This window comes from Narcine bancroftii, chromosome 4 (genome assembly GCF_036971445.1).
Source record: "Narcine bancroftii isolate sNarBan1 chromosome 4, sNarBan1.hap1, whole genome shotgun sequence".
Taxonomy (NCBI): Eukaryota; Metazoa; Chordata; class Chondrichthyes; order Torpediniformes; family Narcinidae; genus Narcine; species Narcine bancroftii.
In genome coordinates this window covers 58,319,273-58,391,361 of record NC_091472.1, presented here as the reverse complement: position 1 = coordinate 58,391,361, position 72,089 = coordinate 58,319,273, and the positions used below count along the sequence as shown (strand labels likewise).

Here is a 72,089-nt window from a genome sequence, read left to right as displayed (position 1 = left end):
GAGCGTTCTGCCTCTGTGACTCCCTCATCTACTCAACCTTCCTATTAATTGCTAAAGCACCACACTTTCCTTCACACCGCCTCCTTCGCTACCTTTCAAGGCCCTACACAGTCCACTTAATTTGTGTATTCGCAGGAGTCATCTTCTGCATCTGGTGCTCCTGTTGTGGCCTTCCCTACATTGGAGAGACTGGATAGAGACTGGGAGATCATTTCACTGAGCACTTTTGCTCTGTCCACATCAGTGACAGAGATCTCCCAGTGGCCAACCATTTCAGTTCTGTGCATCACTCCTGTGCTGACATGTCTGTCCATAGCCTGATGCACTGTCAAACCAAGACCACCCGTAAATTGGAGGAACAACACTTAATTTTCCATCTTGGCGCTCTCCAGATGGATGGCATTAACGTCGGCTTCTCTGATTTCTGCTAGCTTACTCTCCATTCTTTCTCTCTCTTCTCCATCCCTCTGAATTCTTCCCTCCAATTCTCCACCCCTTTCCTTCTCCATTCACAGAGCCCCTCCCCTCCCCTTGTTTGCTGGTGTGCCCTCCTGAATTCCTCCTGACTGTAGGACTATGCTCATCCCCCTGCCCCTCCCCTTCACAGCCCCACCATTTTGTTCGGCAGCTGCTCACATTTGATGAAGAGCTCAAACCCAAAACTTATCTTTATCTTTGCTACACTGGTAGGTTTCTCCACTCCTGTTTTTTTTGCTTCAATGATGGTGCCTGCAGACTTTCGTGTTTTATGAATGACAAATTCTCTTGACTTTCATCTCTATATGTTGTACTCAACACCTGCAATAAAGTGAGATAAAAGCTCTGAGAGAACATATCCGAAATAAAAGAGAAAATATTCAATGTTAGACAATATCTATGTTGGGGGGGGCGGTGGTGGAGGGGAGAGAGAGAGAGAGAGAGAGAGAGGTTAAAGGCCTCAATATTTCAGATTTATTGTCAAGAGTACATATACAAAATCACATACAACTCTGAGATTCTTTTTTTTCTGTGGACAAGGCAGAATTACCACTTATTGATAGTGCAAAAAAAAACTGTACAGAGTGTACATGTAAACAAGTAACTATAAACAGACATGGAAATGTAAACAAACTGCAATACAGAGAGAATAGAATAAATAAACGTGCACAAGTAAGAGTCCTTAAACGAGTCCCTGATTGAGTTTGTTGTGGAGGAGTCTGATGGGGGAGGGGTAGCAGCTATTCCTGAATCTGGTGGTGCGAGTCATATACCTCTTTCCTGATGGCAGCAGTGAGAACAGAGAGTGTGCTGGGTGGTGTGGATCCTTAATGATTGCTGCTGCCCTCCTATGGCAGCGTTCCCTGTAGATGTTCTAGTTAGTGGGGAAGGTTAAGCCTTTGATGTCCTTGGCTATGTCACTACCATTTGCAGGGCTTTAGGCTCAGGGATATTGGGGTCCCCATACCAGACCATGATGCTGACTTTCCACCACACATCTGTAGAAATTTGCCAGGGTTTCTGGTGTTATATCAAACCTCCACAAACTCAAGTCAAGTCAACTTTATTTATCGTTCATACCATGCTCACATGGTAAAGACGAGGAAGTAGAGGTGCTGAAGTATTTTCTTCATGATGCCTTCAGTGTGTTTAATCCAGGAAAGATCCTCTGAGATAGTGACTACCAGGAACTTAAATTTGCTTTCTTCACCACCTCTGATTCCCCCAGTCATCACTGGATCGTTTACATCTGGCTTTCCCTTCCTGAAGTCAACAATCAGCTCCTTAGTTTTGGTGACATTGAGGGCTGGTCATCACCTTTTTTCCAGCTGTCACGATAAATTGGAGATGTAACATGTTTGAAACAAGTATAAGGCCAGGAAATAAGGGAAGGGATCAGAAAAAATCTGTATTAGGTGAAATCAAGAGTAATTGGAAAAAGTTACAATAGTGCAAGATGAAACAAAATGGAAATAGGGCAAGGGAAGAAATGAAAGAAGGGTCAAGAATACAGTAGATATAAAGAGAACATAATATCGTCATCCAAAACTGTTGAAACCTGGGTTTACCATAAGAACATAAGAAATAGAAGCATGAGTAGACCATCAGGCCCATTGGGCCTGCTACACCATTCAATGAGATCATGCTGGGGGGGGGGGGGTGCTCATCTCCATTTACCTGCCATTTACCCATATCCCTTAATTCCCCTATTTTGTAAAATTCTAAATTCTATCCATTTTAAAAGTCTCACCATTTACAATAGCAATGGCATTTTAAGTTTAATTCTAATCTTAATTAGACTTGTAACTGCCTGAAGATAGAGTGGTTGCGATAGAAGTGGAAGGAAGAATTCACAGGACAAATGGAGTGAAACACAAAAGTCTGCAGACGCTGTGATTGCAGTAAAAAAAAAATGCAGGAATGCTGGAGGAACCTAATGGGTCTCTCCAAGGCCATAGGAGGTAAAGATATATTACCAACGCTTCAAACCTGTGTTCTTCTTCAAGATATAAGTAAAAAGCAGGCAGGTGTCTGAATTACTAACTTTTTGGGCCTGAGCCTTCAGATACCTGCCTGCTTTTTATTCATAACTTGAAGAAGGGCTCGAGTCTGCCGAGATGTTGGTTGCATATCTGTACCTCCTATGGACGCTGCAAGACCTGTTAAGTTCCTATGTTTGAAGGACAGCTACACAGAAGCACATGGGTGTGAATGTTAAAATGAACTAAACCTATCGCACAATAATCAGTGTTGAAATAAATTCTTCTGGCCCAAAACATTTATTCTTAATCATTTCAAACTGTGTACCATTGGTTTGTAATTTTTCTTTTTCTCTTTCTTTGGCTTGGCTTCACAGACGAAGATTTATGGAGGGGTAAAGATCCACGTCAACTGCAGGCTCGTTTGTGGCTGACAAGTCCGATGCGAGACAGGCAGACACGGTTGCAGCGGTTGCAGGGGAAAATTGGTTGGTTGAGGTTGGGTGTTGGGTATTTCCTCCTTTGTTTTTTGTCAGTGAGGTGGGCTCTGCGGTCTTCTTCAAAGGAGGTTGCTGCCCGCCGAACTGTGAGGCGCCAAGATGCACGGTTTGAGGAGAGATCAGCCCACTGGCGGTGGTCAATGTGGCAGGCACCAAGAGATTTCTTTAGGCAGTTCTTGTACCTCTTCTTTGGTACACCTCTGTCACGGTGACCAGTGGAGAGCTCGCCATATAACACGATCTTGGGAAGGGGATGGTCCTCCATTCTGGAGACGTGACCTACCCAGCGCAGTTGGATCTTCAGCAGCGAGGATTCGATGCTGTCGGCCTCTGCCATCTCGAGTACTTCGATGTTAGGGATGAAGTCACTCCAATGAATGTTGAGGATGGAGCAGAGACAACGCTGGTCGAAGCGTTCTAGGAGCCATAGGTGATGCCAGTAGAGGACCCATGATTCGAAGCCGAACAGGAGTGTGGGTATGACAACGGCTCTGTACACGCTAATCTTTGTGAGGTTTTTCAGTTGGTTGTTTTCCCAGACTCTTTTGTGTAGTCTTCCAAAGGCGCTATTTGCCTTGGCAAGTCAGTTGTCTATCTCGTTGTCGATCCTTGCATCCGATGAAATGGTGCAGCCGAGATAGGTAAACTGGTTGACCTGACCGTTTTGAGTTTTGGGTGCCCGATGGAGATGTGGGGGGGGCTGGTAGTCATGGTGGGGAGCTGGCTGATGGAGGACCTCAGTTTTCTTCAGGCTGACTTTTCATTAATTGATTTTCACTTCTAGTTTTTAAATTTGGTTTCTTCTAACGTCGCCCAGTCAATAATGCCAGCATTTCTGAGTTTTTGGGACAACACACAAAGTGCTGGATGAACTCAGCAGCTCAGGAAGTAGCCGTGAAAAGAAATAGACAGTCGACTAGTTTCGGACTGGAACCCTTCATCAGAAATACCAAGAATCAGACACTCGTCCAAATAAGAGTTTGTGGAGGAGGAGGTTCACAGGGTGGCAGGTGAGAGGTGAATATATGTGGCTGGGGGAAGAAAAGAAAGGAGCTAATAGGTGATGGGGGAAAAGATTATTGGTATTCATGATGAAGGGTTCCAGCCCAAAAAGTTGACTATCTATTGTATTCTCTGGATGTTATTTATCTGCTGAGTTTCTCCACTACCTTGTTTTTTTTTAATGTTGCAGTTTTCCAACATCTGAAGACTTCCTGTTTACCTTGTTTACCTCCTTTCAATTCTGCATTCCTATATTTTCTGTATTTTTCCACTCCTTCTGCTCCCTGCTATATTCTCTACACAACATGGTGAAATGCTGCTCCAACGCCACCTATAAATTTGCAGATGACACCACTATTGTTGGCAGGATCACTATGAACGATGATTTGGAATAAAGAAGGGAGGTAGCGGGACTAATGACATGGTGTCAGGACAACAACCTTTTCCATCAGTATCAGCTGCATGTACTCTTCCAAAGGAGGGATGAAGCCAGTTCTACAGATGCCTCATTGAAAGTATCCTGTCAGAATCTCACATCTGCATGGTAGGGAACTGCTCAACCCAAAACTGCAAAACGCTGACGAGAGTTGTAAATGTTACTCATGCCATCTCACAAATGCCCTCTCTTTCATCAACTCCACCTATAACTCCTGTTGCAACCAGCATATTAATAATGTTTTTACAAGAGAGGATACAAATAACCTCCCAAGGATGTTGGGAAACATAGAGACTAATGCAAGGGAGGAACTGAAAGAAATCAGTATCTCTAAGGACATGGTCTTGGGGAAATTGATGGGATTGAAGGCAGATAAATCCCAAGGGCCTGATTATCTACATCCTAGGGTACTTAAGGAAGTGGCCATTCAGATAGCAGATGCTTTAAGAATTATTTTCCAGAACTCGATAGACTCAGGATCAATACCCATGGATTGGAGGGTAGCTAATGTTACCCCACTATTTAAAAAGGGGGGTAGAGAAAAAGCAGGGAATTATAGGCCGGTGAGCCTTACATCAGTAGTGGGCAAAATGATGGAATCCATTATTAAGGATGTAATAGCGGAGCATATGACTAGCAGAGAAGGGATCGGACAGAGTCAACATGGATTTACAAAAGGCAAATCGTGCTTGACAAATCTATTGGAATTCTTTGAGATGGTGACAGGTAAAATAGATGGGGGAGAGCCAGTGGATGTGGTGTACCTGGACTTCCAAAAGGCCTTCGATAAGGTCCCGCATAAACGACTGGCTTCCAAAATCAAGGCTCATGGAATTGGGGGCAAAGTATTGATGTGGATTGAGAACTGGCTGGCAGGTAGAAGACAGAGAGTTGGGATAAATGGCTCGTTTTTTGAGTGGCAGGCGGTGACCAGTGGGGCGCCACAGGGATCTGTACTGGGACCCCAGCTGTTCACAATTTACATTAATGATCTGGATGAAGGGATTGGATGTAATATCTCCAAATTTGCAGATGACACTAAGCTAGGAGGGGTTGTGTGCACGGAAGAGGGGGTCAGGAAGCTCCAGTGTGATTTGGATAAATTGAGGGACTGGGCAGATACATGGCAAATGCACTACAATGTGGATCAATGTGAGGTTATCCACTTTGGTAATACAAACCGGAGGGCAGATTACTATTTGAATGGCAATAGATTAAGAGATGGGGAAGTGCAGAGAGTCCTAGGGGTACTTGTACACCAGTCTCTGAAGGTGAGCATGCAGGTACAGCAGGCGGTTAAAAAGGCAAATGGTATGTTGGCCTTCATATCAAGAGGGTTTGAGTATAGGAACAAGGATACCTTACTGCAGCTGTACAGGGTCTTGGTGAGACCCCACCTGGAGTATTGTGTGCAGTTTTGGTCACCTTATCTAAGGAAGGATGTTCTTGCAATGGAGGGAGTGCAGAGGCGATTCACCAGGCTGATACCTGGAATGGCAGGAATGACTTATGAGGAAAGATTGCGCAGTTTGGGATTGTACTCCCTGGAGTTTAGAAGATTGAGAGGGGATCTCATAGAGACCTATAAAATTCTGGCAGGACTGGACAGAATGGATGCAGATGGGATGTTTCCAATGATGGGAAAATCCAGAACCCGGGGCCATGGTTTGAGGATAATAGGCAAACCATTTAGGACCGAGATGAGGAGGAATTTCTTTACCCAGAGGGTGGTGAATCTGTGGAATTCATTGCCACAGAGGGCAGTGGAGGCAGGTTCATTAAATATATTTAAGAGGGAATAAGATCTATTTCTTCAGTATAAGGGTATTAAAGGTTACGGAGAGAAGGCGGGGATGGGGTACTGAACTTTAAGATCAGCCATGATCTCGTTGAATGGCGGAGCAGGCTCCAAGGGTCAAATGACCTACTCCTGCTCCTATTTTCTATGTTTCTATGTTTTTTTTAGACCAACCCTACCCAGTGATACTTTCTTTGCCCTCCTTCTATCAGGAAGAAGATTTACGAGTATGAGATCATGCATCAGCTTATTTAAGAGCAACTCTTTCCTGCCATTATCAGAATCCTCTCACAATAGTAAAATTATGTTGCCTTTGGTCTGTACCAACTGGTCTTTCTCTTTACACTTCTCTACAGCGTGAGATGTCCAACTGGACTGCTTGGTAAACAATCTTTATCACTGCATCTTGGTACATGTAACAATAAACTTGAACTTCTACAGTCCTCCAAGGGATAAAGAGATCATCACCATAAGATGCCAAATTCACATCAGTCTTCAATCTGTCACCTATTGAAAACCCCTAAAGACAATAAGAACAAAAGATCCAAGATATAGAAGTAGTAGTGGGCCATTCTTCCTGTCAACTCTGCTCTGCCATTCCATCATGAACTGATCCATCTCCTGTCTTCTCCACTCAGCCTTTGTTACCTTGACCATTCAGATAGCTATAAATCTCTGCCTTAACTACACCCAGCGACCTAGACTCCACAGCCACTCGTGGTATGAAATTCTAGAGCTTCACCACTCTCCGGCTAAAGAAATTCCTCCGCATCTCTGTTTTAAAAGGGGTCCCTTCAATCCTGAAGTTGTGCCCTCTTGTCCTTGACTCCACTACCATGGGAAACAACTTTCCCTTATCTACATTGTCCAGGCCTTTTTAATATGGGTGACATGGTTAGCATAGCACAGTGGTTCTCAACCTTTTTTTTTCTACTCCCATACCATTTTAAGTATTCCCTATGCCATAGGTGCTCTGTGATTAGTAAGGGATTGCTTAAGGTGGTATGTAGGTGGAAAGAAAAAGTTTGAAAACCACTGTTTTAATCGTACCTAATTGACTCATTATGTTCAGAGTTGCATAACTCCAATCTCAAGCAAAATATTTCAATAGCAATTGGATCTAGAGCAGTGATTCCTTCCCACTCACATTCCCTTACTAATCACAGAGCTCCGATGCCATAGGGATTTCGTAAAGAGGGATGTGAGTGGAGAGAAAAAAGGATGAGAACCACAGTTAGGGCAATGCTGTTGCAGTGCCAGCGATTGGGACCAGGGTTCAAATCCCACGCTGTCTGTAAGGAGTTTGTACGTACTACCCATGTCTGCCTAGATTTTTCCTGGGGGTTCCAGTTTCCTCTCACTGTTCAAAATGTACTGGGGGTTCTAGGTCAATTGGGTGTAATAGGGAGCACAGGCTTATGGGTTGAAAGGGCCTGCAGACTTTCATGAGGTCCCCACTCATTCTTCTAAACTCCAGGGAGTACAATCCAAGGGACGTCAAGCATTCCTGATATGCTGATCACTTTATTCCAGGAATCATTCTTGTAAATCTTCTCTGAACCCTCTCCAATGCCAGCACATCCATTCTTAAATACGGAGCCCAAAACTGTACCCTACACTTCAAGTGAGGCCCCATCATTGCCTTATAAACCCAAGAAGAGCAGAGTGAGCTGCCTCAACGACTAACACCCAGTAGCACTAACATCTACTGTGATGAAATGCTTTGAGAGGCTGGTCATGGCCAGAATTAACACGTACCTAAGCAAAGAACTGGACCCACTGCAATTCACCTATCATTGCAATCGCTCCACCGCAGACGCAAGATCATGAGGTGTTTACAAAGTGGAATGTAACATGAGTTTAACTTGCCAATTTGGCCGGCTTTCTACCTGTGTACAGGCCAATTGTGGGTAGAATTTTTTTTTAAAACTGCACGAGTAGGCAAACCACCTCGAAGGTGGATTGTCTACGTGTGCATACACCATGTCGTTGCCGTTGCGATGGATGGCTGTGCAGATAGAAAATGATGTTAGCCCATGCATGCAATGGCCATATTCCTTATCCATAATCTCCCAAACTGCTGGAATGCCAGAGTAGTTCCAGCAGCATGGGGGATTATGGGTAAGAAAGACGGCTATTGCTCCTGCCCCAACTCCGTTCCCTGCCGGCCCACTCTGCTCTCGTCGGCCCACTCCAATTCTCACAGCGTTCGCCCACTGACCCGACTGTTCTACCCTGGCCCCACCTCCATGTTTCTCCCCCAGCCCCAACAGTGTCCCCCTCTGCCCTGAACCCCTGCCCCAATTCCGTACCCAGCCACTTATTTTTTGGAGGCCAACACAGGGAACGGGATTCTCTGTGGGGCCTCGGGCAACATGGTGAGTGCGTAACACATCACTTACAGCGTCAACGAAGGGGCGAGAGTGCCCTTAAATTTCCCGATCGCTGTTAGACAGGGAAATTTAGGGTCCAGTGTGTAAGGGACTGCAGGGGCCCATTGCACGGGTAGGATACATGGGTCCCGAACAGCCCCAGTTTGTAAATGCCTAGTGGCTCTCCACTCAACTCTGGATTACCTACAAAACAGCAACTTATACATATGGTTGATCTTCAGTGACTACAGCTCAGCCTTCAACACCATTATTCCCTCAGTGCAGGTCAGCAAGCTTGAAACCCTGGACCTCTGAACCCTCCTCTGCAACTGGATCTTTGACTTCTTCACCAGAAGACCACAGTCAGTATGAATTGGAAACGTCTCCTCCTCACTGACAATCAACATAATGCACCTCAAGGATTCCCTCTTAGCCCTCTGTTCATCTCATTCTACACCCTCTTAGCCCACTGCTCAACTCACTCTACACCTGTGACTATATGGCCAGGCACAATTCAAATGCTATCTACAATTTGTTGATGACACCATGGTTTTCAGAAGAATCACATATGGCAATGAGGAAGCGTAAAGGGCAGAAATTGTGTGGTGTCCCAACTGCAACCTTGCACAACATTTGCAAAACCAAGGAGATGATTGTGAACTTCAAGAGGAAATCAAGAGAACATCAAGGGGTCAGCAGTGTAGAGAATCTCAGCATCTCTGAGGATCTGACCTGGAGCTTCCATCTTGATGCAATCACAAAGATTTGGCAGCGGCTATACATTGTGAGGAGTTTGAGGAGATTCGGTATTCCACTGAAGACACTCGAAAACTTCTACAGGTGTACTGTGGACAGCATTCTGGCTAGTTGCATCACTCTCTGATACAGTGGTGCCAACACACAGAGGGCTGTTAACTCGACCTGCAACATCATGGGCATCGGTTTTCACTCCATCGAGAACATCGACAAAAGGCAGTGTCTGAAGAAAGCAACCTTTATCCTCAAGGATCCCTGCCACTCAGACCATACTGAGAAAAAGATACAGGAGCCTGAAGATGAGGACTCGGCTGCAGAAGGACAGCTTCTTCCCCTCTGCCTTCAGATTCCTGAATGAAGAATAAACCACAGACACTGCTCTTCCACTATTTTTATTTATTTTGAAAGGTGGTTCATATAAATGTTTGCACTGTGACGCTGCCACAAAACAATGCAATTTGTGACAAGTTCATGACAATAAATTCTGATTCTGTTTCTTTGGAATTCTCTACCCAGAGATGCTGTGGATCTTCAGCTGCTGTGTATATTCAAGAGAGAAGATAGATTTTTGGATGTAAAGAAATCCAGAAGGGATATGGGATTAATGCAAGAAAGCAATGCTGAGGTAAAAGGTCAGCCATATTCTTACTGAAGGTCGGAGCAGGCATGAGCAATCAAAGGGGCTTTGTTATATATTAAAGATACTCATGACTATTTTATGGCTGGGAGCATGAATACTCCTAACAGCTGTAAAGGCCATATCACACTGATAAGTGCCACATGCGCATAGACACAGTAATGTAGCACTCCACACAGCTGAAACATGGCATTATTAAACTAAGAGAATTAAAAATATATTGTGTCTCTCGAGTGCTTTATTGTGTCCTCCAAGATGCAAAGCGACATGACATGGTGGGAGAGGCAGCTGAGAACGAAAATAGTGCCGTAGAAGTGATTTTAAATCACTAAAAGCAATAGAAAACCGCTCAGAGGAATGAAAAGTCACCACTTGATTGCCAGAATGAGGGAAAAAAATGGATACCACTGCGGCAGCAGTGTTGCACACGGTAATGGACTGGGAGGCCAATGATGTCATAGAAACCTTCAATAAATTTCAGTATTGAGATTCATGAGAAGAAAATGTCCAAGAGAATCAACAGTAACACTCAGCTTGAGCACCGGCCCTCAGTCACGAACATGACCAAGCTCATGAACATATACCCTGAATGCTTCAATTATACTGCTGGGTGCTTTGGAGTCTTCGAGTACCACATCACTGTAGACCTAGACTGTAAACCAGTAGTCCATGCTCCAAGGAAAGTGCTGATAGAGCTTAAAAAATAGCTAGAACATGAATTAAAGGAAATGGAGGAAACACAAATGAGAGCAAAAGTAATAGAGCTGACTGACTGGCTAAATTCCACAGTGGTAAAACAAAATGGTTGCCTGAGGTTATGTCTGGACTCTAAAGACATAAATCAAGTCATCAAGAATGATCACTACCCAACACTGATGTTAGAAGATATTACAGCAGAACTAGCAGGGTCCAAAATCTTCAGCAATTTAGATGCTAAGAATAGAAGTTGGAACGTGAAGCTGGACAACGAATCAACACTGCTCACATCGTTCAATACTCTATTTTGTCATTACAAATTCCTTTTGACCTCAAGGTGAATCAGGACGTGTTTCAACAGAAGGTCAATGAGACCTACAGGAGATGCAAGGGCGCTGTTGGTATCACAGATGACATCCAGGGCCTTCACCTACATGAAGCAAGAGGGGTCGAAATCAAACTCAATGCAGACAAATGCATCATCAGGGAGGAGTGCTAATTCTTCTGAATGATGTACACACCCAATGAGGTCAAGCCAAGCGCAGAGAAGGTCACAGCCATCGCCAAGATGGAACACCCAAAGGAGAAAAAGGAGCTAAGAAGTTTCCTTGCTTTGGTCCAGTACATGAGCTCCTTCGTCCCACCCATGTTAGACCACACAACCAACCTCAGAGAGCTGCTGAAAGATGATGTGCAGTTTCAGTCATCACCATCACATCAGAGATGCTTTGACCAGCTCAAAGATGTAGACTGCAGAGAAGTGGAACTGAGCTATTATGGCAGAAAAAAAACCCATCACACTACAAGTAGACATTTCTATCAGGGGCCTTGGGGCAGCATTGGTGCACTTTTTTCAAAAGCCCTGACAACAGCAGAGACCCAATATTGAAAGGGAGCTGTTGGCAGTCATGTACAAATGCGAAAAGTTCCACAAATTCCTCTATGGGAGACAATTTGTGGTGAAGAGTGATCATCACCCACTGGAACAGATCCAGAAAAAGAACCTAAGCAAAGCACCGGCTAGACTGCAGTGGCTACTCCTCCGACTCCAATGCTATGACTTCACTTTGAAGTACAAACCAGGAAAGGAATTGTGCTTGCCGATGCCTTGTCACGCCTTTTCCCAAATGGAAAGTATGAGACAAAGGACATAGGGATCAAAGAATATCTCCTTGTCAGTGTGACCAGCAGCAAACTAAGCTAGATCAGGGAAGAAACCACTAAGGACGATGTGCTGCAGCTGCTCTCCCAACACGTGGTACAGGGATGGCCAGAGAAGAGAAAACAGGTGCAGTGTTCAATACGTCAGTATTGGTCTGTCAGAGATGACATATCACTGGAGAATGGTGGTCTGCTGGCAGGGTCACGACTGATCATACCCGAAACAATACAAAAAGAAATTCTTCAGAAAACATATCAAGGCCACATGGGAATGGAGAAATGCAACCTTAGACCAAAGTCAGCAGTATACTGGACAGGCATCTACAAACACATAGAAAAGATAGTGGCTGCATGTCAGAAGTATAGGAACACTCAACAGAAGGAGGCTATGATTCCCACTGAAATACCCGCCAGGCCATGGCACATAGTGGAAACAGACTTGCTCACTGGGATCCAAGAGTGGCATCTGATTGCAGCCTGTTACTACTCTAAGTTCCCATTCATCAGGAGAGTGAAGGACCTGAGAGCATCAACCATCACTTCAGTGGTACAAGCAATCTTTGCAGAATAGGGGATACCTGAGCAAGTGATATGTGATAATGGGACCCAATTCACATCGCATGAATTTAGAGACTGGCTGCACAATATGGTTCACTATCACAACATCATCCCCATACTAGGTGCAGACAGTTAAACATGCACTCACCAAGTGTCGATAGACAAAGGAGGACCCTTACCTTGCTTTTCTGTCACTATGGGCAACACCCTTGAGGGCTGACATGAAATCCCCAGCAGAATTTGAATGGTAGGAAATACAAAAGCACTCTGCAAGCAAAATCAATCCTCCAGATGATCAGGTGGAAACCAGAGGAAACTGGCTGACATACAGGAGGGAGGATGTTAGTACTACAATAGCCATGCACAGTCCTTACCAGGGATCTTCAGAGGGCAGCATGTGCATGCTCAAGCGCCAGTGATGAAAACCTGGAGCCTGGAAATAGTTGTCAGCAAAGCTAAGATGCCAAAGTCTTACTTCATCGAGACAGAATCTGGCAGATGGCTGAGATGGAACAGCGTCCACATCTGCCTGACACCAGATCTAGCAATGCAGAGAGCTGCAACATCAACAATTAATATGGCAAAGCATGGAAAACCCTTAACCACCTGTACCGCAATATTAGCACAGCAAGTAGCAGGTGAAGCGCAGCAAGCAACACCACCACCTACACGTGTACCAGTATCGCAGAGTTCAACAATCGCAACAAAATCTACAAAGTGGAGAAGCAACATCCTGCCACCAGTGTGATCGCGATGAAAATATGTGAAGATAGGAAATTATAGTTAAAATATTTTTATAGTTAAATTATTTTTATAATTAAAATATTTAATTCACATTTTAAGTAAAGAGGTAAAGAAGCACTAAATTCTATTTTGAGAAGGAGGGGTGTTGTATTTTGAGAAGGAGGGATGTTGTATATTAAAGATACCAGTGATTATTTTATAGCTGGGTGCTGTAATGGCCATATCACACTGATGAGTGGCGTATGTACATAGACGCAGTGGTGTAGTGCCCCGTATGGCTGAAACATGGTGTTATTAAACCAAGTGGTTAAATATATATATATCGCATCTCCAGAGTGCTTTATTGTGTCCTCCAAGAAACAAAGGGACACGACCAGCTTCTATTGATTCTATTTCAGACAAAAAGCATGAAACAGTACAACACAGGAACAGGCCCTTTGGCCTACGAGTGAGTCAGTGCCAGCCATGAAACCAATTTAAACTCATATCTGTCTGCATATAGTCTATATCCCTCTATTCCCTGCCTGTTAATGCATCTACCTAACACATTGCCTACAAATACTTCCTTTGGCAGTGCATCTCAGCCCTCTGATATATAGAAAGGACACTCTGATATATAAAATAATCTTCCTTAAATTCACAGATTCCTCATTTCTGTTATTTTTAATTTTTTTACATCCCAATAGTACATTAAAACATGAAGTGATTCTGTTTTCTGATTTCAGCATTGACATGTTTGAACAAAACATTAATGAAAGTGCAAGACGCAACTGCATCTTATGCATCATGTGGAAGAAAAAGTTTTACTGTAATTTGGCATCATGTTCAGCATAGAATATAATAGACTAACGGGTGTGTTCCTGTACTGTACTATGTTTTATAAATAGGAAGACCAGATAATGAGAACATTTATATTTTGGGTCTTTTTGTGCTCCTTCAGCATGCAAAAAATAATTGAACATCTAGCTTTACCAGGTCCCTTCAGCTTTCCTCCTAATTCACCAGGTTGTTTCTGAAGATGAGGTGTTTAGCTGATGAGTCTCCTGGGCCTATCTCACTGGAATTCAGAAGAATGAAAGGCAAACTTACAGAAACATATAAAATTTCCATATATTTTGGCATACAAGTCGGGTCGTGAAACCCATAAAAAGCTCTCAAAAATAGAGGTTGACTTATATGCCGCATATACTTTTGAGATCTTAAAATTCAGTTCAAAATCCAATCAGTGCTGATCTAGCGGACCGGTCTAAGTTGACCGTTGAAAAACCAAAAAAAAAACCAACTGTGACAGATATTCATTGAGATTTTTATTGAAAACAACACAATTAACACCCTTCAAAAATCACTATCATGGTCTGAAAACAACAGCCCATTTAGAACCTTTCAAAATCACTCTGGCTGTCATCGTCTGAAGCAAAAATGGTGGCAGCAAGCATATCCATACTCTCACTGTTTAAACAGTCATCAAATGAGTCCCAGTCTGTATCTGATGAGGCGGTTTCATCTTCTTTGTCAGTGTCCCACAATAAATCATCTTCTGTGTCATTAATTGCAGAAGAGATACAACACGTTTTAAACTATTTTATCACAGTCTTTACTTTAACTTTGTCCCATGCCTTGAGCACAAAATTACATAACATATCAAGTGATACAGCATGCATTTCCCTGCCTTTTGGAAATGACTTTTATACACTCGACATCCATGTATTCCATTCCTCATGCACATGGTCTTTGAAAAGCCTGTTCAAGCAGATATCAGAAGGTTACAACATGGCCATCAAACAACCCAGGATAACTGCCATGTAAGAATTATGTAATGATAAACTACTTTTAATCTTCTCAGTTAAGTGGCTAAGAAACATATGCCAGACCAGCAAGTTCTATTCTTTATGTAAAACCCCTGGCTGCCTCTTCCACACATTGTCAATCCATTCATCCTTTGTCATGAAAATGTACAAAAATACCTGCAGGGAATTTCATTTTTGGTTTAATTTTGCGTTTGAAGATTACCATGGGTTTTAACTTTGTCCTGTCGGCCATGCACGATAGCACCATGGTAAACTTTGTCCTTTCGTAGCCTGTACTTCTGGTTTGCACATTTTTAGCACCTTTCCATTCCACTGTTCTATTTCCTATCATGTCAAAATTTGTGGGGGACTTGCTCATGTTTCTGAAATTTGCCAATGCAAACTGGTGTTTCTGCCAGTTCTGTATAATAATCTGGTGAAAACTTACAACTTTATGATCAAGATCTTTTGGTAGTTTCTGTGCATTTTTTTCTTGATGAAATATCAGATTTTTCCTGTTCATGAAATGATTGCACCAGCCTACTGTAGCCTTAAAATCATCACTGAGTTTTGGGTGGGACTTGACCTACTGTAGTGCAAATGTTTTAATTTTATTTTGGGTGACTATGTACCAATCTTGCCTCTGTTCCTGTACCAATTCTGCAACTTGATTTTCGAACTCTGGCCAATGAGTGGTTCCTTTTCTCAAGGACATTGCCTTTTTGCTATTTTTCTTTAAGTCTCTTCTTTCTTCCTCCAGTCTCTTACCAACATCTCATGCACATCAAATTTCTTGAAGCAGCAGTTGTTGGTTCTCTTGACCATTTCTATCACTTTCAACTTAAAACTCACTTAATATTTTCATCATGTGCTGTGTTGTGTCGATGAACCCTAGATGATAGCAATCACCTCCAGCCAACACCTAGCAGATCAATCCGTGCGATCTATGAGTGTTGATGTATATGCCGGTCAATGGCCCATCTCAGGCATCGCGAGCTTTGGGAGTTGACTTATATGCTGGTCAACAGGGCACCTCAGGCAGTCATAAAATGGGGGTCGACATATGCTGGATATACAGGTACACAATCCTTTATCTGGACATCTAAAATCTGGAAAGCTCCAAAATCTGGCAAGTGGGGACTGGCGGCCGGGGGAGATGGCTGGGGGAGTCTGCTGGGCGGCCAGGGGAGGCTGTCGGGCGGCCGAGGGACCAGCGGCCGGGGGAGTCTGCCGAGGGACCGGTGGCCAGGGGAGACTGCCGGGTGGCCAAGGGACCTGCGGTCGGGGAAGATGGCCTGGCGACTGGAAGGGGGTGAGGGTGGATATGCTAGCACAATTCGGGTGGGCTTTCCGAAATCTGGAAAAATCCAAAATTTGGAACACTCTGTCCCCCAAGGGTTCCGGAAAAGGATCGTGTACCTGTACCATAAAACCCTTAAAATGAGGCTGAAAAAAGGGGTTCAACTTATACACTAAAATATACAGTATGAAAGGAATAGACATAATACAGACAGGACAGTTGTTTCCAAAGGTAGGCAAGAGTCAAATTAGGGGACATGGTCTCAAGTTTCAGGGAAGCAAATATTAGAACAGAGATGAGGAGCAACTGCATTTCTCAGAGAATAGTGAATCTGTGGAATTCTCTGGCCAAGGAAGCAGTAGGACTCTGCCTCACTAAATGCATTTCAGACTTAGTTAGAAGATGTTTTAATAGTCGGGTGATTAAGGGTCACAGGGAAAAAGGCAGGAAGGTGGAGCTGATTGCACAGCCAGATTAGCCATGATCTTATTGAATGACGGAGCAGGTTCAAATGGCCAGATGGCCTATTCCTGCTCCTAGTTAATATGGAACTGGTTGGAAAATGCACAGAACAACATTCCACCAGTTTTAACCTAACTTGACCATCAGGATGTTAGATATGGCAGAAGATGCATTCTAATTAAAAGGAGCCTACTTCCAGATACAGGCAGACATTTCAGGCACCAACCCTTTTAAAAAGGTATTTGAGGGTGGGAACAATTTATACCCTATGTTTAGCTCATTAATTCCATCAAGGCAATCAAAAGCATCCCCATAAAATTTTCCAGCCAAAGTAAATCTGTAGTAGCAGCTTCGGGCTAGCATTCTCCTCACTAATCTAGGAAAACTGAGACTTAAGTGCAGCATCAAATCAAAAGTTCATACTTAACTCTGGTTACATTAGCAATTCAGAAATTGAGCACCACATACATCTGCAAGACAGCAATGTTAACCTTATCTCATCTTGAGATCTTAAACTTCCACTGCAGATTATATATTAAAGTATTACATTGTTGTGAAGGCACTTCATGTGATTCTGCTGTCCAATGGTTCCATGCTAAAACATTTGTTCTGCACGCCAAGGCTTACAACTTCCTGTTGCTGCATTGAGGAAGCTTTTCACTCTGTGGTCCACAGAAAAATAAAATTTGGTTAGATTTCCAATGGTGGTGAGCCTGTTCTGGGCTCAATCCCAATCAAAGAAATCAACAAAGGAGATTCTAATCTCCACCTTTCATATCATCAGACCAGCCCCCCAGATCATCCTTAGACCTCTCCTTTTCTTGACTATGATCCTTGACCCAACACAACCTATACAAAAATGATGGGTTACACCTGAACCCAAAGGAGACCTAATATCCTGGCAGGCAGGTTTAATATAGCTGTCCTGGAGTGGTTTTCAAACTTTTTTTCTTTCCACTCACCACCTTAAGTAATTCCTTACTAATCACAGAGCATCTATGGCATAGGGATTACTTAAGGTGGCATGTAAGTGGAAAGAAAAAGTTTGGAAACACTGGTTTAAACTAATTTGGAAAGTGGAAGTGGAAAGAAAAAGTTTGTAAGTGGAAAGAAAAAGTTTGGAAACTCTGGTTTAAACTAATTTGGCAGGGAATGGCAACTATGATCTTCCTGTACAGCTACAAGTTGGAGGGTACGATGGTGTGGACATTACTGAGTCATGACTAAAGGATGGATGTCAATGGTGGCTGAAGGTCCAAGCAAACATGGTGTATCACAAGGATGGGCAGGGAGGGAGATGGGGTGGTTTGGCTCTACTGGTAAGCAACAATATTCAAAAGAAGGGACATAGGATCAGAAGAGGTAGAGTCTTTAAGGATTGAGTTAAGGAATGGTAAAGTGGCAGTTATATACTAGCTCCCAAACAGCAGCCAGGATATAGATACAACTGGAAATGGATAAGGCATGTCAGATGGACAGTGTTACGATCATTATGGGGGAGTTTAATATGAAAGTAGATTGGGAAAGTCAGGTCAGTCGGCGACGTCAGGAGACAGAGTTTGCAGAAAGCCTATGGGATGTCCTTTTTGGAGCAGCTTGTTGATTAGCCCTCCAAAGGATCAGCTGTTCTGGATTTGGTGCTGTGTAATAAACCAGAGGTGATTAGAGAGCTTAAGGTAAAGGAACTCTTAGAAGGCAGTGATCATAATAGGATTGAGTTCACTTTGACACAGACATAGAGGTGTAAAGGAAGTTATAGTCACATGACTGGCCAAAGTTGATTGGAAAAGCACACTAATGAAGAAGACAGGAAATCAGCTATGGCTGGAGTTTATGGGCAAAATGAGGAAAGTGCAAGACAGGCACATACTAAAAAGAAAGAAAAATAGTGAATGCAAAAATGAGACAATTGTGGCTGATGAGGGAAATTAAAGTCAAAAACCAAAGAAAGAGCAGACAAGGAAGCAAAAATAAGTGGAAAGATAGAGGACTGGGAAACAAAAATGAAGACAACTAAGAATGTGATTAGGAAGAAAAAGATGAATTATGAAAGGAGGTTAGCAAGTAATATCAAAGAGGATATGAAAATCTTTAAAAAATATATAAAGAGTAAGTCAGTGACCAAAGTAGACAGAGGACCAATAGCAAATAATGCTGGAGAAATTGTAATCGGTGACAAGAAAATGGCAGAGGAACTAAATGAACTAAATGGATCATTCTTCACTTTAGAAGACATTAGCAGCACACAGGACTCTCATGGCTCTCTTGGAAGAGAAGTGACTGTGGTCAAGATCATGAGAGAGAAAGTAATCGGAAAGCTAAATAGTCTAAGGGTAGATAAGTCTCCTGGACCAGATGGAATGCACCCTTGGGTTCTGAAGGAGGTAGCTGTCGAGATTGCATTGGTAATGATCTTCTGGGAATCAATGGAGCCTGGCATGGTTCCAGTGGACTGAAAGATTACAAATGTTTAAGAAGGAAGTGAGACAACAGAAAGGAATTTATAGACCTATTAACCTGACATTGGTCCTTGGGAAGCTGTTGGCATTGATTGTCAAGGATGAGATTATGGAATACCTGGAATGAAAAGATAGGCCTAATTCAGCATGTTTTCCCTAATGGAAAATCATGCCTGACAAACCTATTGCAATTTTTTTAAGAGATCACAAGTATGGTAGACAGAGGAGATCCAGTGGATGTTGTGTATGTGGACTTTCAAAGGCCTTTGACAAGGTGCCACACATAAGGCTGCTAAATAAGATGAGAGCCCATAGAATTACAGGAAGGATAAAGTATTGGCTGGTCGGCAGGAAACAGAGAATAGGACTAAAGAAATTCAATTCTGGTTGGCTACCGGTTAACTGCAGTGTTCTGCAGGGGTGGTGTTGGGGTCACTTCTTTTTACATTGTATATAAATGATTTGGATTATGGAATAGATAGTTTTGGGTCTCAATTTGCAGATGATACCAAAATAACTGGTAGGGGAGGTGGTCCTGAGAATACAGAAAAACTGTAGAGAAAATTGGCTAGACTAGGATAGGGGCAGGCAACTTTTTACTATGCATGGGCCAGATGGTGTGTCAATGGTTGACTGGAGGTCTGCATTGGTTTTTTCTTTAGACATACAGCACAGTAACAGGCAATTTCAGCCCATGGGTTTGTGCTGCCCAATTTACATCCCAATAACCTACACTCCTGGTACGTTTTGAACAGTGGAAGGAAACCAAAGCCCTCAGAGAAAACCCATGAAGAAAGGGGAGAACATACAATTTCCTTAGAGACAGTATAGGATTCGAACCCCAGTCCGGTCCCAATCGCTGTCGCTGTAAAGACGTTGCGCTAACTGCTACGCCAACCGTGCCACCCTATATGCTACCATAAATGAAATAAATACAAAGTGAATTCAATCCTATTGCGATCACTGACTTCTAAGGGTTCCTTTACCTTAAGCTCTCTAATCACTTCTGGTTTATTACACACCACTGAATCCAGAACAGCTGATCCCTTGGAGGGCTCATCAACATGCTGCTCCAAAAAGACATCGCACAGGCATTATGTAATTGAAGTTTTTGATGATCTCCTCTTGAAGAACATAATGTACAATAATTTATCAAAAAAGCAACCCACAGAAAAAGTTCAAGGATTGAGATCAACCGTATTCCTTCCAAAAAACTACGATAATGCATTTTAGGTCAGGGAAGCCATCTTCAAATCTACAAATGCACCAAAAATCACGAGTCAATCATTAAAATGCCACAATAAAAAAACATAAAAGTCAAAAGGGAGAAACATTTGTCAAAATAGAGAGCAGTTCAATCAGTGGGAAACTTGATTTTGTTGTTTAAAAGCATTTTGATATTGGGTGGCATAATTGTTGATGAATAGTTTTTGGTCAAATTTGAAAATAGCACAATAAATTTATCTTGGTTTGGGGGTGCAGTGTCAACAAAAGGAAAAATGTTTTCAACCTTTTGACCACTGATCGAAATTGGATCTAAATGCCCGCCTGGCACAGCTGTGCTCAATAGTCCCACACTGCACTACAGTATCCAAAATGACTGCTTTTGCGTAAGCTGCCAATGTTGGCGGGGTTTAATAAAGATGTGTAGCTCACTGCTGAGCGTTGGTTTCAGGCCAGATAAATTTGGATCTGGACATCAGCTTCACTTGTTCGCCTGCTTGCCCCACCGGCCCGATGATGTCAGTGCCCATTACCTGTGAACCAAACCCTCACATTCCAAACTCAGTGGTTGCCCATTCAAAATTGGATCCCACTGCCTACCTAGCATGGCAGTGCTCAATTGTCCCACAATGCACTGCACTATGGTAGCTGTAAAAAACGCTTTCTTGCAAGCTGCAAATGTCCCACAATCCTCTGCACTATTGTAGCCAAAAAATGCTTTCGTGCAAGCTGCCAATGACCCACAATACACTGGTAACTGAAGGTAACTGAAATCACTGCTTTTGTGCAAACTGCCAATGTTGGCGGGGTTTTTAAAAAAGTGTATCTAATTGCTGAGCAGTGGGTTGTGGGACAGATTACCTTATATTGCCCCCCTCCCCCAGAAGAGCAAAATGGGCAAAGAGGTTGCAGATGAAATACAATTTTGGAAAGTGTTAGGTCATGCATTTTGGAAGGAGAAATAGATGGGAAGACTATTATTTAGATGGGGAGAAAATGTAAAATTCTAGGTGCAAAGGCACTTGGGAGTTCTCAAACAGGATACCCAAAAGGTTGACTTCCAGATTGAGTCAGAGGTGAAGAAGATGAATGAGATGTTGGGATTCATATCTGGAGAGTTAGCATACGTGAGCAGGGATGTAATGTTGAGACTCAATAAAGCACTAGTGATGCCTCACTTGGAGTACTGTGCACAGTTTTGGGTGCGTATTTGAGAAAAGATGCACTAGTGTTAGAGATGGTTCAGAAACTTACAAGAATAATGGTAGGAATGAAAAGGGCTGAATATGAGGAACAATTGTTTGCTCCTGTACTGTACTTGTTGGAGTACAGAAGGATGAGAGTGGGCCTCATAGAGGAATTTTGAATGCTGAAAGGCCTGTCCAGAGTAGATGTCCCATGGTGGAGGATTCTAGGGCATGAGGGCATAACTGCAGGATAAAAGGATATAAATTTAAAGCAGATGTTGAAAACTTTTTTTTTAGTCAGAGGGTCGTAAGTCTGTGGCACTTGTTGCCACAGACAGCAGCAGTGGCAAAGCCATTGGGTGTATTTAAGGCAGATTGGTAGGTATTTGATTAGCCAGGGTATCAAGGGTTATGGGGAGAAAATCAGGTAGTTGAGGTGACTGGGGTTGATGGATCAGTTCATGATTAAAGTGGTGGAGCAGACTTGATGGGCTAGTGGGCCTACTTCTGCTCCTATATCTTGTGATTTTGTGACCAGTTAGTGTAGCAGGGCTACGTACAGAGGAGCAGCATTTTTGCATAGCGGTTAGCGTGATGCTATTAAAATGCCAAGGTTTCAGATTTGAACCTAGCACAGCCTATAAGGTGTTTGTACATTCTCCCTGTGTCTGCATTGGTTTTGACCAAGTACTCCAGTTTCCTCCCACCCTTCAAAACGTACGGGGGTGGGGTTTAGATTAATTGGGAATTTGAGCAGCACGGACTCAAGAGCCAGAAGGGCCTGTAACTATGCTGTATGTATATATTTTTTAAATTAAAATTAAATTTAAATTTAAAATAGCACCTCTATTTACCCTTACTCATCAACCTGACATTCACTCTTTGCCCAAACACTTTTTTAAATATTATGTTAAAAATTTTCCACACATCCATCTTTAAATGTCAGTTTACAATGACAATTATAACTACACAAACACTGCATCTGCAATCAATTTTCTTTTTTATCTGCTTCTATTTTGAATAAAATTTCAAAAATGAAACCAAATCAGAAATCAACTTGAAATGCGTCAAATTAGACGGGCAAGTTCAATCGTTACCCAGCTGAATAAAAAGAAAAGGTCAATTCTATCACAGCAACCTGAAAAACTTGAATCCGGAAGACGGCAGCTTCTGGGATATATCTGGGAAAAGCAGGGTGTATTATAAGTACTGCAAAATGTGCAAGTAGATAAATTAATGGGCTTGGGAGCATGGCTTTATTTAATGAGTCACATGATCAGAAGCAGGCTGACTACCTGCTATTTGATGTTTCTGGTGTCGGATAGCTGCTGTTGCCTGGAGCTCAGACTTCAGTGGATGAGACAGTCCTAGTAATGCAGACTTTTTTTTAAATTGACAATATAACAAAGTAAAAAATCCACACACAGACTTCAAAATGGAAAAAGTTAGTTCACAGATCCTGGTATTACTTTCATGAAGCGTTCTGTAAGCGTGCTTTATCTGTTTACCGGGAAATTAGATACCTCATATTATTTACGCTAAAAATACATTCTCAAAAATGGTGGCCTTGTAAAATGTTGCACATATTTTTAAGGGCTCCTATAGCAGAATTCAACACAATGCTGGAGAAACTCAGCAGGACAAAGAGCGTACTTTAGATAAAGATACATATAACCGTATATAACCATATAACCATTTACAGCATGGAAACAGGCCATGTCGGCCCTTCAAGTCCGTACCGGTTCACTTGAACAACTCCACTAGCTCCTCCGCAAACTCCTGAGGAAGTAGAGGCTTTCTTCGCGTCTTGTTCTCTGTTTATGTATGCAACCAGACATTGTGCCTATGGCTGTGCCTTCATTTTCACCTGTGCTTGGACTGTCACTGAACTTTTTCCACATGCTGAAGTAGCACATCTTCACAGCTCCAGTTAAGGTGTGCTCCATCTCTCGTGGCAACCTCTCTCTCACTTTCTTGTCAATAATTCTGAACACAATTTGATGACAAAATCTTTCAGCGATCCAAAATTGCATGTTCCTGCTTTCAATTTCAAGTCTGTTAAAAAAAAGTATCGAAGCTCTCTGCCTGCAGCTACGAGCATGAGCAAAATAATCAATATTTCGGGCTTGAGCCCTTCATCAAGGAAATTAATAAATTGTAGGCAGTCACCAATGTACATTTTGCTCACACCTTGAAGGGCTCAAGCCCAAAACATTAGTAATGTATCTTTTTCATTTTAAAATATTTTTATTGATTTTAATGAAAAACTTATACAAACAAAAAAGATACAATACAATAGGATGATATGGACAGCTACACAAACTAAATAAGACATTCTGTTAAATACAAACATACATAAATTGCAAATCATATCCATAATTCATATTCTAAATAGTATATACATTTTTTAGAAAAAAATAATAATGGAAAAAAAAAGAAAGGAAAGAAGATAATAGTAAAAGAGAAAAACTCAAAGCCCTTTCCTAACTATGTTGCCAGATGCTATATATGATTAACATTAAATGAAAAATGAAGGTTAAAAAAATAATAATGTAAAGATACAAGTCAGACAATTTAATTACATTGGAGTAAAATTAAATAGAAGATAAGATAGTGAGTCATAAATGGGGCCCATAACTTCTGGAATCTTATATCTGAATTATTAATTGAATAGTGAATCTTTTCCATATTCAAACAGGACATAATGTTATGCCATCATTGATCATGAGTAGGCGAAGCAGCATCCTTCCATTTAAGTAAGATCGCACGCCTCGCCAAAAGAGAGGCAAAAGAAATTAGTGTGACTCTGAACCAGAGATAAAGAAGAATCATTCCCTCCCATTGAACTGAAGAGGCCACTAAAGGATTCGATATCAAATCTATATTGAAAATTTTTGATAGAATATGGAAAACCTCTCTCCAGTATTTTTCTAGACTCGGATGTCCAGAATATATGAATTAAAGATGCTTCTCCACTCTTACACCTGTCACACCAGGAAGTCATATAGAAATAAAAGCAAGACAATTTAGCCTTAGACAAATCTGCTCCATGTACCACTTTGAATTGTAATAGACAATGTCGAGCACATTATGAAGAGCTATTAACCAACTAATGAATTGTGTCCCAATCCACATCCGATAGAGTCAAATTTAAACCCTGTTTAGTTATGTATCTTTATCTTTGCTATGCAATTTGAAGGATTCTGTTGGACCTGCAGAATTTCTCCAGCATTGTGTTTTTACTTTAATCATGGCATCTGCTGACCATTTTTTACTCTTTCTCTCTCTCTCTCTCTTTCTAATTATGTATAAAATATGGTCTAAAGGTACTAACAGATAGATTGGATTTAAGAATGGTCAACAGGACAAAAATGAATGGGCTGAAAAATATACAAAGGCTGAAGAAATTACAATAGAAGTAAAGGAAAAGGCCTAGAAGGATCTAGAACACAAAGGAGAATTTTAAAATTGAGACATTGCTTAATCAAGTCCATCAATAGAGGTCTGATGTCCTAACATTTTACCCTTGTTTAATGAGGGTGATAGCTCCAATGACCATCAGCAGTGTATTGGAATAACTGAGCCTGGAAGTAACAATGACATGAATAACATTTTACGTATAGTTGCTCTAGTACAAGATTGCAGAAATGAAAAAAGATTGTGGGTATGATTGTGGGCTGCATATGACACCACATCTGCCCGGGAGAGGAGAGTGTAAAGAAAAGGAGTTAGTAAAATACTTATAAATCATACTGTAAATAAAAACTGCAAAATAATCCAATAACCAGCTATTCACTGCATTATGTTGGTGTTGGAATACAAGTGTAAAACCTGAAATATTTTAAACAATATGCAGAGATATAGGAGCTTTTCAAACCAGCCTTAGTATTGTGAACAAAAATGAAAATGAAAGAAAGCACTAAAGGGGCTTAAGAAGATCTTATGATGCCATATCCATCCAATCCTGAGAGTTTTATTTTCCAAATTGTTTAGGTCAGACCTTTTAATCTTAACAAATATATTTAATTTTTACTGAATAAATTTTATTACAATATAACAAAACATTTATACACACTAAAAACAGCAAAATACCTAAAATCCCAACAAGGAAGTCAGACATTGTTTTTATTAACCAGTTCAACACTAACACATTGATTGAACTTCTTTAAATCTTTATCGCTAGGATTTGCATAATGAATGAACTGATTTTTGCCAATGTCTTACATAACCCCACCCCCGAACCACCCCCTAATATTCCTGTGTAAAGCAGACATGAATTCTGAGAAATGACAGTGAGATGGAGTAAATAAAGAATGCCAATAAAGAATTAGAGAATGGTCCTTAATGTAAACTGTGCAGCTGGTTGTTGCAAACACACTCTTTCAACAGTTTAAATTATTACTCAGTTGGAGATGGAAGACCAGTGAGGATGAAGGCAAGTTACATTTGACAAATTTAATTGTTTGAAAAGGAGATAAAGAAAATGAAGTATGGGTTTTCGTGAGGTGTTCTGTAAAGTTTTAGAGATATGTAGGCAGCTTGGATGTAAGATTATTCCATTCCTGAATGGAAATACTGGATCAAAACTGATTATAATTGTGCATCGTTATCCTGTGGTTTACATGTGAATGACTGGTACATAGGTGCAGTAAGCACAGTGTTAAAACAAATAAGGAAGTCTGGTTATAAGGTAAGTAGATGAGAAGAGTTTGATTAGTTTACCCATATGATGTGAGGTGTAATACACAGGAACGTTCAGCTTTGCTGTTCTCCTCCACTCTCCTCCCATAGGATGCATAGTTAATAGAATGAATGGAAAGATTTGGAAGGACTGAAAAGTGTATATACTTGTACAAATAAAATAGTGCAAGGACCCCTTTCACATCACACATAACATCTTTCAGCTGCTCCTATTTTTAATAAAATAATGCAAGCAAAAGAAAAAAGTCAGAGTAAAGCAGTGTCTGTGGTTTTAAAGTCCATTCGGAAATCTGATGGCAGAGGAGAAGAAGCTGTCCTTGTGCTGCTGAGAGCTCGTCTTCAGGCTTCTATACCTTTTTCCCTTCCCTTCCCACTTCTAGTTTTCCTCCTCCTCCCCCCCCTTCCCTCGCTATACACCCAGCCATCCCTCCTCCCTTTTTTTTGTCACTGTCCTCTTCCCTTCCCCCCTTGCTTGCTGTTGTTCCCTCCCTCCCTTCTCCACTTATTACCTCCAGCCTTTGCAACCATGCCTCCCCCCCACCCACCACTCTTTTGTTTGGATGCCTGCCAACATTTTCCCATACCTTGATGAAGGGCTCAAGCCCAAAACATCAGTTATGTATTTTTACCTTTGCTATATAAAAGTCACTGTTTGACCTGCTGAGTTTCTCTTGGATTATGTTTTTAACTTCAACCACAGTGTCTACAGGTTTTTGTGCTTTACTTCTTAATCCTTGAGGTGCACCTGGGTTGATTGTCAGTGAGGAGGAGACGTTGTTTCCAATTCATACCGACTGTGGTCTTCCAATGAGGAAGTCAAGGATCCACTTGTAGAGGGAGGTACACAGGCCCAGGGTTTGGAGCTTATTGACCATCACTGAGGAAGTAATGATGTTGAAGGCTGAGCTGTAGTCAACGAAGAGCAGCCTTACGGATGAGCTGCTGTTTTCTAGGTGATCCATAGTTGAGTGGAGAGTCAATGATATTGTATCTGTGAATTGCAGTTAGTCCAGTTAATTCTGGCCATGACTATCCTATCAAACCATTTCACCACAGTAGATGTGTGTGCTACTGGATGATAGTCATTGAAGCAGTTCATTCTGTTCTTCTTGGGCACCAGGATGATTGATGCCCTTTTGAAGCAGGTGGGAACTTCTAACTGCAACAGTGAGAGATTGAAAATCTCTGTGAACATTCCAGCTAGTTGGTTGGCATTGATTATCAGTCCCTTGCCAGGTACGCCATCAGGGCCTGACACCTTGCGTGGGTTCTCCTTGTTGAATGATTTTCTGATGTCAGCCTCAGAGACAGATATGACAGGGTCCTCAACCTTTGCAGGAATTCTCATAGGCACCGTTGAGTTCTCCTTCTCAAAGTAAGTGTAGAAGGTGTTCAGCACTGGGTTCAGCACAGCCTTCTATGGTGTTTGTCCTCGCTGGAGCATCCACGGGGAAGCCATGCGATCACAGGGAGAATGTGCAAAGTCCACAAAGACACCACCAGAGGTAATTATTGAAAGTGAGTTGCTGGACTTCTGAAGCAGCAACTACTCCACTGTGCCACTCTTTTTCAGCTGTGTTTGCATAACACTATCAACATCCATCATCATGTTTTTTTTAATCTTTGGTGAACATTTCTGCTTTCTCTCCCTGCTTTAGATCTTACATCATCAAAATTTCCCTAAATGTTTGAATTGCATATCTGGCAAGTTTTACCTTAACTTACTAAGTGTTTTCAAAATACTGGGATGAAACTTAACTCAACTGTTTCACAGAATATTCTGGAAGATTTTGGTACAACTAGAGAAATCAAGAAATAGACAGCAAGCAACAAATCTACTTTACATCGTCAGAAGGTAATAATATAGAGTGTTGTCAAGAGAGTAAAAGCCTTTCTTAAACCTTCAAGAGTAAGTGTTGTCATAGAAGGGACTAAAGTTTTGTGACATACCTATCCAGGCACCCTGGGCTTACCATAATCAATGTTCATTTAACACACATTATTTCCAATTACACTGGGCATGATGTGTCAACATGGCCTCTGTTGGTAGCTTTCCTATTTTTAAGTCTGAGAGCTGTAGTTTTAACTCCTACTTGACTTAGACAGTCACTGAATGCACTGCATTTTCAATGAATTGGTATTGAAGGCCCCATTTTCCTCTCAGAATGCAAAAATCCAACGTTAATCTTGCTGGTACCATCAGGAAAGAGGTAGAGGTGCCACAAGACTCACACCACTAGGTTCAGGAACAGCTGCTTCCCCTCCACCATCAGACTCCTCAACAACGAACTCAATCAGGGACTCATTTAAGGACTCTTACTTGTGCACTTTATTGATTTTCTTTTTTATTCTCTCTGTATTACACAATCAGTTTGTTTACATTCATTATCTGATTACAGTTCACATGTATACATTGTACACAGTTTTATTTTGCATACCAATTAGTGGTAATTCTGCCTCGCCCACAGGAAAAAGAAACTCAGTGTTGCATGCAATGTCACGTAGGTACTCTGACAATAAATCTGAAATCTAAAATTGAAAGATGTTTTTTTTCCTGGATTTCTGTTTAATATTTATCAACATCAAAAAAATTGTCAAAAGTAAATTTGGTCATTATTTCATTTGAAGGAGTTTGTTGTGTACAAATTGGCTGCCATATTCCCAACATCAGGGGTTCCCAACCTGGGGTACATGTACCCCCAGTGGTACATTTGCACTTTTCAGGGGATACATTGGGTCTGAGAGAATAACCACTACTGTACAATACATGGTATTGTAATCTGCAGTCAGATCACACAATGTCGTGTTTTTTTTAATCCTTCATTTTTAGGAGTACATGGGAACCTATAAAAATGCCCAAGGGGTATGTAGGAACAAAAAGGTTGGAAACCCCTGCCCTACATTATATTGGTCATTGCACCCAATTCTTTTATAAGTTGCTGCACCAAATTTTGAGTTTAAATACATTCCACGTTGCCTAATCCAAAGCTCGATGGGGTTTGGATTAATTTCTAACCTTTCAAATAATTAGCCACTTTCCCTTTGGAATCACATATTTTAAAATTTAACTTAATGTATACTAACGTGTTTTTTTTTTGCGAAAAGGGGTCTTTGATGATTTTGCACGTCCTCTTCAGACAACATTCCTTGTAGATCATTTCGATGGTGGTGTGGGGTGCGGGGGAGGGAGACTTCAATGATCCTCTCTGTTGCTCTTATGGTCCTGTGGATTGAGCTCCAATCTATTTTAATGCAACAACCATACCACACTGTGAGGCGGCCTGCCAGGACTCTCTTGATAGAGATCCTATGGAAGGGTGACATGATGGTAGCTGTTAGCTTTGCCTGCTTCAGCCTTCTCAGGAAGTGCAGCCACTGTTACGCCTTCCTGACAAGTGAGGAGATGTTGAGTGTCCATGAATGGTCACTAGTTAAGTGAACTCAAGGAACTTGGTGCTATCCACTCTCTCTACTACGTAATCCTGGCTATTGGGAATATCACTGTTGTAGTTGGATGGTATTCAGTGTATGAACCATAAAACTATCACAAAAAGCCAGAGCCAGGGAAGACTGGCTAACCATCACTATCTTTAATTTTATATGACTCAATTAGTTGCCCTGATCCAGTACCTAAGCAAACAATGAGCTGCTAGAAGAACTCAGTGGGCCAGGCAGCATCTACGGGTAGAAATGCTTAATTCACATTTTGGCTTGCAACACTTTATTACAATAAAGGGTTTAAAGATAAAGGGCAAACAAAGAACATTTTTCCCTGAATTGATGATCTTCCAGCAACACTGGACGTACCTGTGCAAATATCCTGGGGAAAGGCCTGTAAATCAGAATCCTCTGTTACGTTCCTGCTTGGAATGAACTGTGACAAAGGCCCTTGAATCCTTCTATAGAACCTCTCATAAATCCATAGGGATATCCATGGCCATGAGACCAAGCCCTTCCATTTTTCACAACACCTGGGACAAGTAGAACCTCAGCACACAGCAGCACTTGATGCCTTTATACATTGGTTCCATGAACAGCTGAATGTGATCAAACAGCAGGATGAGGGTCACGTTGAAAACGCCCTTGTCCAGTTGTTAAGTGATTCATTGTTTGTTCAGGAGTCTGGCATCTGTAGTATTTGTGTTTTTCTCATGCAGTGCATATTCTGGCTCAGATTTCTGCATGCACCTTCCATTACTTATAATGAATATGAAAGTAAACATACCAAACATACCACCTTACTTTTAAAAATTGGAATCAAGCTCGCTTCGTGGTTCTCAGCCTGTTTCTTTCCACTCACACACCATTTTAAGTATTCTTTATGCCATTGATGTTCTGTGATTAGTAAGGTGGTATGTGGGTAGTAAGAAAAAGATTGAACACCACTGTTTTGATCATACCTAATTGACTCGTTATGTGCACAGATTCATAACTCCGAAGGAAATGGACCAATGACAATTTTTCTCAAGCAAAATATTTCAGTAACAATTGGGTCTAGAGTAGTGATTCTCAACCTTTCCTTCCGATTAACATAACACCTTAAGGAATCCCTTACTAATCACAGAGCACCGGTGGCATATGGATTACTTAAAGTGGTATGCAAGTGGGGAAAAAAAAGCTTGAGAACCACTGAGCTAGATGGAATAAAATTATGAGGAAACTATTCCCCTGGCACATGTGCCAGATCTGAAAGATTAGCTCTCCTCTCCTTAGCGGCTGCCTGAAATGCTGAAAACTTTCTCGCATTATTATGCTTGGTTGACAAAAGAGATGAGACAGCTAATTAAGTGGGAGAAGGAAGCATACATAAGGTTCAAGAAGCAAAAGTCATGAAGGCTTCTTGAGTATTATATAGTAGCCAGGAAGAATCTTAAGAAAGGACTTTGGAGAGCTCGAAGGGCATATGAGCAGGTCTTGGCAGGTAGGATTAGGGAAACCGAACAGAAAGATGACTAGAATGAATGTAAGGCCACTTAAAGATAAAAGAGGAAATGTGCTTGAAGGCAGAGGAGTATAGGGAGGTCCTAAATGAATACTTTGCATCAGTGTTCAGCAGAGAGAGGGACCTTGATCAATAGAAGGTCAATATAGAATAGGCTTATGTGCTAGAGCATGGTTTTTTAAAAAAATTTTTATTTTTCACACTATGAACCATACTAACCAAAATACACACAAACATTCCCTCTTGAATATACACAGTGTCATTTTCTCCCCTTTTTCCCCCCCTCCCTTCCCTCCCTCCTTCACCCCCCCCCCCCCCCCCCACCCACTCAACGTTCAACCTATATGATACATTAAACCCATTAAACAATGTCATCACACAATGAAAATAAACAAGAAATTTGTGTCTTCTACATTTACATACTGGGTCAGTTCATTTTGTCTTCTTCTCCTTCTGTCATTTTAGGCGGTGGAGGTCCACAGTAGGACTTCTCTATTGTGTTCCATGTACGGTTCCCAAATTTGTTCAAATACTGTGATATTATTTCTTAAATTATATGTTATTTTTTCCAATGGAATACATTTATTCATTTCTATGTACCATTGTTGTATTCTCAGGCTATCTTCTAATTTCCAGGTTGACATAATACATTTTTTTGCTACAGCTAAGGCTATCATAATTTTTTTTTGTGCTCCATCCAAATCAAGTCCAAGTTATTTACTTCTTATATTACTTAGAAGAAATATTTTTTGGTATGTTGCTTTTTGTGATTTTATTTAATACCTGGTTTAGGACTTCCCAAAACTTTTCCACTTTCTCACATGCCCAAATTGCATGTACTGTTCAGTATCAGACAGATGTTTTCATTGTAAGAAGGAAATGTGCTAGAGCATGTTGAAGTTAAGAAAGAGGAAGTGCTAGATTTTCTTAAAAACATTTGAAGTGATGTATCCAGGACCAGATGAGATATACCCCAGGTTACAACAGGAAACAAAGCAAGAGATTGCTGGGACATCAGCAATGATCTTGGCATCCTCCCTGGCTACAGGGGAGGTACCAGAGAATTGGAGAATAGCAACTGTAATCCCCTTGTTTTAAACAAGAAATAAGGAGAATCCTGGGTATTATAGACCAGCGAGTGATGGGAAAAATATTGGAGAGGATTCTTTGGGACAGGATTTACAAGCATTTAGAGAAACATGATCTTCTCAGGAATAGTCAGCTTGCGGCAGATCATGCCTCATTAACCTAATTAAGTGTTTTTGAGGAAGTAACAAAAGAAATTGATGAAAGTAGGGTGGAAAATGTGGTGTATATGGTTTTTGGTAAGGCAATCGCCTATGGTAGGTTCATTCAGCAAGTTGTGAGGCATCCATGGAAAGCAATAGATCATCAACATTTCAGGCCAAAGCCCTTCATCAGGAATCAGAGTTGCAGTCCAAAATGTCAGTCTATTGCCTTCCATGGATGCTGTCAGACATGTTGAGTTCCTCCAGCATTTTGTGTGTTGCTCCAGTTTTCCAATATCCGCAATCTTTCTTGTTTAACTGTGATACTCTATGTTTCCATCTGAATCGATCTCCTCCGGCAGTGCATTTCAGATATTAATCTCTCAGATCCTCTTTAAAATACCTTTCTCTCATTTTAAACATTTTCCCCCTTGTTTTTGATTTCTCCCTAGCAAAGGTTCTGAATCTCAGCTCTATTTATGTCTCTCATAATCTTATCTACATCTATCAGATCACCCCTCAGCCTCCTTCACGCAAAGGAAAACCAGCTCAGCCTGCCCAATCTCTCCCCATAGCTAAAGTCCTTCAATCTAACCAACATCCTGGTAAATCATCTCTGCACTCTCCTCAATGCTATCACATCCTTCCTATAGTGTGTCGACCAGAGGTGCAGACAATACTCCATGTCTTCATTTTTGGGAGTTCTATTCCTACAATTTGAAGTAGACATCAGATAAATATTTTGCTTAAAAAAAAAATCAACTCATTGTACCAGGCTTTTGTGAAGTTACCTCGATCTTGTATAGGCAGAAGTGCAGGTAGTATCGTTCGCCTTGATGCTCCCAGACATGCGAGTGATGGAGACATGCAGGATACTGTAGATGCTGGATTCTGAATCTAAACAAGAACTACTGAAAGAACTCAGAGGGTCGAGCAAAATCGCGGGAGAAAAAGAATGGTCAATGTTGCAAGGTGGAACCCTTCATTAAGAATAACCAGGGTGCTTATTATTTATGACCTTCAGATCACAGCCAGTTCAGACCTCTTCAGCTGGAGCCAGAAGGCTGTGCTGATGACTCCATACACTGCTGATGGTCTTTTCAGTCAATATCTATTATCTTGCTTCTGTTCCACCACCCCACCACCACCACCTCCGGGATCCATCCTATATGAATCAGCATCATTATCACAGGAGCAGAATCAAAACTATCTTAGACAATGAACAAATAGGCTGATGAAATGAGAGGCAAGTGATGATAGTTTAACCACAGAAGGTTCAGTCCTAGGCCAAAAATATAAAATCCAAACATTCAGCAAGGGAAAATCCTCAAATAACAGGTAGAAAATTAATTGAGTCAAAGGTTGAAAAGCAATGATTTATTTGTTGCTGGATTGTTTCAGAAGTTGTTTAGTGATTGTTTTGTTCAGAATACTGTTTGCTGGATTTTTCATTTTATTTCCTTGCCACACAAAGAGCAAATGTGTTGAAATGTGAACCTAGCCTAAAGTTTGGATCTTCACCCTTTGCCAGGTTTCTCCGTCTCAGCCAAACATAAAAACCTTGCTTTAACAGTGTCCCTTGGGAGTAGAGTAGTGAGTGACAAGCACAGGCTGGCCAAAAGATATTTCAAAGTGGATTCCGTAGAGATCTAAGAGAAATGACCACCGCAGTCAACTAAGTCCTAGGAGAGTATTGGAAATTCACAATTTGTGTTTGAGTGGGAAGCCAATAGAGGCTGGTAGACCTCCTGGACTCTGAGGAAACAATTTCATACTACCCTGACTGACCTTCTCTTCTAGAGTGATCATCACTGTGTTCAGCCCACATGAGCCAGGGCTCCAAGCTTATGATCTTGGCCCTTAGCTGCTGCAAACATCTTCCAGAGCTGGATCATAGAATGATAGAAAATAGGTGCAAGAGAAGACCACTCAGCCCTTTGAGCCCACACTACCAGTCATTATGATCATGGCCAGTCATACGGTCTCAGGATCATATTCCTGGAGTTTCTTCATACACCTTGATCCTTTTAGCCATAAGGGACACATCCAATTCCTTTCCGAATACATCTAACAAACTTGCCTCAACAAATTTTAGTGGTAGGGAGTTCCACATGTTCACAACTCTCTGAGTGAAAATGTTTCTCCTCATCTCAGTCCTAAATGGCTTATCCCTGTGACCCCTTGTTCTACACCTCACCAACATCGGGAATTTTCTTCATTCATCTAACCTCTCTTATCCTGTCAGAATTTTATAGTTCAAGGACGTCCATTTTCATTCTTCCTAGCTCCAGTGACTATAACCCTAGTTTATCCAATCTTTCTTCATACATCAGTCCGGCCATTCCAGGAATCAGTCTGCCAAACCTTCACTGCACTCCCTCAATACCAAGTATGTTCTTCCTCAGACCAGGAACCAAAACTATACACAATATTTAAGGAGTGGCCTCACCAATTCACTAATCAACTGCAGAAAGACTCTCCTGCATTGATATTCAAAACCTCTCATCATAAAAGTCAACATGCCATTTGCTTTTTTCACCACCTGCGGTGCCTGAATTCCCACCTTCCTGACACCCAAGTCTCATTGCATATCCCCTTATACTATTTTGTCACTTATTCTGAGAGTAATTCACCTTCATGTTTTTACCATCAAAGTGGATAACCTCAAATTTATGAACGTTATATTGCATCTGCCATAGATGTGCCCACTTCCAAGTTTCCTGGCAGCCTCTTGGAGTCTTCTTCACAGCTCACACTGACACCCAGCTCAGTGTCATCTGCAAACTTGGATATATGACATACAATTCCTTCCCATCGATCATTCATATATAGAGCAAAATAGCTGAAGTCTCAGCACTGAACCTTACCACTCTCAGCTTCCTGCCTCTTATGCTGCTCGTGTGAATTATTTTCTTCCAACCAGATAGTTTCTTGCAGATTATTTAGTTATTGGTAATTATTCAGGTGTTTTTAATTTCACCTAAAGAGGCTTTTATTCCTGCCATGGAAAAAAGAAAGACGGGTGGAAGCTAATTACAGATAGACCCCTACTTACAATGGGGTTCAGCTCCATGACTCGCATGGTAAGGAAAAATTATCATAGGTCGAGATCTACCTGTGCAGGTAGTATTCTGAGCCACCTCTGCTGGGAGGCTGACATTCCGCTCCTACTAGGTAACTAGGGGCAGTGGCATCACTTCATAACTTACATTGTCATTTGGAACACAAGTGCAGATTGCCATCATGCTGTCTCCCTCTTCAATCTTCCCCTCCCCAGTGATGGCAATCTGCACATGCGTTCCAAATCACCCTTTTTATAAAAAATGGCATTGGGTCCAACAAAGCACAATTGGGAAGTGATCTGCATGCACTGATTGGATAGAAGCATTCCCTTCAGAGAAGGAAAAGCATTCACATTGATACAGGTAGATCCCAACTTATCTTTATTCAAAACAGATTCCGATCATTATAACTTTGAAATATCATATGTCAGAACATCATAAGTTGGGGTCTATCTGTACATCAAGTTTTTAGCAAACATTTTTAAAGCATTTTTTTTAAAAGGTCTGATTGGTACCTTCCCTTTCAACAAAGGAAGAACAATACAACAGAGGGGCGGTCAATCATCTCATTCCCTCAAGTGGGGCCCAATTAAATTACTTCAAGATACATGGCCAGCCAACTGAGCTGGCTTCCAGTTGTAAAAGAAAATGACTCCACTGGAATCTCATTGCAGTTGGAGAAATCTGGAACATGGAAATACATTTTTTTTTTCACTAGAAATCTTTTCCTTTCCTGTGAGCAATATTGAATAAATAAGGGCTACAAAGGATAGTTCAAAGGAATTTTGTTTGCGCTATTTGAGGATGGGCTAATGGAATAATATGTCTCATCCAGGGTGAGAACCTCATCCAGCTCTAGCCTTAGGGGCTGTTGAGGGAGCTGGAGCAGGGCGGAATCTTGGACTGAGCGGTTGGCACTGAAAAGAGATTGGATACCCACACTCCTGTTCGGCTCTGAATCATGGGTCCTCTACCGGCATCACCTACGGCTCCTAGAACGCTTCCACCAGCGTTGTCTCCGCTCCATCCTCAACATCCATTGGAGCGCTTTCATCCCTAATGTCGAAGTACTCGAGATGGCAGAGGTCGACAGCATCGAGTCCACGCTGCTGAAGATCCAGCTGCGCTGGATGGGTCACGTCTCCAGAATGGAGGACCATCGCCTTCCCGAGATCATGTTATATGGCGAGCTCTCCACTGGCCACCGTGACAGAGGTGCACCAAAGAAAAGGTACAAGGACTGCCTAAAGAAATCTCTTGGTGCCTGCCACATTGACCACCGCCAGTGGGCTGATATCACCTCAAACCGTGCATCTTGGCGCCTCACAGTTTGGCGGGCAGCAACCTCCTTTGAAGAAGACTGCAGAGCCCACCTCACTGACAAAAGGCAAAGGAGGAAAAACCCAACACCCAACCCCAACCAACCAATTTTCCCCTGCAGCCGCTGCAACCGTGTCTGCCTGTCCCGCATCGGACTTGTCAGCCACAAACGAGCCTGCAGCTGACGTGGACTTTTACCCCCTCCATAAATCTTCGTCCGCGAAGCCAAGCCAAAGAATGGAATAAGTAAGGGGTAACCACTGATAGATGTGGTTACATAGATTTTCAGATTTACAAATATGTTTCACACTGGAAATTGGCCAACAAGATTAGAGTTCAAGTAAGTAAGGGTAATATTCTGGAATGGATTCACAATTGATTCGCGGATAGAAAGCAAAGATAAAAAATAAGCAGGTTGTGACAAATGGGGTACCCTAATGATTGAAGATAAAACAGGCCTATCAATCTACTGTGTCTGCACCAAAGTTATGCTCTTTTAAACAAAAGCCACCAGCCTGTCCAAGATCCATATCCAATCTCTGCCTGTTCGTATGTCTGCGTCAATACCTCTTAAAACATTGCTATCTTATCTGCTTTTACCACCTTCTTGCTCCAGCCATATACTACTCTCTGTGTAAAAAGAAAATTGCCTTGCAAATATATTTTAAACATTTTTCCCATTTCTCCTATAACCTATACACACTTGTTTTTGACATCTCCATTCTGGGGAAAAAATATTTTATCTACATTATCTCTACCTCTCATAACATTATACAGGTGATTGTGCCCCACCTATTCACACTCACTCTATAACTCGGTTACTAGCACCAAATATCCTTTCTCCAGGTCTGTTGCTAATAAAAATTCTAAGTCAGCTCGCAAGTAGGAAGGGGAATGTAAAGAACTTTCAAGAGGACATGGACAAGGTAAGGAAGTATATGGAAGAATATGAAATCATCTGTTTTGGTGCACAAAAGTAAATGACGATAGATTGGGAATTGTTGCTGTTCAAAGGGACACAAATGTTCTTGTACACAAGCCATGGATAGCCAACACACAGGTAGATACCCAAGTATGTTGCGGCAGAATGATATGCCAGTTTGAATACAGGAATAAAGTCTCATAGTCATTGTATTAGTAAAACTGCAGGCAGAGTATTGCATACAACTTAAAAAAGGATATATTTGTCATACAGGAAGTGCAACAAAAATTTTCCAAACTAGCTCTAGAGATTATGAGTTTGAATGTACAGACATTGGCTATTTCACGGCTATATTCTCTAGTCTAGAAAAATGAGAAAAAAACCTCACTGAAGTTTGCAAAATTCTTCCACGAATTAATATTACATGAGAGAGGAAGAGATAACAGCATCTAAGAGTTAGCCATTTGGGGCTGGGATGAATTTGAATTTTTTCAGTCAGATGGTGGTGAACCTTTGGAATGTTCTACCATGAAGGGCTGTGGAGATGTAGTCATAGACTTCATTCAAAACGGAGATTGATACCTTTCAGGATATTAACAAAACCGCGGTTACTACTTACTAACCTTGAGCAGGTCCCTTCACAAAATTATTCCATCTCTCTCAATTTCTTTTACAGCTTTTTCCTCAGACTGTTTCTGACATTCACAAGGCTTAATTCCAAAATGTGTAAATTAAAAGGAAAATGCCTCTCTCCCTAACATTTGTTTCTCTCTGAAATGACTGACAAGCTACAAGGTTAAGCCACAGGTTCTGGTAACCTACTTTTCCAGTGCAATTGATGGGAACTACAGGGTTTTTGCACGGTGTCTGTTGAATTCTACAAGATGTTCAACATCAAAGTGCATTCCGGATTCTACAAGCTGTCAGCTGCTGTGAGGTAGGTTAAGATATCCACCAGCTTCTGTGTATTACTCGACGCATAAATTTGTGCACGGTTGTAAAGCTTACTGATTGTTTCATGGAGGACAACTGCCTTTATTTTGCTGAAATATTAAGCCAGTTTCTCTTCCATTATGTTTTTCCAAGACTGGTTTAAAGCTGACTCCTCGACCAAGTTGGTGACCAGAGATGACCTCACTGGTAGGAACAATTAAAATGATTCTGCTGGTGATTCACTCTTTATGTGAGTACTTTGATACCAAAGTTCACAGAAGGTCCACTTGAAAAGAATAAATCAAATAAAGGAGCTTTAGCTAATACAGTGGAGGACATTTTCATTATAATTATCTTGTCTGATTGTTTATCCTTTCTCATTATCTTCTACCACAACCATTGTCAGTTATGCTGCAGACAACTCACTGTTCTGCACATGACATCATCCATTGAAACAATTCAATTCAAGACACACACTGGGAAAAGAAAGATATCTGACATAAACAATGATGCTGTATAATATATACCAGATACTTAATTCCCTTCTAATTCTGCTTAGCCCAGCAAAATAATTATTTTATTTTACCCTTCTAACAATCATTATTCTGCAGGAATAACACCACAAAACATCTAAACTTGATGGTTTTAAATCAATGATGATTCAGCATTGGTTTCATTATTACTGAACTGTGATTCATCTGTAAGTTCATCTCACAGTTCACAGAATGTCAATGCATCAATCTTATAGGTAGCGCTTTTCTGCACTACTTACAAGGCAACTTGAACCTTCCAGATTGATTTAGTTTCATATCTTTCTATCCACAAAAAAAAACAGTTGTTACTGAACCCACCTAGTAAAAACATAGAAATGCTGAAGGAACTCAGCAAGCCTCGCATCACCCATAGGAGTTAAAGACGTTTTAGGCCTGAACCCTTCTTCAAGCCAGGGCTACTTGGAAGAAGGGCTCAAGCCCAAATTATCCGTTATATATCTTAACCTCCCATGGTCACTGTGAGACCTGCTGAGATCCTCCAGAATTTCTGTGTTTTTATACAATCACAGCACCTGCAGACTTTCATGTTTCACTCCACCCAGGGGCAGACCTGACCACATTGACAGTTCCTTTCCCGCTGTTATCAGACTATTGAATAGATCTCTCATTTGGAAAATACTGCTGTCTTTGCACAGTTTTAACTGAATTTTTTCTCTTTAACAGTACACTCTGTATTTTTGTTTGACTTGGTTAAAACCAAACTTTTCTTTGCATCTCGGTGCATGTGAGAATAAACAACTCAATTTTCTCCAAGGTAGTTTGGGTGAGTGGGTGGGAGGGGAGCAGTGATGTAGAAGTATATCAATTTATGAAATATTTGTCTAATATTTATATTCTAGACCAGGGATCGGCAAAGGGGTCTATATTGATGCCTGGGGGTTGATGGGACTATAGCCCAGGCTGTAGAGAAATGTATTATTGGTAATATTTATTTATTTACTTCACATGCTTGGGGGCTGATGAGAGATCAAGGATCCCATGAAGAGGTTGATGGTTTAAAAAGTTTTCCGACCCCTGGTCTACACTTTAACCTGTCTTTAAATTATTTTTCTTTTAGTTTGGTGACATTGGTATTGCTCAGTAATAAATAAAATGTCATATTTAAACCAAAAATGATCTTCCAAACAAAAATAACAAGAACAATATTACTCACAAGCATTGACAGATTTAATACTGGGTCAAACATTTTCAAAATGTCCGTCCACGAGGTGTAGGGTTAAAGTTCCAGCATTCTGAATTTGAATGTCGAGATCTAATAGATCAAATCATGTACAGGCGACTCATTTTTGTTCACGTTTCTGTATTTTGCTGACTAATAATCTGAATTTATTTCTAACAGTGTATTGTTACCATTAGCTGCTTTAGATAATTAAGGGACAGTTGCTAAAATGCAGCATCATGTATGCAACTGCAAAAGAAATTAACTAAGACCATAATGAATTAGTAGTAGCTTGCTGTTTTTTCTCTTTCTTTGGCTTGGCTTCGCGGACGAAAATTTATGGAGGGGGTAAAAAGTCCACGTCAGCTGCAGGCTCGTTTGTGGCTGACAAGTCCGATGTGGGACAGGCAGACACGATTGCAGCGGTTGCAGGGGAAAATTGGTGGGTTGGGGTTGGGTGTTGGGTTTTTCCTCCTTTGCCTTTTGTCAGTGAGGTAGGCTCTGCGGTCTTCTTCAAAGGAGGTTGCTGCCCGCCAAACTGTGAGGCGCCAAGATGCACGGTTTGAGGCGATATCAGCCCACTGGCGGTGGTCAATGTGGCAGGCACCAAGAGATTTCTTTAGGCAGTCCTTGTACCTTTTCTTTGGTGCACCTCTGTCATGGTGGCCAGTGGAGAGCTCGCCATATAACACGATCTTGGGAAGGCGATGGTCCTCCATTCTGGAGACGTGACCCATCCAGCGCAGCTGGATCTTCAGCAGCGTGGACTCGATGCTGTCGACCTCTGCCATCTCGAGTACTTCGACGTTAGGGATGTAAGCGCTCCAATGGATGTTGAGGATGGAGCGGAGACAACGCTGGTGGAAGCGTTCTAGGAGCCGTAGGTGGTGCCGGTAGAGGACCCATGATTCGGAGCCGAACAGGAGTGTGGGTATGACAACGGCTCTGTATACGCTTATCTTTGTGAGGTTTTTCAGTTGGTTGTTTTTCCAGACTCTTTTGTGTAGTCTTCCAAAGGCGCTATTTGCCTTGGCGAGTCTGTTGTCTATCTCATTCTCGATCTTTGCATCTGATGAAATGGTGCAGCCGAGATAGGTAAACTGGTTGACCGTTTTGAGTTTTGTGTGCCCGATGGAGATGTGGGGGGGCTGGTAATCATGGTGGGGAGCTGGCTGATGGAGGACCTCAGTTTTCTTCAGGCTGACTTCCAGGCCAAACATTTTGGCAGTTTCCGCAAAGCAGGACGTCAAGCGCTGTAGAGCTGGCTCTGAATGGGCAACTAAAGCGGCATCGTCTGCAAAGAGTAGTTCACGCACAAGTTTCTCTTGTGTCTTGGTGTGAGCTTGCAGGCGCCTCAGATTGAAGAGACTGCCATCCGTGCGGTACCGGATGTAAACAGCGTCTTCATTGTTGGGGTCTTTCATGGCTTGGTTCAGCATCATGCTGAAGAAGATTGAAAAGAGGGTTGGTGCCAGAACACAGCCTTGCTTCACGCCATTGTTAATGGAGAAGGGTTCAGAGAGCTCATTGCTGTATCTGACCCGACCTTGTTGGTTTTCGTGCAGTTGGATAATCATGTTGAGGAACTTTGGGGGACATCCGATGCGCTCTAGTATTTGCCAAAGCCCTTTCCTGCTCACGGTGTCGAAGGCTTTGGTGAGGTCACCAAAGGTGATGTAGAGTCCTTTGTTTTGTTCTCTGCATTTTTCTTGGAGCTGTCTGAGGGCAAAGACCATGTCAGTAGTTCCTCTGTTTGCGCGAAAGCCGCACTGTGATTCTGGGAGAATATTCTCGGCGACACTAGGTATTATTCTATTTAGTAGAATCCTAGCGAAGATTTTGCCTGCAATGGAGAGCAACGTGATTCCCCTGTAGTTTGAGCAGTCTGATTTCTCGCCTTTGTTTTTGTACAGGGTGATGATGGTGGCATCACGAAGATCCTGAGGCAGTTTACCTTGGTCCCAACAAAGCTTGAAAAACTCATGCAGTTTGGCATGCAGAGTTTTGCCGCCAGCCTTCCAGACTTCTGGGGGGATTCCATCCATACCTGCTGCTTTGCCACTTTTTTCAGTTGTTCGATTGCTTGCTGTTAATGAAAAGGGAAATCTACCCCAGGAAGGTGAGATCTTTTAGTTTTTGACCTTGGGTAAAATGACGTGGCTATGAAGAGATCCTCTCACCCCATAACATTTCATGAATCAGTCATAATGTTTATCGCTAATTGCCACATCATGGTGCTTGCTTTGAGCACAGCGTACTGGCATGGTTCACTATGTGCATCACTGGGAATTACAATTCCTAATGCATGCAACTTGAATAAAAAGAATTCAACTTATTGTGGAACGGCCACGAGATGAATTGAATCAATGAGAGTTGAGTAAGCATGCCTTGTATTCAAAACTGCTCTCCCCTCATTATGTATTCAAGGAACTGTTGTGATGGGTCAACTGTGACTAAGCATTCTTCTGCACAAAACCCATTTTAAGATATTTGATTTAGTGATTAAGACTGAGAAGAGCACTGTTTGTATATTTACTGATCAAACCTTCACTCTTTGCTTTTATTATTGCCACTCAGTCAAGCCACAACAGAAACATAGCAATGGTTTGCACGGTCACTTCAGTACCCAGCATTTATCGCTTCCATTGGTGCTTGTTGTTTTTAACCCCAATGATGGTAAGAAAAGTATACCGATATTTGGATTAACCATTTCATTCGATCATATTTACTTGACAGATTTCTGATGGGCACAAGCAATCTCTGGGTGAGGACTGCAGAATTCGGATATAATTTCTGTGTTTACTATGAACTTTATGAGGGAGAAAGGGAAATTGCTGTCTTATTTCTGGTAAACAGACTCTATTAAAGGGGCCATAGCCCGGGCTTGAATCTGTCATTGGCTGAAAGGAGTTTGTACTTTCTCCCCATGTCTGCAAGGATTTCCTCTTGGTGCTCTTGCTTCCCATGTTCCTAAGATATACAGATTAATAGTATAATTGGTTACAAGGGTAGCATAGATTTGTGTACCGGAATTCCCTGCTACCATGCTCTAGTTTAAATTACACTGATCAAGACTAGTCTGCATGACATTTTTTTCCACAAGAATAGTTGACCAAGTCCTCAAGACATCCACAAATATGAAATAGCAGCAAACAATAAATCATCATTGTTATAACCATATAACCATATAACCACTTACAGCACAGAACAGGCCAGTTCGGCCCTACTAGTCCATGCCGTAACAAATCCCCACCCTCCTAGTCCCACTGACCAGCACCTGGTCCATACCCCTCTAGTCCCCTCCTATCCATGTAACGATCCAATCTTTCCTTAAATGTAACCAATGATCCCGCCTCGACCACGTCTGCCGGAAGCTCATTCCACATCCCCACCACCCTCTGCGTAAAGAAATTTCCCCTCATGTTCCCCTTATAATTTTCCCCCTTCAATCTTAAACCATGTCCTCTAATTTGAATCTCCCCCTTTCTTAATTGAAAAAGCCTATCCACATTTACTCTGTCTGTCCCTTTTAAAATCTTAAATACCTCTATCAAGTCCCCTCTCAATCTTCTACGCTGCAGAGAAAAAAGCCCCAGTCTGCACAACCTTTCCCTGTAACTCAGACCCTGAAATCCTGTCAACATTCTCGTGTTGATTGCAGATATCATCTTCTTTGTTCTTCATTTGCTTCTGCTGTGAGAACAATTCTGGAATCGTGTTCTCCTAATGTCCCAAAGAAGACAAAACCTTCTTCCTGCCCTGCTGCATGCCTTGTCAACTTTTTGATGCCAGGAACATTGTGCTTCTACCAAACTAGAAACCACTTTGCTAATATTGTTATCAATACTGCAATAAAAAAGATTCACACCTAAACCAAATGTACATAATTCTGAATCCTTGGGATTAGTCTGAAATACTAATTCCTAATTCATACATCAAACATCTTGCAGTTTGTATTTTTAGAAAAACCAGACTTTCAGATATATTGTCAGAGTTTTTACATCGCATCACATACCACACTGAGATTCTTTTTCCCATTGGCGAGTCAGAATTACCCCCATTGGTAGTGTGAAAAAAACTGAACACAGCGTATACATGTAAACAAATAAAGAAACTCAAACAGAAAATTAATATAAACAAACCAACTGTGCAATACAGAGAAAAAAACTGAATAAAGTGCACAAGTAAGAGCCCTTAAATGTGTTCCTGATTGAGTTTGTTGTTGAGGAGTCTAATGGTGGAGGGGTAGCAGCTGTTCCTGAACCTGGTGGTGCGAGTCTTGTGGCACCTAGACCTTTTTCCTGATGGCAACAACATGAATAGAGCATGTGCTGGGTGGTGTGGATCCTTGATGATTGCTGCTGCTCTCTAACAGCAGTGTTCCCTGCAGATGTTCTCGATAGTGGGAGATTTTCCCTGTGATGTCCTGGGCTGTGACCATTAAATCTAATAGCAGAATCATTTTGGCAACCCTGACTTTGCCTTATCAGAGATGTTCCCCTTGTCGTATCCATCCATCTCTCATCTTCTCAACAACTTAAAGTTAACTTGTTTTCTCGTTTTTCCATTTCTGATAAAGTTTCATTGAGACAAAATACTGTTTCTCTTTCCACCCATTCTGCCTGACATGCACTTTCTATTTTATTTCAGACTTTGAAATGTTATCTCATAGCTTCTAAACCTGTTTTTAAGAGCTATTAATCACTCAAAAATTGCATGTTTACTGCAAGAGATTAAGAAGGGGTGATTTTAGTGGGCCTTTTGGCAATTGGTCCACAAAAATGTGCCATTCCTTCAAGCTGGTATTCTGTGTTATATAAACTATATTTTGGAGACTAGTATCCACAATATCACTAAACTTGATCATTCTATCCTAATGCCAGAACTGTAGAATACAAAAGAATAAGCCACAACTCTTTTAGTTGAATGAGTCAGATTCAATAAAGGTAAATATTAGAAACATGTTCAAATGAACCAAATCGCACAGCCATTAATTTAAAATCAACATGCATACACTGTGATAAGGAATTTGATCAAATACCCCTCCAATAGCTGCCAATCCCAGAATCAAAATTAAGCAACCGTTACCAGAAATAGTTGCTGGTTAATTGAATAACGTGAATTTCGACTGTTGTCACATCAGCCCCACAAATTATGCTGAGAACTCCTTCACCGTATCCCTCGAGTCTGCCGAAAATAAGGGTTATTTTCCTGCAAACCCCTTTTGGAACCCTAGAGAAAAACTTTTTTTTTTTACTGGGGTTTAACTTTGGCCAAATTCACAATAAAAATCAGAGCTACAACAAACCCAGGGTACAACTCAAATTTGGAGTGCTACATCAAAGGTACTTTTGGATGGACATTGTTACTGAACAGACACACCTCAATGGTAAAACTGTGAGACTTGAACTCTATAGTTAATGAAGATATGGTTAGCTTTTTTTTCTCTCCTTTCTTTTTCTTTTCAATATTATCTTTTAGCTATAGTATGGAGAATGTGTTCATTGTTAATTCAATCCAATCTTAGATTTAATGTTTTGGATAAGATTAAGTTAAAAAAAGAATTACGGATATGTTTTCAATTTACAATTTATGTACATTATGTATATGATACAGTTTATATCATTTACTAGATTATTGTGTACACAGGGTTTTTATTAAATTCAATAAAATATTTAAAAAATACAAAAAGGATGATAATTATTAAACAATTGATGTAAAGATTGACACATCAGGTGATTAATGGGCACAAGATAAAGAACTAAGGAATCATGGAAAGAAACCATCTGAAACAATCCAAACTGAGTCAGCAAAAATGCCACGGCATATAGAATGTTGGCATAGGCTTGAAGGGCCATGTAACCTACTTTTACTCTGAATCGAAATGATCTTTTACAGGACTCTTTCAAATAGGCATCAAATATTACTTTAATACTAACATCCAAGTGTTTTCTTTGTATGATAAACCAACATCTTCTTAGCAAATCGAAGTCACTAACCAGAAGTTCCTGTCAAGATAAATTAAAATACTTTGAGTACTAATATTTTTGGAAGGCACGACAGCAACCTCGTCTAGTTTATGCATTTCTTCATTATTATAATCACCGAACAACTTCATTATGGATCTGTTTTCTCTGATATTACTTCAGACTCTTGTCTTTCATTGTACAGTACAAGTTATGACAATATTTTGTCTTTGCTGTGCTTTTTTTTTAATTTCCCTCATTCCCTTTTTATGATACTTTTCAAAATTATCACCTGCTTATAGTTTATTTTGCTACTCATGAAGGTTTTCGAACAGGATTAATTTGCCACTGTTTTCCAGAGATCTTGTCTGCTCTTCCAGAACGTTCTGCTCTTCCTTCGATTATCATCAAATATCAAGAATTGCTTTTTCCTCTCTATAGTAGAGCTGATGAAGGCAATAATACAAAAATAGATTTTAAATTTCCAAGGTCCACTGCATCTTAACTTTTGTCTATAATCTTATGCCATTATGATGTTCTTGGTCCTCACCCGGGAAGAGACATATAAGGCAATTGAACAACTGAAAAGTGGAAAGCAGCAGGTATGGATGGAATCCCCCCAAAGATCTGGAAGGCTGGCGGCAAAACTCTGCATACCAAACTGCATGAGTTTTTCAAGCTCTGCTGGGACCAAGGAAAGCTGCCTCAGGACCTTCGTGATGCCATCATTATCACCCTGTACAAAAATGAGGGCGAGAAATCAGACTGCTCAAACTACCGGGGAATCACGCTGCTCTCCATTGCAAGCAAAATCTTCACTAGGATTCTCCTAAATAGAATAATACCTAGTGTCGCCGAAAATGTTCTCGTAGAATCACAGTGCGGCTTTCACGCAAACAGAGGAACTACTGACATGGTCTTTACCCTCAGACAGCTCCAAGAAAAGTGAAGAGAACAAAACAAAGGACTCTACATCACCTTTGTTGACCTCACCAAAGCCTTCGACACCGTGAGCAGGAAAGGGCTTTGGCAAATAATAGAGCGCCTCGGATGCCCCCCCAAGTTCCTCAACATGGTTATCCAACTGCACGAAAACCAACAAGGTCGGGTCAGATTCTGAACCCTTCTCCATTAACAATGGCGTGAAGCAAGGCTGCGTTCTTGCACCAACCCTCTTTTCAATCTTCTTCAGCATGATGCTGAACCAAGCCATGAAAGACCTCAACAATGAAGACACTGTTTACATCCGGTACCGCACGGATGGCAGTCTCTTCAATCTGAGGTGCCTGCAAGCTCACACCAAGACACAAGAGCAAATTGTCCGTGAACTACTCTTTGCAGACGATGCCGCTTTAGTTGCCCATTCAGAGCCAGCTCTTCAGCGCTTGACGTCCTGTTTTGCGGAAACTGCCAAAATGTTTGGCCTGGAAGTCAGCCTGAAGAAAACTGAGGTCCTCCATCAGCCAGCTCCCCACCATGACTACCAGCCCCCCCACATCTCCATCAGGCACACAAAACTCAAAACGGTCAACCAGTTTACCTATCTTGGCTGCACCATTTCATCGGAAGCAAGGATCGACAACGAGATAGACAACAGACTCGCCAAGGCAAATAGCGCCTTTGGAAGACTACACAAAAGAGTCTGGAAAAACAACCAACTGAAAAACCTCACAAAGATTAGCGTACAGAGTCATACCCACACTCCTGTTCGGCTTCGAATCATGGGTACTTTACCAGCATCACCTACAGCTCCTAGAACTCTTCCACCAGCGTTGTCTCCGCTCCATCCTCAACATTCATTGAAGCGACTTCATCTCCAACATCGAAGTACTCGAGATGGCAGAGGCTATCAGCATCGAATCCACACTGCTGAAGATCAAACTGCGCTGGGTAGGTCACGTCTCCAGAATGGAGGACCATCGCCTTCCCAAGATCGTGTTATATGACGAGCTCTCCACTGGCCTCCGTGACAGAGGTGCACCAAAGAAGAGGTACAAGGACTGCCTAAAGAAAGCTCTTGGTGCCTGGCACATTGACCACCTCCAGTGGGCTGATATCGCCTCAAACTGTGCATCTTGGCGCCTCACAGTTCGGCGGGCAGCAACCTCCTTTGAAGAAAACCGCAGAGCCCACCTCACTGACAAAAAACAAAGGAGGAAAATCCCAACACCCAACCTCATCCAACCAATTTTCCCCTGCAACCGCTGCAACCGTGTCTGCCTGTCCCACATCAGACTTGTCAGCCACAAATGAGCCTGCAGCTGATGTGGACTTTACCCCTCCATAAATCTTCGTCCGCGAAGCCAAGCCAAAGAAAGAAATAAGAAAGAAATGAATATAAGTATATTGCTCACTAATTATACCCACACATGAAGTCCAATTGAAATTAACAAAGATTAAAAAAATGATTAACAATAAGAAACTGATATTCTGACAAATATTCGCTCTGAGCAAACAATAGCAAATCTGTTTCAAATATCTCTGGCTTCAAGTAAGTAAATACCGTAGATTATTCCAATGTTGTTAAGTGTTAAAAACAGGATGATAGTTATTCAGTTCATTCATAAAAACAACATCCATTCAATTTCCTCTGGTCCTGCATGTGAAATATCAATATTTAAATTACTGTACTAACCTTTTTCACAAATTTGCCAAAAATATCATCAACCTAAACCATTAATTCTGCTGCAGTCTCCAGATTTCCCTAAATCATTTTAGATGTTTCTCATTCTTTTTCAGATTTATAGCATTCACAGCAATTTAATTCAATTATAATGTTTTGACTGCTTAAGTATTAATTGCAATTAATATATGTGAATATCCCTCAGTGTATTTAATTGTTATTATTGAAATTTCTTCAAATGCTTTATCATTAAAACCTAAAGGATTATATTCTACTTGTATACAACAATTACCAATAACTGCAGGCAGCTGCAATGTAAATTCAAGTGTTTTTAATCTCAAATACATATCTTTAATGAGATTATTAGATTTATTTCAAGTACCTTTTGACATTGGTTTATATTTAATATGTACAGAGGCTGGTGAATTCCCTGCCTTCTCTGCAGACCCCAGCAGCAATGACATTATATAAACCTGGTATTTGCACATTATCATCTTAGTCATCTTAGAGTTCAGATAATATTGGTAGACTGCATGTGGCTTTGTGACATCACCATGGGCCCCTCTGATAAAATGCATAATGTTTCGAATTTTAGTTTATGACACAATTTTCAACATCAGAAGTAGTACAAGATTGTGAACACACCTTGAGTATCTGATGCTATTTGTTTTAAAACTAAAAACACAATGCTGGAGAAACTCAGCAGGTCAAACATTGTACTGTGTATAGCAAAGCTGGTTCTGTATCTTTATCTTTGCTATAGAGAGTACAATGTTTGACCTGCTGAGTTTCTCCAGCATTGTGTTTTAACTCATAGTGTCTGCAGACATGTGTGTTTTACTGATATTTATGTCTTTATAATTTCTGTACAGAAGTGAAATTGTCTTTAAAGTCTATTGCATCCAAAGGATTAGCCTGCATAATTGAACAAGCAAAAAGTTGACTTGATTACAAGTGGGATGCAAGCAGACTACTCTCCAGCTCGTTGGCAAAAACCATACATGGAGCCCTGCGAAGAGTTTTAAGGAGGCCTTTTTTGAAGTATATTAGCAACTGAAGTTGCTTCAGGAAGTTCTTCAAAGAATACATTAGATACTGAAATCCTGAGATACTGAAAGGTGAGCTCTACATTTAATGTAATTACTACTGGCAACCGGCCACCATTACGTCAACCTTCTTAGGAGCTCTATTGGCTGTGATCTGGTATGGTTGCTGCAGAGAAATGAATCAGAGGTCAAATTCATAGGACCATAAAGGATCACTGAAGTCTTCCTGCCCACACCCCCCCCCCCACCCCATTGACGTGATCTAGCGGGATCATTATATGAAGAGGGCATTCAAAATAACTGAGGACCTCTTCCATCCTGCACACAGCATCTTTCAGCTGCTCCCATCAGGGAAGAGATACAGGAATATTAGAGCCAGCACCACCAGGCTAAGGAACAGCTTCTTCCCACAGGCAGTGACAATGCTGAAAGACCAAAGGAACTACTCACACTAACCATCTGAGACTCTCATTTGTACAAAACAATATTTATTATAGATAAAATACTAACTGCATATGTATTGTTTGTCTGTATGCCTAGTTATGTGTCTGCATGTTTTGCACAAAAGTCCTGAGAACACTGTTTCATTGGGTTCTACTTGTACAATCAGATGACAATAAACTTGACTTGATTATTTCAAAAAGCCTATTTATGGTCTTCCTTTCACATTTTGATATCCTTCCACACCAATACTTTACTTAGAAAGGCTGTTAAACAACTATCTCCTGGGCCTTTGCTAACTCAATAAAATCAAGTGAAATACAAAAGTCGGCAAGTGCTGTGATTGTAGTAAATACACACCAAAATGCTGGAGGAACTAAACCGGTCTTTTCAATGTTGATAAGAGTCAAAGATATATTGCTGACGTTTTGGGCCTGAGGCCTTCTTCAAGGAATAAACCAAAAGCAGAAAATCTCAGAGTGTCTCAGAATTCAGACAATGCCGACTGGGGGAGGAATAATTCAGATCTTTCCAAAGCCCATCCATTTCAATTCTCCATCTCTTCCCGACATGTCTGTCCATGGGCTCATGCACTGCCAAACTGAGACCATCCACAAATTGGACCTCATCTTCTGACTGAGCACCCTCCAACCGGATTTCATTATATCAACTTCTCTAGCTTTCATAAAACGCCACACACCCACCCCCCCTGCCCCCCACCCCCTTTCTTCCCCAGACACCTTTCCTTATCTCTAGCCTCTGTCTCCTTTCACACAAACATGATAAATTCTTACCTCTCCCCTTATCATATCCAATTAACACCTTTTGTTGTTCTGGATTTCGCCCACAGCTGCATTGTCTGAATTCTGAGATGTTCTGAGATTTCCTGCTTCTGACTTATTCCTTGAAGAAGGGCCCAGTCCCAAAATATCGGCAATATATTTTTGTCTCCTATCGACGCTGAAAAAACTAGCTGAGTTCCTCCAACATTTCAGTGTGTTTTTCCATAAAATCAAGAACCTATAAAAAGTACTAGAAATTACTTATTGTCAAGGTACTTTGATTTTTTTTTGCTGAAGATTTACTTTATTTCCACTCAGATTGTCTAATTTGTCCTGGACTTCATGTAGTCTGTCCATTGCCCAACCATGTCACACATTACTGCATACTGCTCTATAGTCAATTGTAGTTCTAAATTCTCATCCTTATGAACAACAATTATTATGGTAAGCAATTTTCAACCATTTCTGCAGATATATGCTCTTTATCTTTTACCTTTTTAAGGAAACAAAAGAGAAAAATGGTTAAGATTTTACAAAGGTTTGGGCATCTCCCATAAAGATTTCAGTGTGGGAAGTTTCTGCACAAACTGCAACTTGTCCCTTAGTCTCATCCAATCACCTGCTAGGTGCATCAAGGTATCACTTACATAGTCACTCTCAATCTTATTATTTATTTTTTTAGACATACACCACTGTAACAGGCCCTTTCAGCCCATAAGCCCTTGCTACTCAATTACACCTGTTTGACCTTCAAATCCCCGGTATGCTTTTGAATGGTGGGAGGAAACCGGAGTCCCTGGTGAAAACCCACACAGACGTCGTGGGATTCAAACCCCAGTTGCTGGTGCTGTTAGAGTGTTGCGCTGCTACGCTAATCTTGCCATCCATCTAGGCGATTTTTCTCTGTCAGACTGCTTGAAAACCTGTCCTATACCAAAAAATTAATTATACAGTAAAACCCTATTATCCGGAATTCAAAAAAGTGGCAAAAAAATTAAGAAAAATAAAGTATTTGTTTAAGAAATAAAAAGAAATAAGAATAAATAAAAAGTACATGAAAGTTTAATATTGTAAAAGTAGATGATCTCTGAATTAACACATAAACCTTTGGTGAAGATGGGGGAGCAAATATTTAGCCAGTGGAGTGTCTTGGTCATATTTTGCTCATAGCAGCTGTTTAAATAAAATTGTCCTTGAATAAAATGACGTTGTCCAGGATGAAGAGCTGGTTGATGACACTTGCCATTGGGGTGACTCTCTTAACATGTCTCCTTAAACCTGCTTAGTAAAAATCTTTACCTTTATTAGTACAGGTACTCCCTGACCTACGACCTACAGGACTTAGGTCCATCCGCACATATGTTCAAAAATCACATGCATGCATGTGCAATATAGTGCAATATAGTGCTCGGTGTTCAGTCACCATTCTGTAGGCATGCTTGAAAGATAGCAAGCAAGAGGAATAACCTATCCCTTGCTGATAGATTTGCAAAGAAGCCAAGGAAGACACTAACTTTGGAGTCTAGCTGAAGGGGTGGAGTAAGGGGCAGGGTTTCAAGTTTCTGGATCACTGGGACCTTTTTTGGGGAAGATGTGACCTGTACAGTAAGGACGGGTTACACTTAAATCCCAGGGGGACCAGAATCCTGGCAGGGATATTTGCTAGGGCTACTCAGGATCCTTTAAACTAGAATGGTTGGGGGGAGGGAGCAAAATTGTACAGAGCAGTAAGGAGAAGGTTAGAATGCAAACAAAGAAAGTTTGTAGTAAGTATTTGAATATGGATGGGCAGGTGATAGAGAAAGGAAATGCTCTGGAAGAAGATGAAGGGCAATTGGAAAAGGAAATAATGTTATTAAAGATGAGGGAAAACAGGGATTAAGAATTGGGAAATCTCTGAAATTCATATATTTTAATGGCAGGAGTATTGTAAAAAAGGTGGATGAGCTGAAGGTGTGGATTGATACTTGGAAGTATGATGTGGTAGCGATTAGTGAGACATGATTGCAGGAGGGATGTGATTGGCAGCTGAATATCCCTGGGTTTCGTTGCTTTAGGTGTGATAGAGTCGGAGGGGAAAGAGGAGGTGGTGTTGCATTGCTTGTCAGGGAGAATATTACAGCGGTGCTTAGGCAGGATAGATTAGAGGGCTCGTCCACGGAGGCTATTTGGGTGGAACTGAGGAGTGGGAAAGGAGAGGTTACACTTGTAGGGGTGTATTATAGACCACCCGGAGGGGACCGAGACCTAGAGGAGCAAATCTGTAAGGAGATAGTGGATATTTGTGATAAGCACAGGGTTGTAATTTGTAAGGCTCACCTTACAAAGCCGTCCTGTCCAGAGAAGAAACAAGCCTTCCGTCGCGCATGCAGCCATCTTCAGCGCAAACTCCGGGAGATCCAAAATGAGTGGTGGACTAGCCTCGCCAAACGAACACAGCTCAGCGCGGACATTGGCGACTTCAGGGGTTTCTACGAGGCTCTAAAGGCTGTGTACGGCCCCTCACCCCAAGTCCAAAGCCCGCTGCGCAGCTCAGACGGCAAAGTCCTCCTCAGCGACAAGATCTCCATCCTCAACCGATGGTCAGAACACTTCCAATCTCTTTTCAGTGCCAACCGCTCAGTCCAAGATTCCGCCCTGCTCCAGCTCCCTCAACAGCCCCTAAGGCTAGAGCTGGATGAGGTTCCCACCCTGGATGAGACATATAAGGCAATCGAACAAATGAAAAGTGGCAAAGCAGCAGGTATGGATGGAATCCCCCCAGAGGTCTGGAAGGCTGGCGGCAAAACTCTGCATGCCAAACTGCATGAGTTTTTCAAGCTTTGTTGGGACCAAGGTAAACTGCCTCAGGATCTTCGTGATGCTACCATCATCACCCTGTACAAAAACAAAGGCGAGAAATCAGACTGCTCAAACTACAGGGGAATCACGTTGCTCTCCATTGCAGGCAAAATCTTCGCTAGGATTCTACTAAATAGAATAATACCTAGTGTCGCCGAGAATATTCTCCCAGAATCACAGTGCGGCTTTCGCGCAAACAGAGGAACCACTGACATGGTCTTTGCCCTCAGACAGCTCCAAGAAAAGTGCAGAGAACAAAACAAAGGACTCTACATCACCTTTGGTGACCTCACCAAAGCCTTCGACACCGTGAGCAGGAAAGGGCTTTGGCAAATACTAGAGCGCATCGGATGTCCCCCAAAGTTCCTCAACATGATTATCCAACTGCACGAAAACCAACAAGGTCGGGTCAGATACAGCAATGAGCTCTCTGAACCCTTCTCCATTGACAATGGCGTGAAGCAAGGCTGTGTTCTCGCACCAACCCTCTTTTCAATCTTCTTCAGCATGATGCTGAACCAAGCCATGAAAGACCCCAACAATGAAGGCGCTGTTTACATCCGGTACCGCACGGATGGCAGTCTCTTCAATCTGAGGCGCCTGCAAGCTCACACCAAGACACAAGAGAAACTTGTCCGTGAACTACTCTTTGCAGATGATGCCGCTTTCGTTGCCCATTCAGAGCCAGCTCTTCAGCGCTTGACGTCCTGCTTTGCGGAAACTGCCAAAATGTTTGGCCTGGAAGTCAGCCTGAAGAAAACTGAGGTCCTCCATCAGTCAGCTCCCCACCATGACTACCAGCCCCCCCACATCTCCATCGGGCACACAAAACTCAAAACGGTCAACCAGTTTACCTATCTCGGCTGCACCATTTCATCAGATGCAAGGATCGAGAATGAGATAGACAACAGACTCGCCAAGGCAAATAGCGCCTTTGGAAGACTACACAAAAGAGTCTGGAAAAACAACCAACTGAAAAACCTCACAAAGATAAGCGTATACAGAGCCGTTGTCATACCCACACTCCTGTTTGGCTCCGAATCATGGGTCCTCTACCGGCACCACCTTCGGCTCCTAGAACGCTTCCACCAGTGTTGTCTCCGCTCCATCCTCAACATCCATTGGAGCGCTAACACCCCTAACGTCGAAGTACTCGAGATGGCAGAGGTCGACAGCATCGAGTCCACGCTGCTGAAGATCCAGCTGCGCTGGATGGGTCACGTCTCCAGAATGGAGGACCATCGCCTTCCCAAGATCGTGTTATATGGCGAGCTCTCCACTGGCCACCGTGACAGAGGTGCACCAAAGAAAAGGTACAAGGACTGCCTAAAGAAATCTCTTGGTGCCTGCCACATTGACCACCGCCAGTGGGCTGATAACGCCTCAAACCGTGCATCTTGGCGCCTCACAGTTTGGCGGGCAGCAACCTCCTTTGAAGAAGACTGCAGAGCCCACCTCACTGACAAAAGGCAAAGGAGGAAAAACCCAACACCCAACCCCAACCAACCAATTTTCCCTTGCAACCGCTGCAATCGTGTCTGCCTGTCCCGCATCGGACTTGTCAGCCACAAACGAGCCTGCAGCTGACGTGGGCTTTTTACCCCCTCCATAAATCTTCGTCCGCGAAGCCAAGCCAAAGAAGAAGAGAAGAAGAGTAATTATGGGAGATTTTAATTTTCCACATATAGATTGGGAAACACATTCTGTGAAAGGGCTGGATGGGTTAGAGTTTGTGAAATGTGTGCAAGATAGTTTTTTACAACAATATGTAGAGGTGCCGACCAGAGAAGGAGCAGTGTTAGATCAACTGTTGGCAAATGGGATGGGTCAAGTGATGGAGGTTAGTGTTGGCGAGCACTTTGGGTCCAGTGATCATAATGCCATCAGCTTCAATGTCATTATGGAAAGAGATAAGTCAGGGCTAAGGGTTGAGGTTTTTGATTGGGGAAAAGCTAGATTTGAGGAGATGCGAAAGGACTTGCAGGGTGTGCATTGGGACAATTTATTTTATAGGCAGGATGTGGTAGAGAGATGGAAGTCTTTTAAAGATCAGATTCTGAGAGTGCAAAAGCTTTATGTTCCTGTTAGGTTAAAAGGAGGGGCAAAAAGTTTGAGAGAGCCGTGGTTTTCAAGGAATATTGGAAACTTGGTTCGAAGAAAAAGGGAGGCGTACATTAGGTATAAGAAGCATGGAATTAAGGAGATTTTGAAAAATACATTGAATGTAAGAGGAATCTTAAGAGAGGAATTAGGAAAGCTAAAAGAAGGTACGAGGAGACTATAGCAAGCAGGGTGAAAATTAATCCAAAAGGGTTCTACAAATATGTTAATGGTAAAAGGAAAGCGAGAGACAAAATTGGTCCCTTAAAGAATCAGAGCGGAAAACAGTGTGTGGAGCCTAGAGAAATGGGGGAGATATTGAACAGTTTCTTTTCTTCAGTATTCACCAAGGAGAAGGATATTGGGATATGTGAGATAAAAAAAAGCAAATTGGGTAAATATGGAGAATATAGTGATTACAAAAGATGTAGTGTTAGGGCTTTTGAGCAATATAAAGGTGGATAAGTCTCTTGGACCAGACGGGATTTTCCCCAGGACATTGAGAGAAGTAAAGGAGGAAATAGCAGAGGCTCTGACGGTAATTTTCCAAATGTCATTAGAGATGGGGATAGTGCCGGAGGATTGGCGTATTGCGCATGTGGTTCCGTTATTTAAAAAGGGTTCAAGGAGGAAGCCTGGCAATTATTGGCCGGTAAGTTTGACGTCTGTGGCAGGTAAATTAATGGAGAAAGTTCTTAGAGATAGTACTTATAAATATCTGGATAGACAGGGTCTGATCAGGAGCACTCAACACGGATTTGTGAGCGGAAGGTCCTGTTTGACCAATCTGATTGAATTTTTTGAAGAGGTGACTAGGAATGTGGATGAGGGTAGCGCGGTGGATGTTGTCTATATGGACTTCAGTAAGGCCTTCGATAAGGTACCACATGGAAGGTTAGTTAGGAAGGTGCAGTCTTTAGGTATAAATTTTGAGATAGTCAAATGGATTGAACATTGGCTGAAAGGGAGAGGCCAGAGAGTGGTAGTGGAAAATTGTCTGTCAGGTTGGAGGCCGGTGACCAGTAGTGAGCCTCAGGGATCTGTATTGGGCCCATTGTTGTTCGTTATATACATTAATGATCTAGATGATGGGGTGATGAATTGGATTAGTAAATATGCAGACGATACTAAGATAGGTGGAATAGTGGATAATGAAGAAGGTTTTCAAGGATTGCAGAGGGATTTGGGCTGCTTAGAAAAGTGGGCTGAAAAATGGCAGATGGAATTTAATGCTGATAAGTGTGAGGTGCTTCATTTTGGTAAGAAGAATCAGAACAGGACATACGTAGTAAACGGGAGAGCATTGATGAATACAGAAGAGCAGAAGGATTTAGGAGTAACGGTACACGTTCCCTGAAGGTAGAAACTCATGTGAATAGGGTGGTGAAGAAGGCTTTTAGTATGCTGGCCTTTATCAATCAATGCATGGAATATAGGAGTTGAGAGTGATGTTGAGATTGTATAAGGCATTGGTGCAGCCTAATTTAGAGTTCTGTGTGCAGTTCTGGTCGCCTAATTATAGGAAGGATATAAACAGAGCGAGAGAGTGCAGAGATGATTTACCAGAATGTTACCTGGGTTTAAGCATCTAGAGTACAGTGTGAGATTGGGCAGATTAGGTCTTTATTCTTTGGAGCGTAGAAGGTTGAGAGGGGATTTGATAGAGGTATTTAAGATTATGAAAGGGATAGACAAAGTGGATGTGGATAGTCTATTTCCGTTAAGAGTAGGAGAGATTGAAACAAGAGGACATGAGTTAAGAATTAAGGGGCAGAGGTTTAGAGGTAACATGAGGGGAACTTCTTTACTCAGAGAGTGGTAGCGGTGTGGAATGAGCTTCCGGGAGAAATAGTGGCGGCAGAGTCAATTTTATTATTTAAGAAAAAGCTGGACAGGTATATGGATGAGAAGAAGGTCGAGGGTTATGGTCATTGTGCAGGTAGGTGGGACTAGAGAGGAGTGTTTGGTTCGGTGCGGACTAGAAGGGCCTAATGGCCTGTTTCCGTGCTGTAATTGTTATGTTATGTAGTTAAAAATGAAAGTTATCAACCAGTATGAAGAAGGAAGAAAAGTCAATGGCATTGCACATGGTCTACTATTGTCTTATTCCACCATTTCAACAATTTTAAAGGACAAAGAGAAAATACGTAAGGGTGTAAAAGATTCTGCAAGTATGTAGAGCACAATGCTAACAAAGCAATGGTGAGGATCCAATCATGAAATGGAAAAGTTATTGATGGTGTGGCTGGAGAATCTAAATCAAAAAGACATGCCATTGAACTTAAGGGCAATTCAGACGAAGGCTAGAAGTCTTTTTGAGGCATTGAAGGAGCTAACAGGAGAGGATTATATTGGGGACCACAGCAAGTAATGGTTGATTCAATCATTTTGCACACGGGCAAAATTCTGACTCACGGTCCTAAGTCGGGGAGTACCTGTATGTTATTTAGTATATTAATAAGCTTTTAACTGCAAATTGGGGGTTGGGGGTTAATTTTCTATAATGTTATTGTTAGCCTTTCAGGTGGCTCCGTGGAGGGCAGATGCAGTGACAGTTAAATATTTTCAAAGAATATGACTGAAAATAAACTAAAATTCTATAAGGTTTATATATTCATGCAACAGAAGTTTGTTCAGTGTTTTATGAGCCCAGAGGACCCAACACCTAGCATCAATAGAAATTCACCAAGACAAATGGTTACTTAAATAAAAGTTGCTTTTAATTATCTTTAAACATGAAAACAGGATCAAACTTTATCTTATCACTATTAACTTAACCGCCTTCTAATTCTAAGTGGACATGTATGTGTATAATTTCAGAAAAGTTATTTAATTCACAGTCCAATCTCACCTCACTCCTCCAAGTTCACTGGTATCTGGCAATTCTTACAATGTGCACAGAATTTAAAATGTATGAATATTCACCAGGCTTTGATGCTTGAAAGATAAATGGTTACTGCTCAGGAAGGTTGTTGTCAGTTTTTAGAGAGAAATTTGTTGCTTGTTGGACAAAAACTGATTACTTCTAATCAGCCACTTCAGTGTCTTGCTGAAGAAACTTGCCCCATCAGGGTTTTCCAGATGATAACCTCTTTCTTTCAGGTCACCATAGAGTTCCTTTTTTGTTCATTTCCTCTTGTATGGGCCACAAGGGCTTTGAATAGACTGAACAAAGAACTCAAAACCCATCTTCAAAATGGGGTTTTTCCACAAGCTTGCCAGCTTGTCATGTTCCATTTGCAGCAGCTGCTGCTGAACTGTAGAACTGTAGAACGGTATTCTCTCTCTCTCTCTCTCTCTCTCTCTCTCTCTCTCTCTCTCTCTCACTCAGAGAAAACCATATGACCCTCTTAGAACAGCAAACTGCACTCAGACAGACTGCGGCATTGGACCTAATTTTTGAGTCCGTTCATCTGTTGCTTTCCAAAACAATAATCCATTACTCCATAGCATGTCCAATTAACACCTACTTGTTAAGTCTTTACAGGCATTCTTCAAACCTTTTGCAAAGGCATCCAGAACCTGGACTGTCTGGCTTGAGCAGAGCTCTGGCATTTTAAAAGAGATCTGTTTTGAAGTGTTTGTATGTGTGTGTGACTTAACTAATAAAAAACCTGCCACAATTTATCACCTTTAAAACATATCTATATACAAATATAAAATATAACATTATCGGTTACAAGTGTAAATACAGTATGGTATTTTTGTCTTTTAATCTGTTTATTTGTAATGTACTGTAGGTGTATTAGTTAGGTATTGTCGGACTCAGGGTTTACCCTACCCTCAATTTAGTCTATGTGTCGTCTGAGTCCAGCGTGCTCGTTGAATGAAGTGATAGGAGAAGGTATTCGGTTTAACAATCAGTTTATTACACAGCACAAGAATAAAGCTTAACAGAGCTCAGGTTCAGTCGTTAGTTCATAGATCACCTGCTCAGTGAGCTATTCCCCAAGACTGACTCTACTGTCCAGTCTCTTCTGTTTATATAGATCAACATTATTACACTGAACAAAAGTTGGCCTTCTTTGCTAGATTCCTTGCATACGATTTGTCTCAAGCAATTTCCTGCTCTGCAGTTATCTAGGGTGTAGACCTCCCATCTTAATCCTCAAGGCCGGAACATCCAGTTGTCTTGATCAGAAATCAATTCATATCCCCTATATTTCTAATTATTTCTTTGTACTCATCTGGCCTTAGCCTTCTGTTCTACTCAACACCTCCTTATGCCTTAACCTTCCTTCTGAATTGGTTTATACATTTTCTTTGTCTCCGACATTCTCAGTCATGGTACTCTTTGTTCTCGTCTGGCCATAGTCTTCTGTTCTACTCAACACCTCCTCATGTCTTAGCATTCCTCCTAGATTGGTTCATACATTTTCTCTCTTTTGTGTTTGGAGACAGCAAATTCTGCACGTACTATACTCAGCCAACTGCGCTACATACTGTGGCTGTTACTTAATTGCATTCCTATTTCCCTTAAACAGTATACTTGAAGTAAATAGTAAATTGTTACATAGTACTGGATTAATGAATACATAATGAATAATATATAGGCATATTTTCTATGATTACTTAACCCCTTGGTTAGGTATCCTAAGAGTGATTCTCAAGCAACAAGAAAACTTGTTTATCTGGCATCTACCAATCCCCGTAGGTGCTGGATACCAGAGGTTTTATTATATTATTGTGTGGAGTATTGAGGAAGTATGGAGGCATACCAGTCAGTAAAAACACAGAAATGCTGGAGGAACTCAGCAGGTCCCGCAGCATCCTTAGGAGTTAGATATACTACTGATGTTCTGAACCTAAACCTTTCTTCAAGGTGCAATCAATTATTTATGCATACTGATTAGAAGACAGTGGATGGTGCCACAGAGTTGTGAGGAAAGCAACTATAGGATCAGTAAGGGTAAACTGAATGGAAATCACAGCTGAAGGAAATGCAGTTCATTGTGCTGCACTATTTGGGGGTTGGCGAGAAGCAGAAAATGAAATGTCAGCGAACCCTGGGATAACATGCAGTGCACAACACAGCTAACAATGAGTATTAACTTAGTAGCTCTGCTCAGATCATTGATTATTTTCTTCTCCCAGCCAAGTCATCAACTTGTATTCTCCAATTCAACCACCTCATTCTTGTAAAGCTACCTACCTTGAAACATAGAATTTTCTAATTTCAGGTAATGAGTCCCCTTACCCTTCTTCTGCATTTGCACTATTCACCTTTGCCCCTTTCCTTTCTCCCTTATTGTCCCTTTTCACACTCACCACCATTCAGGCCTCCACACATTCTCATTCCACCCCACCCCCTCGATTTGGTTCCATACCCTTCCATTGCCATATCCCCAATGGAATCCTATCTGTCTCCCCTCCTCCACCCCCCCCCCACTCACCTCCCCTTCAGTCCAATCTGGTCTCCATCCTACCAATCTTATCTTTTCTACTTGTCAAATTCCAGTATCTTCTAATCACCTTCTCCATTCTGTATGCCGATCTTCCTCCACCTGACCCCTGTTTTTCACCCCCCCCTCTCACTTGGTCTGGCATCTGTCTATCTACTGCCTCTGTCTGTCTTGTTTTACCTCCCCTTGGTTCACAAATTCCATATGACACCCTGTCCCAACCCTTCCTCAATGTCCTCTTTTCACTCACTTTTCTTCCACCTTTCTACACTCTTAATGAAGGGCTTCAACTAGAAATGTCGTCCATTCTTTTTTCAACCACTGATGCTACCTGACCCATTGGGTTTCTTCAAGTAGACCGTATTTGGCTTCAGATTTCAGCATGTGCAGTCTCCTACGTACCTTGAATTCTTTGCCTACCAGTTGGAAAAAAGGCCTTGTCCCTCCTGCTGATGTCCACAATGCTTTGAAGTCATTATACAGACAGTATTCTCAACTTTCATGGCAGGTTTATATAAAACAGATCAAGTTTTAAATTTTATCCTTGCTACCCAAATTCTAAATTAGTCTCAAGGGGTAAATTGCCACGAAACAGTGTGACTAAAGCTGACAACTCGCCCATAATAGACGAATGAGAGATAAGCTTGAAAATGAATTGCCTTTGTGTCTCTTGCTCATGTCATCACACACACTCCAAACCCATATGGATGTAAATTAATTTCTGGCTCACTAAATCTCAGGAAAAAAAATCCAAATAGTTACCTTAGAAGAAAATTTATTTTGAAAAATTGCCCAGCTACCTTGAAGGAAAAACTTTTTTCTTCAAAGGAGTGCAAAGAATAATGATTAAGATGTGAATGGAAACAAAAATTTTAACTTTGAGCAGCATCGTAAACCGTGGGTAACATAGTGGTTAGCGCAATGCTGTTACAGTGCAAACAGCCAGGATTTGAATCTCACACTTTCTATAAGGTAGGTTCTCCCTGTAACTGCATGGCTTCCTCCGGATGCTTTGCTTTCCTCCTACTCTTCAAAACATACCGGGGCTTGGAATTCAATTGGGCGTAATTGTGCGGCACGGGCTCGTGGGCCAAAAGGGCCTGTTACCGTGCTGTATGTATGCTCTGTTGAAGAATGTAATAGTTAATTTCATAACATTCATCCGCACAATCATCTGGATAAAATTAGCTGATGAAAATTATGCTTTCACTTTTGAATTTGATTCATAATTTTCCAGTCTTCAAAGTATTAAATGGGTCAACAAACAATCTGCTGGAGGAACTCAGCAGGTCAAAAATTATCAGTGGGAGAAAAATCATTGTTGACATTTTAGACCATAAAGCTTCATCAAGAATGAGAGTGAAGAGGAGAGATGGCTGGTATAATGTGGACATGGTGGGAGGAGTTGAACAGGGGACAATATGGACTGGTGAACCAGGGCAAGATGAAGGATTACAGACAAATGTGGTTGATTGGCAAAGGGAGAGAGGCAAGAGGAAATAAAAGGGTCAGGAAACTAATGAGTGATGCAGAGTGGAAAGGGGTGATCAGTGTTGTCAGATGAGAAGGTGGCAATAGTGGTATAATGAGAGGTGTTGGAGAAAACTGTTAGGGAAGGTCATATGGAACACGAGGGACTTGGAGAGGATGGGGGGAGTAAAATCCAGAACAAATGTGAGTGCAAGAGGATGGAACCAAAGAGGGAACAGGAAGAGAATAAGTGGGGAAGGGGACAAAAAGTGGGTGGGGGAAAGGGGGGAAGAACAGAAGTAGCTGGGAAGAAGAGAAAGGTAACTCGTTACCTGAAATTGGAAAATTCAATCTTCAACCACTGAGCTAAAGATTATCCTGGTGGAATATGAGGTGTTGGTCTTCCACCTTAGATGGATCTCACTTTAAAATGGAAAAGGCCAAGGATGGACAGGTCGATGTTGGAATGAGAAGAAGAGTTGAAATGGAATGTAATCCTGAGTTTGATATGGTCATTGCCAGAGCACAAATATCATGCAAAGTCCTTGTTTGATCTCACCAACATATAGGAAGCCACACTGGGAGCACTGAATGCAGTGGGTGAGGTTGGAAGTGGCACATGTGAATTTTTTTCTTTCATCTGGAAGGGTTGTTTAGATCCTTTGATGCTGGTAAGGAAGGAGGTGTAAGAGCAAGTGTTGCCCCTCCTGCAGTTATGGGGGAAAGTACCAGGAGTGACAGAGAGGTGAATGGGAAGGGATGAGTGGACAAGGGAGTCACAAAGGAAGGAATCTCTGTGGAAGGTGGAAAGGGGAGAAGAGGGATAGATAGGGATCTTTTGGTAGAATATTGAATGGTTAGTGTAATGGATAGCAACAACGCAGGTTTAAATCTGGCGCTCTCTGTTAGGAGTTTGTACATTCTTCCCATGACTGCAGTGCTGACATTTTAACATTGAACATTACTGTGCTGTATCCCTGAATAAAAAGAACAAAATGTATTTGAACAGGCACTGTTACTATTGATGTATACACCTTAAATTGTGTTGTGCAAAAATAGTAAAAAAAAAGTAACCTATAATTTGCAGAATAGCTTTCAGTACTGTTTTTGGAACTCTCTAAAATTACTTATTGCATTGTGTTTCTAAGTAGCAGCAAAGCTGGAGGCAAATGATTAAGTTGAAAGCAATTTCATGGTCACCACCCAGCAAGAAAGAATTTTAAATGTGCCAATGAACACCTGTTATAATCGGAGTAAGGACAAAAATAAAATAATCTGAGTCTTAAACAACAGTATCACCTGAACAGGTTTTTTTCCCGCCATTTGTTCCAAGTTAAGTGAGTAAGGATACAATGGAGCATTTAAATCTGAATGACATCATCTTCCTTAATTAATCAGTTGGGGGATTGTGTCATCCAATATGGTATTGTGCCTTTAACACCAAGTAAGTCCCAAGTTTAATTTACTATTTTTCATGTCAATCAGGACAACTGATGTAAGAGGAAAGGAGAAAAACACAGATAGCCTAGGCTCTTGCTCTAGATTCCAGTCAGAAACTGCATAATTTCTATATAAAGACAAAACAAGGAGCAGACGTCTTACAAAGGTGCCTTGTGAAACTTCAGTATTCAATATCCAATGCAAAACATTTATCCATAATTTCTTTAGAACAACCACCTTTTGGGTGCTGTCTTTGATAACCTCAAACATTTCTAACTGTCAAGTTTAATCTCAATACATAGATGCTCAAAACTAGACACTGGCTGGTAGTAGCCGGTCTACATTCACCCATTATACTTACCTGTGTTTTCAATGAAGAATCCAACACACATTGATCCCAGGCTGGCTTCATAATCAAATATTGTAAAATTGTGGCCAACCTTTCAGGTCTCCTCTTGATATACTTCAGCAATTTACACTGTTTGACGTTGGGATCTGGTGATTTATCTAGTCTGTGTTCTGTTAATTTTTATAGAATCAATAGCTGGTATTTCCCAGCCTCAGTGCCATCAAGTGGACTGCTCTTATCCAAAGGTTTAAGTCGCAAAATCGCTGGCCACTCTTCACATTTCCTGACTGCGATCCAATGATGAAGTTCAAATACAAAGCCAGAGTTCACAGCAGTACTTAGACTGGGCAACCTGCCTGCAGGTTTGCACTCAGCGCAACCACCACAACTCCATCCATACGTGTAAAGGGAAGTAGTTGCTTTGGATCACGGCAAGCATGAAGAAAGTTCCACTTTTCTTTTAATTAATCGAGTTTAGATTTCACATTTCAGATTTATTGTCAGAGTACATTCATGGCATCACATACAACCCTGAGATTCCTTTTTCCTGCGGGTGTGGCAGAATAAACATGAACTGGTAGTGCAAAAATAAACTCTACTTAGTTATTAGTCAAATGAACGTTTTAATTATTTGAACGTCAAGTGTTAATTTTGTCTGTTTTCAATTCTTTATAATTTAAGGCTCTTCCAATGAAAGTTCCCAACAAGTTTCACACAGGTAAAATCAAAGTTGATTAAATTGTTTTAATAAGTGGCCATGTATTCCCCTTTACCCCCACCCTCATCCCATCATATCAGTCCTTGCCTCTTACTATGTGGCTTTTATGCACGTATCTGGAACCACCAATCTGACCCTTGCTGATAAAACTGTGTCACATTTAACAGAAGTATGACACCGGCATACTGTGTTCCCAGTGCCACCCCCAATAGTTGAATTTAGCAGCTTTGATGTATCATATGTTTCTACTATAAGCTTTATTTTAATCAATACCAATACTATTACTTTTTAGATTATTGAATGCAGGTGTTTTGTACTTCACCTACCCCACAGTTGAAGATTTCTCACTCACTTACTCGTGGACCAGTGGTGGTATGAGTTAACTGAGTTATGCAGTATCAGAGCCATCTGATCAGACCAATTTAATAAAAACATCAGTTTTATTGAGTAGGTTGCACCTTTATGGCTACTTCAGAGACCACCCAAATGGGAGTTAGCTCTTCTTATTCCCCTGGGATCGAGATTGACTTTCTTCCACCCATTTCCCTCAATTCTAAGATGACTAATGAGAGAAAAAAAAAGGCAGCACTGCTGTTATGGCTGGGAATCGGGAGGTACTGAGGGCAAAAATGGCTTCTGAAGGGCCTTGAGTGCTGAAGGCTTCCTGATAGTGTCGGAGGTTTGGATCTAGCGCTCGAATTGTCGATGGATCAAATTGGAGTCTGTGTGACTGAAGAGGCTGTGGGAGCGCTGGAGGCGAATCTGCAGACACTCAGTGACTCTGATGGGATTCTCTTTTGCTTCTCCTAATCTCTTACTGTAAAGAGCACCAGGCAACACTAATGGTGACTCTTTGTCTGCCTTACAGCAGGCAGAAGGCAGCTTCTGTACTATTACATGACAATAAAGGAATTCTGAATCTTGAAACCAAATGCAAATGGCAGACTCCTGCATAGGTGGAGTAGCAGGTGTCCTACAGGATGGGAGGGTGCATAATTTGTGAAGTACTTTGCTCTTCCACCAAACTTCTATCAGATCTCAACATAATCTCAGTGTAATCTTACAACTCCATTTCAAATGGTCATCATCCGAGATTCTTCAAGCAAATGACCATGATGATCTTTTATAAGGAGCCCTTGAACATATGCTTGAATGTTTTTCTCTGTCCATCTGGTAATTACTTCACATGGCAGAACTTGGAATAGAGTGTCTCTTTTAGGAGTCTGGAGTGCAGGTGCATAACTTGGGCCTGATCATTGGACAAGCATAATTATGTGGCAAAATGCTGTGGACGGGCAGACTTGAAAGGCCAACATGGCCTGTTTCTGCTCTGTAAATGGTTATATGGTTATATGGTTATATTGGACAGGATAATTTTTCTGGTGGATTTGAGGAATTTTGCAAAAAATAGTGTTAAATGCATGCTTTAGTGCCTTATGATCTCTGCTGTACTTATCAAAGTTTCAGAAGCATAAAGGAGAGCATAGAGCCATGGTTAATTGGGGTATTTTAGTGATACAGGCTCATGGGCCGGAAGGGCTTGTCACTGTGATGTATGTCGAATTTGTTTTTTAATCCCCAAAATAGTCTTTATTCACAATAAATTATTTACTAAAGGAAAACAGATCAGGGTCTGTCCCCCCCCCCCCCCCACTTTCTTCCATATCAACACATTCCCTTCTCTGTGCCTTATTACATTTGATTCCATTTCCACCACTGTGGTACCATGTCACTTCTCCCCGTTTTGCTGTTTCAGGGACTTACCCTCACCCTGGTAATGGGAGGGCTCTAGACTGTTGGTCCTTCCCCACAGTTCCTGTTTACCCTGGCACCCAATGTCAACTCAAACTAATCAATCTGCGGATCGATCATGTGTCTGAACAAAACACAGCGATGTCATTCATTTAGAGGGAAGCCTTGACCAGAGTGCCCCCACTGCCTGGCACTCCTCTTATGCTATCATCATTTCTGATGGATTCAGCAAGGGGCTCTGCAGCAGACAAGTAGGACTAGGGAGAGTGGGAAACCTTGCCTAACTCCAGGCTTGATGGGGAAGCTATCTATTTCCCACCTATTGATTTGGACTGTGATATGAATGTCTGTGCAAAGCAGTTTAATCCAATTGCAGAGCACATCATGTACATGTGCAATATCCAATTGAAAACCTTCTCCTGGTCTAACTGACCAGGCAGGTGTCTACCCCCCTGTCCTATACTGCATGTAGGTAATGGAATCTTATGACACAATCAGAGATCTTCCTGCCCAGAACCATACAGGTTTGTTCGAGGTGTATTACCTTGATTCAACTGGCAATGTTCTTGGATGGGATTTTGTAAATAAAATAAATTTAAAATGCTGCACTTCAATAATAAAGTTTCATGGTGAGGCTCTGGAAAATGTGGAGCACTTCTTTTATGTTGGCGGCACCACTCAGTGAAGTTAGACATTAATGACATAATTCATTAACTCCTTTAATGCACTGGCACAATATTCGTCCTACCGAGGAACTGGGTGTATGATGCCAGCCAAAAACTCAAGAGTTCTACTGAGCTGCTTTTAAAATACTTTTAGATATCTATTTACAAGCAATCATTTGACTGGCTGAGAGATTAGTTAGAAGAGGATTTACCAACATTGGTGATGTGAACCTTGAATTTTCCAAATTTAGGTAACCCTGCACCCTGTTCCAGATCCACTGTTTCCACCTGTTCTTCATCACTCTCACCTTCATCTCAATCCCACTTCACTCTCCACCCACCCCCCAACCCCCGGCCCTGTAATCTCCTTCCCTACATCCGCCTCACGGACTCGTCCCCTGAAACATCTCCTGGGAAACAAGAAAAATCTGCTGGTATTGGGGTCGAGTGCGGTGCACAAAAGTGCTGGGCTCAGGCCCAAAACCTCCACTGCTTTTAATTCCGATGGATGCTACGTGACCTGCTGATTTTCTCCAGCACCTTGTCTACTGTAGCTATTACTCTATTTCAAAGCGCAATCAGGAATTCAGTCACTCGCTGAACAGTATCATAAATCCCATCTTCAATCTCAGGATATTAATACCTGAATTTCTCAAAAGCCAGAGATCTAAATAATTTTCTCAGTGTTCAGGTTTAATCAACTGTATGCCTTATTTCTTTATATCTTTTAGCAGCTATTCTTAACCTTTCTTTGCCTACTCCCAAACCTCCCTCCCCCAACCCCCACTCCAGGACTCTGCTCAAAGTTATGGGTCCCCTTCTTTGTAAAGCAGTCAAGTTTTGGTTTCTTCTGTACTTCTCTCCTACCAACCACATTTAAGAAAACATTTACATTTGAGTTAAGGGTTATGGGGATAAGGCTGGAAAGGGGTACTGATGGTAGTGATCAGCCATGATCTGTAAAATGACGGTGCTGGCTCGATGGGTCGAGGGGCCTACTCCAGCTCCTATTGTCTATTGTTTACATTACAGGAGGTGAAAATAAAACGAGGCTTTTACTTAAATGTGATGTGGCTCACTGCAGGGCGACAGGGGCCCGTTGAGAATAGCTGCCCTGAGGCTAGTCTTGTCATGCTTATATTCTGTCAACTAAGGTTGTTGCTGGAAAATTTTAAAAATAAAATAAAATTAGAATGAATGCATTTTATATCGATTAAATTCAGTAATTCCTTCCCATACAATGCATACTATGATTATTCGAATCAAGAAGTTTAAGATAATATATTTATTCTTAAAGTATAATGAGAAGATGGAAAATATTTGGTTTTTAATTAACTGATATATTTTGGAGTCTCTGTTGTACAAGTGTTCACAGAATTGAAAATTTAAATCTTTCACTTGTTAAAGGGGGTTTAGGTTGCATTGGATTGACTATATCAAAGGAATCAGATCAGTGAGATCAGGTCATCTACTGTGGTGCCTGTAACTGGAATGAGACAAGTCCTTGCTGGTCTGTTATCTTGCTTAGCTTTTTGTTATGTTGTTCAGCAAAATCTGGAAAGAATTCCACAACAAAATTTTGTATTCTCAAATTTGTGGGCTTTTTTTTTTGTCACAGAACCATAGAACACTACAGCATAGAAACAGTCCCCTTCGGCCCTTCTAGTCTGTCCCGTATCTTTTTGTTTGCCTAGACCCACTGACCTGCAACCAGTCCATAGCACTCCATACCTCTCCCATCCATGCACCTGTCCAAATTCGTATTAAATGTTAAAAATGAGCCCCAATCATCACTTCTTGGCAGCTCGTTCCACACTTCTACCACACACTGTGTGTAGAAGTAACTTCTCAAGTTCCCCCTAAGCTTTTCCACTTTCACTCTTAACCCATGTCCTCTGGTTTGTATCTCAACCGCCCTCAGTGGAAAAAGCCTATTGTTATAGAGGAAATACTTAGTTATACTGCTAAGTACAGAGGACCCCAAAACCTAGCATCGATAGAAATTTCACCAAGACAAATGGTTACTTAAACAAAAGCTGCTTTTAATTTTCTTCAAACATTAAAACAGGATCAAACTTTAACTTATTACTATTAACTTAACTTAACCTAACTTAACCCCCTTCTATTTCTTAAGTGTACGTGTATGTAATGTTCAGGAAAGTTCTTTGATTCACAGTCCAATCTCACTTCTCACTCCTCCAAGTTCACCAATATCAGGCAATTCTTAAACTGTGCACAGAATATAACATATCTGGCTTTTCACCAGGCCCTGGTGCTTAAAGGTAAATGGTTACCGCTCAGGAAGGTTCTTGTTGGTTTCAGAGAGAGATTTGTTGCTCATTGGACACACACAAACTGATTTCCTCTGATCAGGCACTTCAGTGTCTTGCCGACGAAATTTGCCCCATCATGGGTTTTCCAAATAATAACCTCTTCTTCCAGGTCACCACAAAGTTCCTCTTGTTTCCCTTATTTCAGGAGAAACACTCTAGCCAGCCATTTCCTTTTTGTAAGGACAACAAGGGTTTTTCAACAGGCTAAACTCAGAACTCACAACCCGTCTTCGAAATGGGGTTTTCCACGAGCTTCCAAAAGCCACTGCAGAAGTCAGTTCTCTCTCTCTCAGAGAAATGTTTTTTTTCTCTCACTCCTTGTAAAAATCAGAACCTCTTGCTGGGCTAACCCAATCCTTGAAAGATCTTTATCTGCACTTTGAGCCTGGACTGTTTATTTGCACCTGCTTTTTACAATTCCTTCCAAAACAGTCCCATTGTCTTTTGCAAAGTCACTGGTGCCTGCATGATTGGCTTCAGCCAAGCTCTTGCATTTTAAATGAGATGTGAAGTGTTTCTCTATTTGTGAAGTGACCTACACTAACACACTGCCCCCCCCCATAATCTATCTCTTTTAAAAACATATTGATATAAAACATTGATATAAAAACATATAATATAATATAAAATATAATATAACACGTAACACTATCTACATTTGCTCTGTCTATCCCCCTCAAAAATTTAAATACCTCTATCAAGTCACCCCTTATTTTTCTACACTTCATTTTTTACCTTTCCCTGTAACTCAGTTCCTGAATTCAGGGTATTATCCAAGTAAATCTTCTCTGCACTTTTTCAATCTTATTGATATTTTTCCTGTAGTTAGGTGACCAACTCCAAATCTGGTGTAAACAATGTCTTGTACAACTTTACCATAACATCCCAACTTGTATACTCAATACTTATGAAGGTCAATATGCCAAAAGCTCTCTTTACAACCCTATCCACCTACGACGCCATTTTCAGGAAATTATGACCTGTATCCCCAGATCCCTCTGTTCTAACACACTCCTCAATGCCCTACAATTCACCATGTGTGCCCTTTCTTAGTTTGACCTTCCAAATTGCAACACCTCACACTTATCTGCATTAAATTCCATCTACCATTTTTCAGCCCATCTTTCCAGCTGGTCCAGATCCCCCTGCAAGTTTTAAAAACCTTCTTTGTTATCCACAGTGCATCCAAACTTAGTGTCATCTACAAACTTGCTGATCCAATTTACCACATTATCATCCAGATTAATGATATAGATGACAAACAACAACGGTCCTAGTATTGATCCCTGAGACACTATTGGGCCTCCAGTCTGAGAAGCAATCATCCACCACAACTCTCTGGCTTCTCCCATCCAGTTCAGAACTTCACATAATATCTGAACCATCCTGACTAACCTCCTATGTGGAACTTTGTGAAACACCCACAGCCTTTACTTTGTCAGCTTTCCTGGTATCCTCCTCTAAAAACATTATGTTTGCTTAAACACGACCCACCAGCACAAAGCCATATTGACTCTCCCTACTCAGTTTCTGTCTATCCAAATATTTGTATATCTGATCTCTTAGAACACCTTCCAATAATTTATCTACTGCTGATGTCAGGCTCACCAGACTAAAATTTCCAGGGTTACTTTTGGAGCCTTTTGTTTTAAAAACAATGGAACAACGTGAGCTACCCTCCAATCTTTCAGCACCACACCTGTGGCTAAGGACATTTTAAATATTTCTGCCAGAGCCTCTGGAATTTCTACACTCAAGGTTTCAAGGGAATATCTTGTTAGGCCCTAGGGATTTAACCACCTTA

The 72,089-nt window shown here is 41.4% G+C and overlaps 1 long non-coding RNA gene across 1 annotated transcript; it reads right to left on the bottom strand.

The window, feature by feature from the left end:
• Positions 1-46,096: 46,096 nt before the first annotated feature.
• On the bottom strand, positions 46,097-49,419 carry LOC138759851 (uncharacterized). Its single transcript, XR_011355148.1, has 3 exons — positions 49,329-49,419; positions 46,616-46,769; positions 46,097-46,365 (listed from the first exon to the last, which is right to left on the bottom strand). It is a non-coding gene; the product is annotated as an uncharacterized lncRNA (long non-coding RNA).
• Between the last annotated feature and the right edge of the window lie 22,670 nt (positions 49,420-72,089).